The sequence below is a fragment of the Homo sapiens genome, chromosome 2, assembly GCF_000001405.40.
Source record: "Homo sapiens chromosome 2, GRCh38.p14 Primary Assembly".
Classification (NCBI taxonomy): domain Eukaryota; kingdom Metazoa; phylum Chordata; class Mammalia; order Primates; family Hominidae; genus Homo; species Homo sapiens.
Window position 1 is genome coordinate 83,507,026 of NC_000002.12, and position 72,089 is coordinate 83,579,114.

Here is a 72,089-nt window from a genome sequence, read left to right on the forward strand (position 1 = left end):
TATCTTCAAATTCATCTCCGGCATCTTACACTTTTTTCCAGAACTTTCCCGATTACTATCATATATACTCTTCCAAATGAAATTAAAACAATTTGAAATAACTTTAGAAGTGTATAATTATGTTTCTAAGTATTGATGAATTACTTAGATATTTGTTTCTGTCTTTTTGTTGTTGTTTGCTATGGTTTACAAAATAAATTATCCTTTTGTTAGATTTTGAAACATTGGAGTTTTTCTATCATCTGTATAAAACTGTCTTTCTTAAATGAAATCTTTGTAAATAACTCTTTATATACTTTCCTTAAAACGACAATATGGGAAAAGTGTGTCACCTAAGCTATTTTCACATTTGTCTAAATTCAGATTCATATTTTTATTTCCAAGAGAAGGTGCTTATCATAAACTCAGGGAAGGACTGAAATAAACTTAAAATTAAAAACAGCCATATAAATTTAGGCTTAATTTTTAAAAATAATTTAAATATAACATAGAGTATATAACACCTAATCACAATACCAAGTAGGATTTTTATTATAGCTGTCCTCTCATTTACAGCATTATAAGACATAAGTCAAATAATTAATTGTACACGTAACATCTGTGTCTTCCATTACACTAACCATTACTAGAGATTAAGAACCTACTGGGGTTCCTTTGTATCATTTAATACTACCTTCAGAGTACAGACCACAGATCCAGACACACAGGCTCTTCAATAAATATTTGTTCAAAATGTGAAAAAGTTAATGAATAAACCTATAAATTCATGCTTAGGTTGAAATGATTCTGAATAAAAATTAAGTACTCCAGGAGCTTCTTGCAAATGTGGTTTAATGTTTGTCAAAGGGATTTTTTTCTAGAAACTAAAGATATCTTTAAATTATCACACAAAGGAATTTTCATAGAAAAATACAAAGATATTAAAACACATTTATATATGATTTATGTTTATCTGGAACATGTTATAACTTCTTCCATGTGAGTATAAAATAAACAGGAGTGTGAAATTCACTTGGAAATATATTCTTAAGTAAAAATTGGTGGAAAAGAGAAAGCATCAAAAATTACCTCTTTTCTACTTCTTTTTCTTAGCCACTGACATTCTGAATTTTGAAACTGAAGGCAAATCAATTTAATAAATATTTGTCATATCTTGACCTTAACAAAGATAGTACCATAATTCTTGCAAGTTATGAAACTCTGCGCACACAGATGTTTTGAAATGCATTTGAGGGAATATGCAAACATAAAATCAATGAATTAATATGGTAATTATCCTGGAGGCTGTGCAAGTCTATGGTTGCAGACCATTATCCAAAACAGCCCTATTCTATTTCTAAGCTCCTCTTTCTTCTACAAAGATACAATTCAGTTTGTAGACAAGGTTAGTATTTAGTGATGAAGCATCTTTGCCAGTAACTTATCAACCATTTATCTGAATATTTGGTTCACTTTGGCATTATAGCAGTTACACTAACAGGATGAAATAGCAGCCTGTCTCAAATAGTTCTGCAGTGGTCAAATAAAACAAATTTAATAAATAAGGATTTTTGAGAGTCATTTTTCCTAGTCTTTTTTTTTTCAGTAACAGAATAAGCCATTATAATTGAATTCAACTTTATTATCCTCTTCCTTGATTTTCTCTTTTTTTGATCAGTATTTAGCTGAATCACCTTTGTGGTTCCAGCAATATCTTTTGGACCAATTTATTAATAATAGTTTAATAAAGGTTCAACAATTTACAAAAGTCCTGTTGTTTAGGATTTTATTTTACATTTTAATTCTAAACTATTACGTTAGGGGGTAGATATTTATTAGTTTAGTGGAGGCTAGAGTAGAATAATTCTTTTCTAACCTCTCTGGCTGAGAAGAGTATTATGAGGCTTAGAAAATGTAATTCCTGCCCCAGTTGAATTTGGGCTTTCCTCGATTCATGATTTCAAATGGCTTACCTTGCCTTTTGATTTCTTTCTCCCCTGAGCTAGCTAATCAAATCTCTTCATCCCAGCCCTCAAATCCTCTGGCTGGTGTTCATCACACTTCATTCTCTTCTATTGCTTTGTCTTTTTGAAAGTCCTCTTGCTATTTCTTTCTTTACTTTGCAGTAGCACTTCAAAGTTTTGCCCATATCCCCTCTACAGGAAAACATCATCTCAGTTTAATTATTTAGTAAAAAAGACTAACAGAAAAGGAGTTCAAACACTACAGATTCAGGAATGCATATTCCATTTAAACAATCATACTGCCTCTGTCTCTGAGGGGAAATGCTCTCTCAGACGTTCAGTTTCCTTTCTGTGTAGTGAGAATGCAGGTAACTTTTCCCCAGCTTCCCAGATTCACAGGAGAAAAGGTGGCATAAAGCACGCAAAAACCATTAGGCTTTGGAACCAGAAAAACCAGTTTTCAAATGTCTGTTTTATTGTTTATAAATCAATTTTCTTGGGGGAAAAAGATTTTCTAAAAAGGTGAAATCATGTAGATTAAAATAAATAGATTTTTAAAATTTTATTCTTTTCATTAATGAGAGAACCAGGCGAATATCATAATGTGTTCAAAAGATAATCCAATGACATGTCAATGTAGATTGTATAGATATGTGGTTTGTGTATATGCACACATTATACCTATTTATACATACTAACATACACATACATAAGGAGATAAATATATATGTATATATGTGTACATATACCCACATATCCACACACATCAAGAGTATTGGAATTTGGGTTTCTGCATATCCAATTCAGATTTGCCATTATTGAAATTAATTTTTGACATTTTTGAGAATACTTTCAGACCCTAAGGTGAATGGATTTCATTTTTAATTACTGAATTTGAATATAGATAATAAACTTAGGAGTGAAATACTACTGAATACATTTCCAATTTTCCTGCACAGTGTTTCATCAATATTATAGTGTTGTCTTTGCTGTTTTAATAGCAATATATCATTTCCTTTGGTCTATATTCTCAGAGGATGCTTTGAAAATTCCCAGTTTTATCTACTTATATTAATAATTGTCCTTGAGAATAACATGCCTGGCTGCGGATTTTTAGCAGATCCTTTACAATGTAGAAAATTATCAAGGTGATGTTTAAGAAGAGAAATAGTTGTACCAATTTCAATATTCTGATTAATTAATACATCACTGGAAATATTAAATACCATTTATATTTGTTATGAAAGCTCCATGGGCAACAAATATATGCAGTATTAAGGCAAATGCTGATCTTGTTATCTACAATTTGACAACATTCCTCCAAAGACCACATGTACTTGTTAGAAAAAATGCCATTTTCTGAGATGTAGATGTGGAGACTCATGAATATAATAAATCTGAAAATGTTGAACTTTGCAGGAGCCCTATGACTCTAGAAAACAGTCAAGGTGAGGAATTTGCTCTGTTCTTCTGTGCTCTGGAAAAGGCATAAACCAAAGGAACAGCCCTCCCCATAAGACTTAGATCAAAGATGTGGGGCCTTCTTTGTTTAACCTACTACAAGTTCAGACGCATAACCTTCAAACTCCCATTCTTTGTTTCATAAACGATGAACTAAACTTCTTGTCCCCACTGATCAATAAAAACAAAATGCTTGATAATCAAACTTCAGTTAAGTTTCTCTTCTTCAAGGTCCCTGAACTTTAACCCACCCTCAGCCTAAGCCATACAACTGTCCCTCTTGAGAACAGGCTGGCATCAGAATAAAACATCCTCTGATCAACTGTTTGATAATACTATGCTTTCATCCCACTTCCACACACCTGGTTCTTTTTAGCCTTATTTACTCCTCCCTATAAAAGAAAATCCCTTTTTGTCTAATTCTTGAGATACTTGTAGATCTTATCATGAGAGAATTTTTTCCTATTGCAATAGTCTGTTCAACCCTCTTTGCAAAAATTCTTTTGAATAAAGTCTCTACTTATGAAATCCCGATTTGATTTTTGTTTGATATCTCATAGACTGTTAAATATTTGGGCATTTTGATTTGGAATAGTTTCTGAATATCATAATGGCCCTATTATTATTAAAGCCTGGTATAAAAAGGTTCTTGAAGAGGAGCTGGAATAAAGTAGACACCCACTAAAACGGTAGCTATGATGATGAAGATGTTGATGTTGTTGATATTGCTGTTGCTGCTGCTGCTGCTGCTGCTGATGATGAAGGAGGGAGTATCCTCTTGGATCTAAATTTAGAGCTCAGAAGTCAGGTCTGCATGCGATATTTGAAAGACAAATTAGGAAAGAAAAGAAAAACTCAACTGCCACTTGAGACCTCCAGTGCATGAGTAAAAGATCAATGATTCACTATTGCCTAATAATTGCCTGCCCATTATAAACTGTTACTAGTGTGCTCAAAAATGGCTCCCCAGAGGAAGCCCATGGTCCAATGTGCATGTTTGATTCTTTTTGGACAATTATACACACATAGTTATATATAGATAGGTAGATAGATAGATAGATATAGATATATGTAAAGTCATTACGTGTGTGTGTGTGCATGCACATGTGCATAAAGTCATTCCACTTCTTAGTGACCTAGGCATGGTACTGGCATTTATCCAGGCACATGACTGATACTTATTTAACTTTCAGAAACTCTGTTAACTAATTAAATAATTAAAAATATCACTTTATTCACAGAAATATGACTCTTATTTTAACTCTTTCTAGGAAATCTATAGGTTTCACAAGTATATTTTTATGAAAACTTAAACAGATTAAGTGGGGAGGAATTCTCTACTAAATTAGGCAATTTCAGGTGTCCCTAGAGAGCTGATAACTCGGCAACACGTGAGGATTCTCTTACAAACTGTAAAATGATCTAAATGTATTCTGTTTTTGAATATAATAACTTACAAATGCATATTTACTATGTTCTATAAAAATAAATGCAAGTAACTGCCAGATCTAACAGAGCATTGTATGTGTCTCTACCAAAGTCAAAAGCATGTTGATTAAGCACAGTGCTTGACAAAAAGGCAAGGTTAACTCATTTCTGGGGTGTAAAGAAGAATACCCATAACCAATTTATTTTTCCCCACAGACCATGCTTGATAGGCTAATAGTATTACAAAGCTGCCACACCATTCACTACACTTTAACTCACATCCAAATCATTTTCAGAGAACCCACATAGAAATGTGAGTAAAGTAAAGGGCTATACTCTAAATGCAGAATAATACATAGTTTTTTATTTAACTATGTACTCTTGGGTTGTGTCATAATAAATGGAGATGGAGAGACAAAATGATATATTCATATTGTTGTATAGTGTGTAAGTGGAGAACACAAGAACACTGACTAATACACTATACCACATTATTAATGAAAATAAGAGATTGGTTAATCTATCATCTATCTATCTATAGATCCTATCTATCTATCTATCTATCTATCTATCTATCTATCATCTATCAAGAGACAGATACAGAGACAAAGACAGAAAGAGGAGGGAGATTTACTATGAAGAAGCAGCTCACACAATTATGGAAGTCAGGAAGTCCCACAATCTGCCATCTGCAAGCTGAAGACGCAAAAGATCCAGGGTTCTAATTTCAGTCCAAGTGCAAAGACCTGACAAGCAGGTGAGCCAATGGTGTAAATCCCAGTCCGAGGGCAGGAGAAGACTAATATCCCAGCTCAAAGCCAGGTAGAAAGAAAAAGGGATAAATCCCTCTTTGCTATGCCTTTTAGTTCTATTCAGGGCCTCAAAAGATGTTATAATGTCCACTCACATTGGGGAGAGAAATCGGCTTTACTGAGTTCATGATTCTAATACTAATTTCTTCCAAAAACATCTTCATAAACACAGAGAGAAATATGTTTAATCTCGGCACCCTGTGCAGGAGTAAAGTTAACATATAAAATTAACCATCACAGTTAGCTACAAGAGCTAAGCTTAACAGTCACATTGCAATCACTGTCTTTCATGTATGTGAGCACTATATACATGTCTCTTTAGTGTAAGCCATTGTGGAAGTGTCAGCAGACTTTACTCATTTTCTTTCTTCTTTTACTCTCTCAATTTTTTTCCTTCTCCTTTCATTTTGCCTTTCTTTTCTTTCCTCCACTTATTGCCTTTTTCTTCTCTCCCTTTTTTCATCCTTTTTTCTTGGTTTTTCTTATTTTTCTGTTTATTTCCCTTTTTTTTTTTTTGCTTTCTTGATATTTACCCAAAGGAGTTGAAAACTTGTATCTACACAAAAACCTGCACATGGTTGCTTATAGCAGCTTCATTTATAATTGCCAAAACTTGGAAGCAACTAAGATGTTCTTCAATAGGTGAAAGGATAAACAGACTGTGGTACAGCCAGACAATGAAATATTATTCAGTGCTAAAAAGAGATAAAACCATGGCAGAAACTTAAATGCATGTTTCTAAGTGAAATAAGTCAATCTGAAAAGGCTACATACTGTATGATTCCAATCATATTACATTCCAGGAAAGGCAAAAATACAAAGAGAGTAAAAATATTGGTAGTTGCTAAAGGTTAGAGGCGAGGGAGGGACAAACAGGCAGAGAACAGATGATTTTTAGGGCAGTAAAACTATTCTGTGTGGTACTATAATGGTGGATCATTTCATTCATTATACATTGTTCAAACCGATAGAATGTACACCACCAAGAGTGAATTCTAATGTAAACAACGGACTGTGGCGATTTTGAGATTTCAATGTAAGCTGAATTTCAAAAAATGTACCACTCCAGTGTGGATGTTGATAATGGGGGAGGCTATGCATGTGTGGGGACAAGGAGTATTATGGGATATCTCTGTACTTTCCTCTCAATTTTGCTGTGAACCTAAAACAGCTCTGAAAGATAATGTCTTATATATAAACCAAGCCCAGACACAAAAGGACAAATATGTGATTCCACTTATATATGCGATATCTCAAACGGGCAAATTTACAGAGACGGAAAAACATTAGAAGTTACTAGGATCCAAGAGAAATGGGGGATAAAATAATATTGCCTTATGGGTACAGTTTCTGTTTGGGGTAATGAAAAATTTTGGGTAGACAGTGGTCAAAGTTGCAAAACTTTGTAAATATGATTAATGCCACTGTATTGTACATTTAAAAATGGTTAAAATGGCAAATTTTATGGTGCACATAACCACAATAAATAAAAAAAATCAAAAAGCAAGAAAAAATAATTTTAACGTACCAAACGACATTTTACTGACAAGTATTTCATAAACAGTTAAGAAGGATGAAGCCAATAATCAATGCCTAACAGCTCACTGACCTTGGAAACAGAACTCCCCACCTGCTTTACTATGCCTTTTGAAAATCTTTGCACTGTAGTCCTTTGGCCATATTTGGAGTGACATTATATGCATCACACTCTTGAAGTAGATATTACTAAAACATTCTGTGTGCTCATCCTCTACCTTGATCATTGCTGCTACTCTAGTGTTGTGTGACCAAAATGCTGAATTCACTGCATTTGTTAATCCAAAGGCAGGTGTGGAATTCTTCCTTGGCAAGGAAACATCTATGTATAGGTCTGTCTCCTGGTTAGATGGGTATTTCTGTGAAATTTGACAGGTGAAGCTCTTCACTAATAGGTTCTTTACATCCTTCCACAAACAAATACCTTTGATCCATTCTTTGTTTCAGTACACATTTAGACACTGTGCTAATGTGTTTGGAATAGGATCATTACTTAGAAATTGAGAGATAAGAATTCTAGTTTGGGCTTTGGTACAAGGTAAGTGACCTTGGTAAAAACATATGTTTCTCTTGGCCTTAATAGCCCTTTTGCTAAATGAGGGTTTGGCTTAGCTTAGTAATTGACAAACGTGTTAGCAGCAAAAAATCCTTGCACGCATATACAAACAAGTGAATCTGTTCTGTTTGACATTTCCCCATTCCCTTTCTTCACCTATGAAGCACCAGAGCAAAAGCATTGGACTCAACGGTATTTAACGCCTATACTTTCATGTAGCAATCCTCTTGAGAACTGATTGTGATTGTCTTCATTATATATTCAAACATGTATATACATACACACTAGAGATATCATTAAGAAAAAACTTCAATATAGTATTTTTTATTAAAATTGAATTCATATAAAATAAACTTAACTTTTTAAAAGTGAAAATGTAGTGGCATTTAATACATTCATGATGTTGGACAACCACCAACTCTATTTAGTTCTAAAACATTTTCATTATATTTGTTATTTTTAAATGACTTTTCCTGTACATTAAATAATATATTTTAAATAATGTAAAAAGATAGACAGTGATGGAAACCAAAATTAACTTGTATAGCAGAAGGCTAAAATTAAAATTTTGGAGCAAACGTACACGTACACACACACACACACACACACACACACACACACAAATTTAATTAATATCATCGATCCCTCATTATTATAATGGAAAATAATAATAACCCAAACTAACAACCTAATCTATTTGGATGTTCAAGTTCAAATAGCATTTCAGATATAAAAATATAGAAATATTTATAATCTAGAAATACATATTATTGCCAAGAAGCAGGACAATATTTAAAAAGCTGAGGGAAACCCTGAGTCCCCTTAACAGACTTTGGATTAATAAGATGTAACACAACCTAAATATAGTTTTATTTAGAAGCCCAACATGATTTCACAAACGTTTAAAAATAAAATAATATTAATGTATTACTTCCAAGAATGCCCCTGTAGACCTTTCCCTAAGACAGTATGACCCTTCCCATGATTAAGAAAATAGTAACATAAAGAGAGGAATACGTATAACAGTAATTTTTAGGCAAAATTATATAGAACTTTGGGGGAGGAACTGGGAATTAACCAACATGAAATCAAGAGAGATAATTAAAGATGAAAAGGTGTTCCTTGTTATGTAAATAACAATAGTCAAGCCTACATGTTTAAGGATTTTTGGAGCACTCTAAACTTTTGCTTCCTCAACTGTCTTTGGTCAGCGTATTGATCCAGAAGTTGTGTATTACAAAGCTGTACGTCTATATTGGCTCTCTTATTCTACTGATCAACATGACGCCAAAAAAAAAAACCACGATTTTTTTTAAGGTCCTCCTAGTACTATCTCTGAGTGAGGAGTAACCAATCTGCTGACAAAATATTTCCCTTTCTGAACATGGATGGTAGACACTCCTCCTTGCCAGGAGACAGAGTGTTGGAACAAGACATCAATACCATTGTGCATTATAATTTCTCCCAACTTGTTAGGATTCTGTAAATATTTCCTCATGACATTAAACGTTCTTCTATGAGATCATTTTAATGACTAAATCATCTTTTATCATACGGTTGTTACTATAATTTATTTAGTAAAACTGAGGACTTTGAACTGGTATTTCATGAAAAAAAATACCACCTTCATAGGTGGTAAATGATGACAGAACAAAACTACTTGGAATTGGCTGAAATTTAGGAAATTTAGGATGTATTTCCATGGCTTTCTGACCAAATCCCATTTTAGTTTTGTTTTTGTTTTTTTTTAATCATGTTCTGCATTAATGGTTTTAACCTGGAGGTAGTTTTCTCCCACAGGATATTTGGCAATGACTGTAGACAATTTTAGTGATCACAACTGGGGTGGGAGGTAGGGAGGGGGTGTTAACTAGAATTAAGTGAGAAGAGACCAAAGATGCTCAGCTAAACACCCTACCATGCATAGGACAGCGCCCCCTACCCACAACAAAGAATTAGCTGGCCAAAAAGTGTCACTAGGGCTGAAATTGAGAAACTCCGCTCCACATGAACCACAAATAAAAGGAAGGTAAATATTTCAGATAGTCCACTTACCACATTGTCTTCCTCATAAACACATTTTGGATTTGGGTTAAAACGACTTTAAATTACTAAAGGTGATTTACATTTGTGTGGTGTAGAGACAATTTCAATCATCTTAATACAAGAGTGTGTTGGCCCTTGCACCTGTGCTTGGTCTATTCGCCTTTTCTGAATAAGCTTCCAAGTGTGCGCCATTACATCCTCTCTCTCTCTTTGAACCAGAAATTCAGGAGACGACCCACAGACCCTCTGAAGGAAGTGGACTGCTCCTGCAGGACCCGGGAGACACCACAAATACAGTGAGTGCCCAACTGTGGAAGTGGGAAAGGGAGACCCTCCTCTCCTGAACACACGGCCCCACAGGGGAGGCTGAAGGTCTGTTTGCGGATAAGTTTCCGACCTTACCTGGAGCTGAGCCAATTTTGAGAGCTGAAATGCAGGGGTAGAGGAAGCAGCAGAAACGCCCTGGGAGCTCGCTATGTCCCCTTGCTAGGGACATTCCTTCCTGGCACCACAGAGATCCATCAGGTGGGTGATCAAAGGAGCGTGGAGTATACTTCACAGGGAGAAGGAAATCTCTAGCTGAACTTTGTAACACTTTGAACAGGGTGAGAAGTCTCCTGGCCAGAACTCGAGGGAGGGCTCAAATCTGGTGTGCAGACTCCACAGGCAGGGGAAGAACTAAGCCCTTTTCTCTGGCAGCTGGAGGTGGGTAACCCGCGGCAAGTTTTCAAGCCCATCACACCCTCGACCTGGAAACAGACTCGGAGCTATTGGTGGGGGCATGGTGGGAGTGAGACCGGCCCTTCGTTTTGTATGGGAGCTGGGTGAAGCCTGTGACTTCTGGCTTTCCCCTACTTTCCTGATAACCGGCATGACTCAGCAAAGGCAGCCATAATCCTCCTAGGCACACAACTCCAGTGACCTGGGAATCTCACCCCATCCCCCACAGCAGCTGCAGCAAGACCCCCCTAAGGAGAGTCTGAGCTCAGACATGCCTAGCTCTGCCCTTGCCAAATGGTCCTTCCTTATCCACCCTGGTAGCGGAAGACAAAGGGCATATAATCTTCGGAGTACTAGAGCCCTGCCCACCTCTAGTCCCTCTCTATACTAGCTGATGCTTTCTGGAAAGCGCCACCTCCTGGCAGGAGGCAACCACACAAAAATAAAGCATTAAAGCATAAGAACCTTCATGGAGTCCATTGCATGGGCTAGCAGCCCTCGCTCGCTCTCCGCGCCTCCTCGGCCTCGGCGTCCACTCTGGCCGCGCTTGAGGAGCCCTTCAGCCCGCCGCTGCACTGTGGAAGCCTCTCTGGGCTGGCGGAGGCCAGAGCCGGCTCCCTCTGCTTGCTGGGAGGTGTGGAGGGAGAGGCGCGGATGGGAACCCGGGCAGCGCGCGGCGCTCGCGAGCCAGCGCGAGTTCCGGGTGGGCGTAGGCTCGGCGGGCGCCGCACTCAGAGCGGCCAGCTGGCGCCCCGCCTGCCTGGGCAGTGAGGGGCTTAGCACCCGGGCCAGCAGCTGCGGAGGGTGCGCAGGGTCCCCCAACTCTGCTGGCCCGCCCGCGCAGCGCTCGAATTCTCGCCGGGCCTCAACCGCCTCCCCGCGGGGCAGGGCTCGGGACTACAATCTTTTTTTTTTTTTTCTTGAGGCGGAGTCTGGCTCTGTTGCCCAGGCTGGAGTGCAGTGGCGCAATCTCGGCTCACTGCAAGCTCCGCCTCCCGGGTTCACGCCATTCTCCTGCCTCAGCCTCCCGAGTAGCTGGGACTACAGGCGCCCGCCACCGCGCCCGGCTAATTTTTTGTATTTTTAGTAGAGACGGGGTTTCACCGTGGTCTCGATCTCCCGACCTCGTGATCCGCCCACCTCGGCCTCCCAAAGTGCTGGGATTACAAGCGTGAGCCACCGCGCCCGGCCCGCATCTCTTGTTTGGCTCCCATGAACAACATCTTCCCTTTCCTGGCCTGCTGTTGCTCTGGCATGTGACCAATTTTTGTGAACATGTATGTGATCCAAATATTGACAGTTCACCATGCCACACCTTACCCCAGCCTCATCATAGCATACTCTAGTAAGTGGTCAATGTAAAGAAAAATTTTACCATGTTGCTTAAATGTGCTATTTTCAGAGAGATTGCATAACCACTAATAGTTAACTTGCTCTCATGTTTTTGGACATAAAACATTAGAATGGTGGTCAATATGTGGCCCACATGGGTCAATTAGAATCTGTAGAGACTTTGTTCATATTTTCTTATTCTTTTTTCTGTGTCTTTGTTGAATTGGGTTAATAGATTTCCAGTTGTCATTCAGAGACTCTAATTCAGGAACCAGACAAATAACTTACTTTTATGGAAAGGAAAGAGGTAACAACGGGAGATAGTGGCATATTAGAAAGTGTACCTCTACTTTCTAATTTGTGCCTGTTACTCAGCTTCTAAGGATGGTTGATCTCTGGAAACCATGTCAAGTATTTCTACATTTTCTAATCTAATTATTAAAAAAAAACTAGACATCATATTTCTCTAGAATTATCCTAGCGACTTGGGAGGCTGATATGGGAGAATTTCTTGAGGCCACGAGTTCAAGACCAGAGTGAGTAACATAGTAAGACTTTGGCTCTAAAAGATAGAAATAAATTTAAAAAATTAGCTGGGTGTCGTGGCACTCACCTATAGTATCAGCTGCTCAGGAGGTTTAGGTAGGAGTATCACTTGAACCCAGAAGTTGGAGGCTTTAGTGAGCCATGATCACACACCACTGCACTCTGAAAACAAACAAAGAAACAAACAAAAACAAAAAGAATTATCCTAATTTTGAGTTGTTGGCAAATTTTAACTTAGTTTAATTTAAATTTAATTGTTGGCAAATTTCGTGTTTTTGCCCCTGGACACTAGTTTCTAGTTTGCAACTTTTATTTCTATTTGGCTTATATTACCTTTTTTTTTCTTTTTTTTTTTTTTACCATGCGTGATATTTTTACAGCATATTTTTGCAAATTTTACCATAAACTATGCATAATCAATGTGCGTTGCTAGATCAAAAGTCCTAATCTTTGATCTACTGAAATAGCCATTGAGTTATCACTTATGAACACTAAAATTATATTTTGAATTAAAAGTTTTGATACCTTAGCCCAACAGAATAAATGATGTGGAATTACAAATGCTACAAGAGAATAGTAGGTAGAGATTTCTTACAGTGTGGGACATGAAACTTTTAAGCTTCCCTAAAAAAAACTAAGATTTGAATAATAATTTATAGTTAGTATTCTATGTCATAACACTAATGAATTTGTTACACAGAATAATCCACGTAAGGAGCTACTATTATCTATTTGATGAAGTAGAAAGTAAACTCGAAGACTTGGTCAATCTTACACAGATTTAAGTAAAAGCTGTAGAACCAAATATTAATGATCTAACTTTCAGCTTCAGATTTCGCCCATGATACAAGGCCAGTTGTATTTAAAACATATCCATTTTCATAAACCTGCCTAAGGGAAGTGGCAAAACAGCTAATTGACACAATGATTTTGAAACATGTTACCTGATTTTAGTTCCTCTGAAATATCACTTACAGATGAAGAAATGTTCAGTATTACCATCGTCTAACACTTCGACACTGAGGGAAATTGTAAGAAGGAGGGCCACAACGTGGCCTGACAATTGCCCCTGGCTTTTAATTTAATATTGTTTTTAACAGTATTAAATTTTTAATAAAATACATGCTGTGCTGGCAACTTACAACTATGAGCTATCCTGAGATTCAAATATAATGATGACCAACGGCAATTTCTTTCTTTATTGTGTGACATATGTGGGTAATTATATAACTTCCTCAAGGCAAAATGCTGTTTGAAAGGCTTACCTAAAGAAAACAAAACTATTTTTGTTCCTGAGTTGATTATAATTTGATTTTCGTTCAACCTATTCTCCTAATTAATGGTCTGAAAGAGATATTTGACTTTCCAAATTCGCCTAGTCCTTGTTCATGGATTTCACGTTGTGTAGACAATTGGAGAATTTTTTAATGCAGTTGGTGGAAACTGATTTCTGTTGGCCTTTAGGGAAAGCATAAACTTTTGCTTTTTGTTTTTTTCTCTTTCCAACCCTTGCAGGAAGAGATTCTAACATTATACTCCTGGTGAAGGTCTGTCCTTTACAAAGAGGCAAAAGTTGTTTCAGTCCCTTGGTACATTGACATGTACCTGTGAGATTCTCCAACATTGAAGGTTTATTTTCTCCCGTGGTTGGTGGTTAAAGACCTGCCTGGGGCCTCCTTCTTTCTGGGGTGGGCCTGAAACCTCAGAGCTAGGCAGAAATGTAGGTAGGTCCCAGAAAAAGTATCTACAGGATGAATGGCTTATCTTCTACTTTATATGATGAGAATAAAATATCATTTCTTATCTCCGCTCTTCCTTAGCGTCATCTTTCTTTGTCACTTTACATTAGGATAGTAGCAAATTCTTAGAGGCCATGTAAACAAAGTGTGGGCCTAAGGGATAACTAATAAGATAAGACTCAGTATTTATTCAAAAGGGGTCCTTACAGGTTTGGATATCTCACAGGATTGTGATGTGCAAATAGAGTTTGGGACTTTAAAATGTATGCATATATAGTAATACACAGAGCAAATTTACCTGGACTTTTTCTTTGGCCATATACCTACACATTTTTAGTATTCTAGAATTATATCTGCCATATTCTTTTTTCTATATTAAGCATAAGAAATGTGTGGATTAGTAAACTAGGGGCAGACATGCACAAAGTCCTGGGCTTTGTAAAGGAGTCTTACTCCTCAAGCAGTTTTCAGAGTTGCGTTTAACTATGGGCAAAATCCCATGCAAAATTTTTGTTCAATAGGACATTCTGGAAACCACTTAATTTTAAAAGAATATGTGTCTAGTTTTAGAGTTAAATTAGGCTTTCGTGGAAGCTCAAATTGCAATGACAACCACTATTCTCATGTGCAAATGTATGCATTTAGAAAGGATATTGAATTTTGTATCTAAGGTAATTAGTTTTTGGTAGGAATGGGATTCTTTACTGGAGATGCATTTACTGTGCTGATAGGTTGCATTATATATGGAGCATGGCACTATATCAATATATTTATAGCTATTTCAATTTTCATATTTACTGCTAGGATTGGAGAGGAGGTGACTTGCTTTTGACAATGTAGGTGTTTAAGGCTGATATTCATATTGAGACAAACATTATTCACTATCATATTGAGGCAAGCATTATTGATTCTCTGGAGGTTAGAAATAGAAGTATTTCCAGTTCAAAGTATTTATCCTCTCTCATCTATTCCAAGGATTCTAAAAAGTTTATCTGTTGTAAAAACATTCTCCAAAATAATTAGAATAATTATTCTATTAGATTTTTCTATTAGGACAATATAGCATGATCTTTCCTAAAATGTGTTTTCTTTGTTTCTGCCTTGAATCTGATTCAGCCTTTGAAATCAGGTCAAGAATTCCGATGTTCAAGATCTGGTCATTTATTTTGTTTTCAAACTCGAATATATGCAAAACCCTACCCATAACACTGAAGGGCTATTACCAATTCCCCTAACCACCAAATAGTCTTAATCCTCCATTTTGAGGAAGCATCAGTTCTATCCCAGCTCTGCTGCCCATAAAAAGATAGCAGCGCGAATCAGATTCTCTCTTCCCCACAGAACCAGGTTTCTTTTTTTTTTTTTTTTTTTTTTTTTTTTGAGACGGAGTCTCACTCTGTCGCCCAGGCTGGAGTGCAGTGGCGCGACTTCGGCTCACCGCAAGCTCCGCCTCCCGGGTTCACGCCATTCTCCAGCCTCAGCCTCCAGAGTAGCTCGGACTACAGGCGCCCGCTGCCACACCCGGCCAATTTTTTGTATTTTTAGTAGAGACGGGGTTTCACCTTGTTAGCCAGGATGGTCTCGATCTCCTGACCTCGTGATCCGCCCGCCTCAGCCCCCCAAAGTGCTGGGATTACAGTCGTGAGCCACCGCGCCCGGCCCAGAACCAGATTTCTGAGACAGAATGATCAGGGTCAGAGATGACATTTAGGATGACAAGTTTAAGGGTAAGAATGTTGCCTATCCTGGGTTGAAACTGTTTCATACAAAGTCAAAGCAAAAACTTCAAGCGAAGTCAGAGAGAAAACTATTGCAAAGAGTTATACAGAAAGAGATGAGTTTTTTTAAACAAGCAAACTGAACAAAGGTACGTAATGGGGCAGAGTTTGTGTTCCTTGGTTGACATCCCATGGGTATTAACCAATATCATGTTAGTTCTTTGGTCCATTCACCTTTGGCTATAATGCAAGATTAAGATGATAGTTTCAACTTGGGAAACTTTGGAGTTTGCGAGTAGAGTTATTTGTATGCATCTATGTGCCCTTTGGAAGAATTTGTAAATGATTTGCTTAATAACTTCTAAAATCTGGCTTTGTTCTGACATTGCTCTTAGGTAATTGGTTGTTACAAGAGACAAGAAAGAGCAATAGTGAAAATAAACACAGGCACAAAGCAGAAGCATTTTCTTCCACTTCAACAGAGCTCCTATGCCTAAACAGGGCAGGGGAATTGTGGATGTCACAGTGCCGGTAACAGTAAAGCCAAGTGACATGAGTCTGTCTATGTAACAAACCTGCACATGTACTCCTGAATCTAAAATAAAAATTTAAAAAATAAATAAATGTTAAATTAAAAAAAGAGTACTCTCACGTAATCAGCAAGGTCATGATGCTATTGCCAATTGATTTTTCTTTTTGTCATATAATGACATTTGATTGAGACCATGATTTCATTCTATTACCATATAATTAATTTATAATTAATAGCTGCAATTTTGTCGATTATCAAACATTGAAAGCTGGGCATTATTAGTTTTATTGATGTTGAAACCTTTACTGCGAAACCTATAGAAACTTCCCCAGAGTGAGGTGGCTTTGATCCTAAAGTCCATGTTCTTTCCCTCAGACCACACATGCGCTCTTCAAGCCCATTCCACCAGCAGAGTTCCTTTCACTTATGGCAATTACTTTATCAGTTTAAATAGTTTGGCCATTTCTTTTGGAGAATGACAGAACATTCAGTGGCCTTTTAGTAGCTTTCTAGGCCAAAATCCCATCCATTGAAAGAATAACATCTTCGTATTATCTGAAGAATGGTCTTTCATCCTTGATCTGAACATGTCACATAATAAGGAAGTACAGTATTTCAAAAGGATGCTATTGTATTAAGCAGAAATCACATCATTTGAGTAACTATTTCCCTCTTTTCCTCATCCTGTTTTTTTGGTGCTATTTAAGAAAAAAATCAAGTCTTTCTTATACAAAACCTGTAAAATAATAAGCAATAGCTAAATCATTTCTTCTCTGAGCCAAACCTCTTTAATATCTTAAGCTACTCCTATGCCAGGAAACCCCTAGGAAATCTTCTATTCAAATCACAGGCATCTCAGTCACTTGCCAAGTAACATCCTTTCCTTCATCTAGAAAATAAAGGTTTCATAAAATGTCACTGAAGTAATTTATCTAAATTAAAACTAATAGAGGAAGTAGAAGCATGTAACGTTCTGCCAAGCTCTAACATCTTGATTTCTGTCTAGATAAATTACAAACATTCTCTATTTTAAAATTAATTTTAGTCTTCAATAGAGGCCACTTTTCTCAGGGTCTCAAATTAGGAAAGATATAACTGGATATCACTCCTATTTATCAGAATATAAAAGAAGGGCCAAGAAACCTCAGTCCTGAGAAAACAGAGAAAGGCCACATCCACAGATTGTGGTTCTAGATGATTCAGTCTAAGTTGAGATGCAGGAAGAAGGCTTCACTTCCTAAACATCGGCAACAAAGAAAGTTGCCATGCAAACATAAATCACAAAATCTTCTGTAGTAACATCTAATTATTATCTCATATTCATTCGTAGAAAATAAAAATGACATTTAAGAATAATTTTGATTTATGAACTTAATATCCTGAATGTTCTCATTGGTATATAAAAAGGACCAATTAATTAGGGCTTGGTCTTGTGTCAAAATACTGTAAAATAGTAACTATAATATATAATATATAACTCTTTGTTACATGATCACAGATATCTGAACATTATCTTGTTTGTTACTATTTCTTGTTATGCTTTTGCTGACAGAAAATCCAACTAGTTATAAACTATTAATAAGTCCTTCTTTTAAGGTGTAGCTCTAAGAATTAGAAACAAAAATAAACTTTTTTCCCCCATGCAAAAAGAATGAAATTATGTCCTATGGAGCAACGTGGATGAAAATGGAAGTCATTATTCTAAATGAACTAACTCAGAAACAGAAAACCAAATATCACATGTTCTCACTTATAAGGGCGGAGTTAAACAATAGGTATATACAGACATAAAGATGGAAATAATAGACACTGGGGACTACATAAGTGGGGAGGGTGGGAATAGGGTGAGGAAGAATTTTCTTTTGGGTGCAATGTTTAATATTTGGGTGAGCCGGGTGCAGTGGCTAACACCTGTAATTCAGACACTTTGGTAGGCAAAGGTGGGAGGATTTCTTGAGCTCAGAAGTTTGAGACCAACCCAGGCAACATAATGGGACCCTGTCTCTATAAAAAAATACAAAAATTAGCTGGGCATGGTGGCAGGCACCTGTAGTCCCAGCTACTCAGGAGGCTAAGGTGGGAGGATCCTTGAGCCCAGGAGGTCAAGGCTGCAGTAAGCCATGATCATGCCCCTGCCCACCAGCCTGGGTGACAGAGCTAGACCATCTCAAAAGAAAAAACAATTGGGGTGATGGGTACACTAGTTCAATCTCCACCATTGTCAATATATACCCATGTAACAGACGTGCACATATACCCCCGGATCTAAAATTAAAAAAAAAAATTAAAAACAAATACATTGTTTTCTTGATTCTAGAATTCTCCTTCCCTGGTGGAAAGACTGAGGGATATGTCATGATTTTCAGAGAAGTACAAGGTAATGGCAAAATGCACGAGTTACTTTTACTCTCAGATAGATCCAAGAAAAGGGGAGCAATCAGAAGTAAGCATGAACCAGAGAATTAAGGGAGGTCCTCAGAGAAGAGTGTGATTAGGTCAGCATAAACCAGGATGAGGTCCAGAAGGTATTGAATATCAGAGATAAATTCAGTGCCTATAGAGACAAGAGTATAGGGTGTTAATAACAGTAGTTCAAAGAGGCAAGAAATCTGTCCTAGGAAAAACACCGCCTAAGATGGAGCTGCCAATGGTTAGGGATGTGTTGCTGAGGAAACCTGGACTCTTTTCTTCTGGGAAGCCCAGGCTGAGAGATTTCTAACCTGAACTACTTTGACCACTTGTTTACATGAATGACTCAAAAAATGGCTACTTAACTATATATGTATATGTAGTTTTATGTAACTATATGTGTATAGACATACATATACGTTCATACATATACATATACACAGAGTAGATAGATAGATATCACTTTGGTCACCCATGTCACATAAAACTATTATGTGAACCCCTAATCAGTCACTACTCTGTAAAAATCGGCTTTCTTTAAAGATTCTCTATGTGAGTACATTTCCTAAGTCCTATTGAAAGAATTACTATGTGGGAATGGGCGTGACCATTATGCCTTTTCTACAGGACATTAATGTCATGATTACAAAGAGTGAAAACAAAATAACACAATAACTACAACAATGAAAACAGCACGGCTTTATCTGATTGTATTACCCTAAGGCTGGCATAACAACATACTGGACGCCAGGTTACTTAAAACAACAGAAAATTATTGCCTTACATTTCTGAAGATAGAAGTCCCAAATTAAGTATCAACAGGGTCATGCTCTCTCTGAAACCAGTCAGGAAGAATCCTTCCTTGCCTCCTGTTAGCTTTTGTAGGGTTTTTGTTTCTTTTTTAGCCATCCTTGGTGTTTTTTGGCTTGCATTTGCAACAGTTCAACATACCTGTCATCACATGGCATTCTCCTTGTGTGTCTGTCTCCAAATTTTCCTTTTCTTATAAGAACACCAATTGTAAGGTGTTAGGGAACCATTCTACTCCAATGTGACTTCATCTTCTTGAATTATGACTGATTAAACTTCGGTAACCCTACTTCCAAATAAGGTCACATTCTGAGGGACAAGGGGCAAAATTTCAACATATTTGTGGGAGGGTCTCATATCAATCAAGTCAAGGTAGATTATACTGCAGTAACAAAGTCCAAAATATATGTGGCTTGCAGTAACAAAGACTTACATTCAATTCATGCTAGATGATATTGTTCTGCTTATCAGAGTCACTCAAGGATCCAGATTATCAGGGAAGTAATAATTTCAAAAGTTTTCAGTCACTGTGCCAGAGAGAAAAGAGCACACTACCAGGTCTCATAGGTAACCATTGAGTGTTTATGGGCCTAAGGGAGCCAGAAACTGTAGGATCAGAACACCAGTGATTTCAGATGCCTTCAGCCATAAGAAACACAAAATCCAGCTAACATTGACCTAAACTTTAAGGTCTTTTTTTGTAACTTAGCAAGCTATTGAGTGATTAGAAGTCAAAGAGTTGATTTGTTGACTTATTGATGCCACCAAGAACCCAGGACAGGAGGATTGCTTGGGTTGCAGTGAGCTATGATTGTGTCAGTGCTCTCCAGCCTGGGTGATGGAGCAAGACCCCATTTCTGCTAAATTAAACATTAAATAAATACAAAGAGCCCAGGAGTCAACCTCTCTCTCTCTTCTCCCCTTCCCGGAGCTATGTCATATGTCTAGTCCTTAACCATATCACCAACACAGGTGAAACTAGATAACCATAATTAGCATGGACCCATTCTATCTCTTGAGGCCAAGACCTGGCCACCTAAACAAAATTGGATTTTGTTTGCAAGGACAGGGAGAGTTAATTGGTGAATTACTGTAGAGTAGGACTAAAAGTATGCCACAAAAAAAGATGATTTTCAGATTTAGCATTATTTTACATCTCATTCAATGTATGGATATGTGGATAAATAATAATTTTTCTCAACTTAAATGTTTTTGGTGTATTAAAAATAAGTAAAATTTAAACGCTGTCCCTAGTTGGATTATTTGCTTAAGTGTGTTTAACAATTTTTGAGCAAATAACAATAATAATAATTTCTTCCATGTGCATAATATTTTATTATGTATATTCTCACATGCATGTTTTGTTGTCATTTCTCAGAAAAATTATCATAATGAAGGCAGGGAGCAGGAATTATCCTTTGTCTTTATTAAAAATAATAATGAATTATATATATACATATGTGTGTGTGTGTGAATATATATGTATGTATAGGCACTAAGTATAGGACTGAGAACTGAACTTTCTTACTCTCACCAGTGCATTTTCGGCTATCCCCTGGTGCCTCCTGCTCTTCTTGTGCTTTGCCTGTTTTTACATTAATGCACATTCTGAAGAATAAAACCCGCGGGACCAATTAAATAGACCATATGGTTAATCTTTGGATTTCCCTTAGGCCAAACACAACTACAATTACAAAATACTATTTTGGAAATTACTAAAATTTCAAATATGTATTGTGTTTCAAATATATGGGTAAGATTAGATATCAAAGAGTAATAAATAGAGATTTTAAAAATGTCTGATTTTATAAGATTTCATTTTAAAAAGTATGCTATTTAAATATATATTTATATAAAAATGAAATCTTATATTTATATCAAATGCAATCTTATAAAATCAGACATTTTTTAAATCTCTGTTTATAACTGTTTGGTATCTAATCTTACCTATACATTTACATATATATACCTACATATATGTGTGGAATTTGTGATCTGAATAGCCCCTAAGCCAGCATTATAAAAAGCTTCTGCATTTCCTTTAGAAATGCCATGGTTATCACAGTCACTCAAGGGTGTCTCAACGCATTTCATTGCTCAGAATTGCAACAAAAGCAACTCTAACTCCGATAGGATTTTATCATGCTGAAGGATCTCAAGGCATTTTGAAAACATATTAAAAATAAGATGTGAGTCCAACTTGAAATGTTTGTAATTCATGAAAGGTTGATGAGCAGGTCTCAGCACCCACTCATGATCAGTGTTAAGTGCTTGCCTGTGGGGATTGTGGTATCGCCCTTAGATACCCAGGACAATCATGTCATACAAAACAGAGATGGCATGTGTCCTTGCCTGACAGATGCTGATAAAGTGGTGACAAGAATAACAAGTAACTAAAGAGATCATTATGCCAAAATCCTCTGTCTGAGACTACACAGAATGGCATAAATATCAGCTGTAGTGTTATACAATGTCTTCCCAAACCAGTAGAAACTGTCATGGCCTGCAGACAGAGATACAGCAGAATTAAAAGGCAGGATATCAGACCATACCAAAAGAGAAGATGTGTAACTTGTAGAGGTGTTATGGGCTAATATATAGAAGCAAGATCAAAAGGACTAAGTATTAAATGCTAAAGAAGCTGCTAAAAGTAAGGAATAGAGATGCTGGCAGTTTTCAGCAGAGTTGACAGGAAATAAGATACAAGTGAAGAAATTTAATGATATGCCACAAATCCTACACAACTGCTCGAGATGTGTCTTCCTGGATGGCTGGCTCAGGGCCTAATTCATAACAAACACTAAATAATCATGTACTGAATGAATAAAAGTAGGCTTTAAAGAGAGTATGTTGCAGTCATAGAATTTATAATTTCTATTCTTTCTTTATTTTTTTCCATTGGCTTATGGTTCTTCTCTCTCACTGGACCATGAAGAAGAAAAGAGATTATGTTGTAGTGGCTGTGTCTCAGTACAAAGACCAGTACCTTTTAGGCAGAGCAAAGCCAGAGGGTGTAGACGTCCATTGCTCCTTGGTAATCAATGAGCGACATTTACTAAAGAGAAGTGAAGAGCTGTTGGATGACAAGGATAAGGATGGTGAGCATAGGCCCTGCCAGATGCTCAGATGGAGCTTGGGCAGACTACAAGTGCTGATTTACTTCTTCCATAGCTCTATGTATGGGTCACAGTGTTCACTTCATGGCCAACTAGGGGCCATGAGTGTCCTCTGCTGCCAACACCAGATGTTACTCTCCATGAGATCTCTATGTGTATGACTATGCCATCCTGAGCTCTACTGATCTCTCTCCTTCTTTCTCATTTTGGTTTTCTCTTCCTCTCAATATTGGGAAAACCTTTTCTACTTTATAGTGCTAAGATGTTAATTTTTATCTCTGCAGATTTCCTAAGTCCACAGGCATCTTAGGGCCTTTTTATGAAACTAAAGCATATACTCTGTATTTCTGCATTACCATTTTTTTCCTCCATGCTATTGGATATTTCAGAATTTAGGTATTTTAAAGAGGATAGGAGAATCAGGGTAAACAGAAACTGGAACTTTTGGCTTCCTTTCTCTCACAGCTTTTCTCTCTCATGTGTCATCTTCTAGCCACACTCTCCTATGCTCATTTTCTGAAATATATCTGTCCCCTTAGAGCTCAGTGCCTTCACACATTCTGTTCCCACCTCCTGTGCCTGTCTTCCTTCCTTCCACAAAGCTGACACTTCTCCTCAAGTCTCAGATGCAATGTCATTGTTTTAAAAACTCTTTCCTGATTACACAATTAAAAGTTGGTCACATCTTCCGTAACATTCTGATATGGTTTGGCTCTGAGTCCCCATCCAAATCTCAACTTGAATTGTAATCCCCATAATCCCCACATGTCAAGGTTGGAACCAGTTGGAGGTAACTAAATCATGGGGGTGGTTTCCCCCATGCTGTTCTCATGATAATGAGTGACTCTCATGAGATCTGATGGTTTTATAAGAGGTTTGGCATTTCCCCTGCTTGCACTCATTCTCTCTCCTGACACCCTGTGAAGAGGTGCCTTCTGCCATGATTGTAAGTTTCCTGAGGCCTCCCCAACCATGTAGAATTGTGAGTCAATTAAACCTCTTTTCTTTATAAATTACCCAGTCTCATGTATTTCTTCATGGCAGCATGAGAGCAGACTAATACACACTCACATATTCTGTACAGTACAATTTGTTTTTCTTCTTATATAACAATTTATCAAAATTTGCAATTGTATGAGTATGTTACTTACTAGCTTACCATACATTTTTTTCATTACCATAAATTTTGTAAGGGTGGGAATTAGGAGTTATTGAGGCAGGAAATTTAAAAAAAATAAAGTTTAAAAGAAAGAGAAGTAAGTTTTCCTGTATTAGGCTGACTTGTCCTAGAGGCAGCAACAGGCACAGCCTAGACCCAGGAAAAGTCTTGATAATATTATCTAATGTACCCTGGAGACTCTCCCAGCACTCCCTCTACAGAGGGAGAAGAAAAACAAATTTTCCTTTGTTTTATGGAATAAGTTTATAGATTCCTGTTCTCTATAACTAGTGACTTCAAGTATTCTGTTTTATCTACAAAGTGCAATTAAGGTCATAAGAAGCCTGAGTAGGCCTGAACTACAGCTTCCTGGGCACCATAGTGAAAGTTATAGGATAAGCCCATGCCCAGGCAAACCTAGATAATGAACATCTGGGTTGCTTGGCAACAGTCACGTGCAATCCTGTCTTTGTCCTGCCTCTATATCCCTGCTTTCACGCCACTGTAAGCTTGCTTCAAACTAGCCCACCCCCTTTTGTGAAGTGTGTATAAAAGTCAAGTACTGTCTTTGTTCTGGGCCTAGTGTTTTGGATGTGAGTCAGCTGGGCCTGAGTGCACTCAATAAAGATTCTCCTGTTTCAACCCGAGATCTCTCTCATCCTTCTAAATCCCACAACACTATGTTGTTTTATTTCAACACCTTATAATCTGAGCCTAGGACAAAGGGATGCTTAATAATTATTCGTCAAAGAAACGTGACAAACATTAAGATATGCAATATCCACTCTCTCCTTTCTGTAACTAGCAGAACCCTAGCTTTTGGAGATTCTACTATTTTTTTTATGTGCCCAGTTACAATACTTCCTTCTCCCTTGTCTGAGGATAAGAGCACACAGTTTTGTGCAACTCAATTTAAGTCAAATTATACTGGGAAGGGTCAGACTCAGTCTTTCGTTTTTTGTGTTTTCTTTTATTTATTTATTTTTGCCTACTCTGTGTTGGCTGGAATTTGAGTATGATGTATCTAAGAGAAGAAGCCATCACAAAAGCATTGGTGAAAAAGCCACATGCTAAGGATAATGTAACAGAAAGGTAGAAGGGCTGAGTCCTTACTGGCTTCTTTAAACCCTCACCCAAAGCATGGGCTCTACCACTGGAGTTCTTCACCTGTGAGGAAAATCAGTCTTATTTTGGTTAAGCTAGTAGAGTCAGGCTTCTATTAAGTGCAATCCCAATTCAAAATGTGATTTTAGGTAAGTCATTTCATATGCTAACTTATCCAGATTCTAATTTAATCACTTTGCCATTGCATAAGATAATTTCTAAGATCACTAGTTCTATCACAGGTTTTCCTTTAAAATAAAAACACTATTATCTAAACTAAATTTTAATTATTCCTCTCATTTTGAAAACCAATGAGCTATATGAATTTTTAAATAACTACTATGTATAAGACAATATAGCAGATGGCTTGATTAATGATATTTCCTTTTTAAATGTACATGTTGTACATTTTCTCTATTTTCTACTTTTTCTCTGATTTTTTTTTAAAGTTTCAACACATCATTAATTTAAATGTTTGTAATTAAGAATTCATGAGAAGACTGAAAGGGTCAGTTTTCAGATTTAATTGTATGGAATCAAATATTATTTTCTTCAGCAAATTATACTGAAGACTAGCTTGTGGTAGGGCAGAGATGTGTAATTTAAAGCAGTGATTTCAAAATCTTGCTTTATAAACCAGTGTTACACAAGCTACATGAAATCACTTGGGAGTGTTTACAATCCAATATCAAACTCCTATGTGTAGTAAAGAATTTAACTTTGCCCAAAAAGAGGTCTGGCCTTTGCCCTTGACTTCTTGGAGGTAACATCTAAGTCCTTGGAATGTCATACATGATAAGATCCTTTCTTTGTCTGTGAGCCTAATAATGTGATTTAGGATGGGACTAAAAACCATACCATGAATGTGGTTTGAGTTACAAGGTGTTAGCTTGATCTCCTGAGAGGCTGGAAAAAGAGATCAGCTGATGGACAATCAACCATGCCTAAATGATGGAGCACCAATAAAGATGCCTGCCACCAAGGTTCAGCTGAACTTCCCTGATTGACAATATCCTATGTATGTTCTCACACATTATTGTTGGCAATAATTAATGCTGTCTATAATTCCATGGGGAGAGAACATCTGAATGCTCCATGTTGCATCACTTCTGGGCTGTACCCATGTGTCTCTTCCCTTGGCTGATTTTAATCTGTATCCTTTCTCTGTGATAAACCATAGCTGTGAATAAAACAAATTTCATTGAGTTCTGTGAGTTCTGCTAGTGAATTATCAAAACCAAGGGTCATTTGGGTAATTTCCTGAACTTGTAGTTGGTGTTATAAGGGAAGGTACATTATGTGGGCCCTGTTCCTAACTTTGTGGTTGCCCAACTATTGCAGCCCAGATACCCGAATTCTGTAGCTATGGGATGTTTATAGATACCTTGATTTGGAAACTGTATTAAGAAATCAGTTGTGTTTAGCAATTGGGAAAGAACCATTTCTATATTAATAATTTGCACCATACGTATTAACAATAAGCATTTATTTAATTTATATGTGTACTGTGCCTGTGTGTTTGTGCATGTATAAGTAGTTTTGTGGGTAATCACAATTAATTCTGTAATTAAGCCAGGTCAATTGCATTCTTCTTAGAAAAGTATTTCTTTTGATTAAATAAAGTTATTGTAAGTACTTGACTACATAAAACATAATTTTCCTTGGAAAATTATACATAGAAAAGATAAATTTAGTTAATGGATCTGAATTAAAATTATATGATTTAACAGCTGCATATCTTAGTAAAATAGTGTTTTAGACAGGCAAAGTGTTAAATTTAAATCACATGCAAATGCTTTTTAAGATATTTAAAAATCTTTGTTTCTTCTCTAAAAATTCTTTTACATTTCTCAAAGACTGGCTACATTATCAAAGTGCTCTGGGGACACATACTTTGCCATTTTTGTTTTATTTCTGCAGTGAATTAAAACACAGCCTGTACAATCAAACTCATGGCCCAGTCTTGTCATCCAAGCTTATTGTCTAATTCCTTCAGTAGGAAAGTAAAACAGCTAGGGACCATGGCTTCAAAGATTTTTGTTACGTCAACAGTGTAAATTAAATGAAATAATTTCCTTGCCTAAGAAGGGGAAAATTATTCAAACTACATTTCATGTTTGCCTATTTTCTTCCTGTTGCTTATGCCAATAGGGGACACAAGAGGCGATTTCAAGAAACACTAATAGGATTGTGAGAAAGTTGGCCAAGGAAGAGGAACAGCCAATAAACGGTGACTTGTCAAGACAGTTAGGACCCTGGGAGCTAAATCTGCCTGGAGAACTCTGGAAATCAGTGTGGAACACATACTTCAGCATCATCTCAGCTAATGGACAAGTAAGGTGAGATATTTATACCCTAATTCTTATCAGTCATCAGTTGGTGGATATTGCAAAGGAGCATTAATTTTGCAACCTTTCTGGCCAGCTGTGCTGGTAGGCAGAAAGATTTCTAGCCTCCAGAGAAATCCCTCAAACAAATGGCAGCTGAACTCACCATATACTACGATAGTAGGATGTGAAGGTACAGGAATTTGCAAAAACAGTGTTTACTATATGAGTTGATACAAACTTGGCACCAGAAATGGTTGTAAGAAGCAGTCGCAAAAAGATGCAGGCCAAATCTAAATGAGAATCATGCCTAAAGATAATTTTGCTGGTTGTAGAATTGCAATGGAAGTTGAATTCACTACTTTGCCATGCTTCTTATGTAAAAATAAGGGCATATTTTAGCAAAGAGTGAGATTCAAAAACACTTAGAATAGAGACATCTGTGTGTATTCAAAGTTGGGAATCTTGAATCCATAACTCTCTCTGAGATATCATTCCCAGCATAGCAGCTTGTACCCTCAAATCTGAGGACATCCTAATTTAATGACCATGTAATAACATCATTAAAGTAAGCTGGATTACAAAGGGATTTCTATCTTCTCAGGACCCACTCCAACCACTTTTTAGTCCTTCTATTAATGAGATGCTAGAGTAACAGGGGCTAATTGCCAGCACTGAAGGTCCAGATCAGGTGGGTTTGATTACTTTAATAGGCTGCAAGAGTGAGGATATTTTGACCTACATAGTTCTTTGCAATGCTTAATTGATCATGGTGTTCCTAAAACTAAAACACATGAACTATCTACTGGGCAAAAAAGGTTAACTCAGCAGACCTCAGTTGCTCAAACACTGCACATTCCAAACAAGGCCTATTTTAGGATTGGTCCTTGACTGGTTCCTGGGAGATAATCTCTGAGCCCTTGGAATATTCTGCCTGACAAGAGTGTTTTTGTATGCCTGAAGCCTTGGGTCTTGTTGTACGGATTGGAACAAATGAGTTTATTCTAACAATATGATTTATGGCAAATGCCTATGTTTGCTCTGAGGGTAAGGGTGAAGTTTGAGCAGCTGAGGTCAGTTATGTGGGAGCTGTATATCCATGTGACTTGCCCCAGTAAAACCCCAGAACACTAAGGATCCGGTGAGGTCCCCTGGTTGGCAACACTTTACACATGCTGTCACACATTATTGCTGGGAAAACTAAGCACCCCCTTTGAGACTCCACTGAGAAGGAAACACCTGGAACTTGCTCTTGGTTTCTCCTAGACTTCACCCTCTCCATGGCTTCAGATTGCTCTTTTTGATCTTTGTCTTTTCTCTGTAACAAACCATAACCATGAATATAACAGCTTTTGGGAGTCCTGTGCATCCTTTCAGTGAATCATTGAGCCTGAGGGAGGTCTTGAGAACCTCTGACACACCCGCTAAAATATCACTTCATCTACATAAAAGAGAAAACTCTAGGTCCATTCTCTAGAAACCTGACCCGAATCAACATAAAGGGCAGCTATGGCTTCTCCCCCAGCTTTCTGACTGAAGCCCATGTTTTGACTGGAGCACCTTGATTAAACAGAAGACCCTCTGAGGAAACACCACAGACAAAAGTGTACATGGTAAATATTCCTCCAAGATTTCCCAAAGGATCATATGGCTGTTTTCCATCATGATAGAAAGGTAAATATGCAGACTGTTTATGGCTTACTAGACCGTGGCTTTGAAATGATGCTAATTTTTAGGAAACTAAAATGTAATTGTGATCCACCAGTCAAAGTAGGAGCTTAAAGTTGCAGGGGAGAAAGCGAAATAAAGCAAATGTCCCCACACATGTAAAAAAAGATTATTTTGTAGTTGAGGCATACATACACAAGTCTCTATTTTTGATTCATCATTATTTATTCTATTTGAAATAAAATCTTTATTAATTTTAGTGAGGAAAAAATAGTATGTTGAATATCACAAGAGAGTTTGTTTATCAGAATCTCCTCCTATACAATGGTTATAAGTTGTAGCTATAAATCACTAAGACCATATTGGTTTAACATACATACCATAACTTTTAATAAATTTAAATCCCTTACATCCTCAGGTGCTCATCTTAAAAGGCAATACGTTAATTCAAGCAAATCACTTCCCTCATTCAATTTGTGGATAATCTATGGGATTGTTTTAGCTTATTTTCTTAGGAGGGACTGCATTATGTTCACTTATGTTACTGTTATCATTTGAAAGTTGATCTTATTTTCTAGAAAGGACAAACAAGCATTTATAGGCAAATATAGCCAATAAGCAGCTATTAACTGGGAACAGCAGTTTGGTTAACAAAAGGAAAGGTCTATTAGGAGTCAAAAGTGCATGAGAGTGTTTGCATGTAAAAGAAGTCAATCAACCAGTCGTAAATATTGTCTTCAAAACGTCTGCATTAAGTTATTTTTTTCTGACCAACCTTGTGGGCTGGGATTCCACAGTAAGGTCAGGAATGTCAGAGAGAAAAATCATTACTATCTTCACATGTTCTGACATGTAGATATTCTCAGGCCTCCCAGGGCCTGTGTGGTTTTCACCAGCAAGCTGTGATGTTTTCTCTCTAGGTCATTCTAGAAGCACCATATTTTATGACTGGTTGCTACCTTTTCATAAATACTGTTTTTTTTTCAAATCCTGTGGAAAAATCAGAATAAATGTCAAACTTGCTGTGTGTCTTTGTCATTCAAAATAAATAGCATGATATGGTTTTTCACATCAAAGTTATTTTTTTCAAAAATATTGCTTTATCTGATTTTTTTATCTTTGAATATCATACACATGGTAAATTGTCTACTGAATGAACTAAATCTCTGAAATTTTTATTTTATCACATATTGGGAAGTTGTCTACCTATGCCATGTACCATAATTGATATCTTTCCTCTCTTTTTACGTGTTTGGAGCCAATTCAGATACATAGTCTCTTGACATAATTCTCATTGCTAAATCTATGGACAGATTTGCTTAACTTCACATAAAAAATTATATTCAGATTTTGCTCTTTGTAATTGTTGTTCATTTTTATACGAACACTGAACACTACCCACATATAGTCCCACATCTGTTCAGAACAGAAAAAAAAGACCAAACACCTATCAAAGGCTCTGCTTTTGCTCTTTGAATCCCATTGTAAAAACTCTTGTTCAAAATACCTTTATTCTACTTTTTAAGATCCAAAACCCCAAACAGAAAACCTTTCCTTATCCTATAGTTAACTGTCTTTACTTAATATATAAAATTAAAGAACCTCCATTTGTGATAAAGGAAGGCCTCACTTCAAATAATCCAACCTTCTGAGGTATCAGGTGTAAACAGCGAAGTGTCATTCTTTATGAGTCAGAGAGACTGTAATCTCTGTTTTAAGAAAATTTAATGTGTTATCTACCTAAGAATTAATCTAGGCCAGGCACGCCTACAGGCTCACGCCTGTAATCCCGGCACTTTGGGAGGCCGAGGTGAGTGGATCACAAGGTCAAGAGATCGAGACCAGCCTGGCCAACATGGAGAAACCCCGTGTCTACTAAAAATACAAAAATTAGCTGGGTGTGGTGGCACGCGTCTGTAATCCCAGCTACTTGGGAGGCTGAGACAGGAGAATCGCTTGAACCCGGGAGGCAGAGGTTGCAGTGAGCCGAGATTGCGCCACTGCACTCCAGCCTAGCTACAGAGAGAGACTCCATCTCAAAAAAAAAAAAAAAAAAAAAAAAAAAAAAAAAAAAAAAAGAATCTTATGCTATATACCATCTTTATTCACCACATCTTTAATTTTCATCCTGTATAATTTTCTCTTTATTCTGTACATTTTTTACTCTAAATTCCATAGAGCATGCACTCATTTTATTTCCTGAGATATCTTCTGAATGTCATTTTTCAGCAAACAAGAAAATAATTAAAAAGTAAACAAATAACAATACAAACTCGTGACAGACCTGCTGGCATTGATACTCCAAGTTTCCCTGGGTCTGTTACTCATCCCTACAGACCCAGGAGAAAATAAACTCCTGTTTCACCGGCCCTTCAAGTCAACTTGCCGAACCCCATTCCAAGCTACAGTTAGAACAACAGCCTTCAGTAAGCAATCACCTCTAAAGTCAGCATGACTTTCAGATTCCTTCTCCTTCCTTGCTCATCTCTACAGTTTCTCTGCTCATTCATCAGTTATAACCATTAACTTTACTTCATGCTTAACAGGGTAAACAAATAATCAGATTGAAATTATCATCAATTTCAACTTCCAGATGCATAAAACTATCAGATTCTAAGCCCCTCAGTTCCTCTTTCTGTCATTGCAATAAATGAACATCCTTTGTCTTATGTAAGCTCTCCATCTGTGCTCTAGACTGAGAGATCTAGACACCCCCACAAAACTTCTCAAGGATTAGACCATCTCTCTCCTCCAGCATCATCCTATCTCCTCCACTAGTGTTTCGTATCCTCTATTACTACTTCAGCATGTGGCACCATTGTCTCTTTTTATCTCTTTTCTCTTATTATCTCTTTTACTTGCCTCCATTCTTTTCTCTCTAGGGAAAAAAGAAGGAAGGGGCAGAGGGAGGAAAAAAAGAAGGAAAGAAGAAGTAGGAGGGACTAGAAAAGAAGGGAGAAAAGAGAAGAAAAGAAAAAGAAAAAGTCTCAAGTTTACTTATCCGTGGTCTCATCTTGGTTCTCTCAATTCCTTCACCTAGACAAAAACAAACTTCTTGGCAGAATCCCTGTCTTTATTTTCCAGTCTTCTGTGTCATGTAGGATGTTTTTCATTGCACATCACGGAATACCCAGTATAGATGATTGGGTTAAAAATAGCCCTTATGGGCTAAAGCCATAAAGGTCTTACATCTCATGTAATATATAAGACATGCAAAGACAGGGCTATGTTGATGGGTTAATTCAACTACTTGGCAGTTTGATTAAGGGCTCAGGCCATTCCATCTTGACATTTTACATATATATATATGTAAAATATATATACATATATATGTAAATATATTTTATATATATGTATATACATATACATATATATTTTACATATATACATATACATATATATTTTACATATATATACATATACATATATATTTTACATATATATATACATATACATATATATTTTACATATATATATGTAAAATGTCAAGATGGAATTGCCTGAGCCCTTAATCAAACTGCCAAGTAGTTGAATATATACATATATATGTAATATATATATATGTGTCTGTATATATATATATATTCTTATATATATCATGTTATGTGGACATCACCCCGTAACTGATGTCCTTGTAAGAAACCCACCAGGACTGGATACACAGTGGGGCAACCACATGGAAAGGCAGTGAAAGGATGCCATCTGCAATCCAAGGAAATAGGACTCAGAAGAAAAGAGTCCTTCTGGCACTTAGATCTTGGACTTCCTGTCTCTAGAACTATGAGAAAATTAATTGCTCTTGTTTAAGCCACCAAGTCTGTGGTAGCCTTAGCAAACTGATACATCCAAGTTGTGTTTTTAAGGAATGAGGGCACTTTTGAGAACACAGTACAAGTTTTGTAACAGGGTTCTTCTTAGAGAAGAGTGTACTGGGCCTCCCATTTTTTTGCATCTGGCTGCACTGTTTACTTATTGTCTTCAGGGAAAATTTCTAAACCCCCTTGTTGAGAGTAGTCATCTACATGGAGATAATAATAGCATCCCTACTGGATTGGTGAAATGATGATAAAATGAAACAAGGTTTATACATTTCTTAACACAGTGTCTGCTTATACTAAGTTCTGCATAAAAGTTATATACTTAATTTGCAATAACTTTCAACATAATAGAATTGATTCTCTCAGAAGTTTTTCTTTCCTTGAACAGTGATCAAGCTTTGTGAAATTTCATGCAAAAATACACAGATACCGTAGTTCTGTTTTAGAATTCTTTAATGTCAATCCTTTTTTTTTTTTTTTTTTGCAGAAAACATTTGTTAGGGGTTGCATGATATAAAGGTAGTTAATACCACTGAATTGTACACTCATAAATGGTTAAAATGGTTAAAATGGCAATTTGGTTTTATATATGCGTATATATTTATACAGCTTTTTGTTTTATATAAGTATATATAAAACAGAATACATATGCACATATGTGGTATATACACACACATGTATAAACACAAGATAAAAAATAATAATGCAACATACCAAAAATCATTGAATATTATATTTTAAAACGATGAATTGTACAGTATATCAGGAGTGATATTTATTTGATTAAGGATATTTTATAGATATTCTCAATAAGATAAATGCCATTTAGGTTAGCTTCAATTAATTTGTTTATAAACTATTTTTTTACAGCAAGAAGAAAATATAAAATAAGCTTTCAGCAATTTAAAATGCAGCAGAAGGAGTTACATGCCATTTTCCAGAAAAAAATATCAACCTGTAGCAGATTTGCAATCTGAACCTGAGGTTAGTGCTTAACAGTGGTTGTTGGAATTGGAAATACCACCTGCTTCCATTTCTGCAGTCACTTGAGAGAAAGCAAATACAAAGCATGGTACCAAATAGAGTTGAGGGCATTGAAGTGGCAATCAAACACACTGCAGAAACAAATGGAAGAGAGTGATACCACAGACTCAGGGAGGATGCAGTTCATCCATCACATAACCAGCCAAAATTGCTATTTGTTCTTTTCCAACTTGTGAAAAGATGAGACTCACTTCTCTGTCTTCACATGGAGAAGCAACTCAGGTCATTTAAAACCCCCAAATACACCACATGTTTCAATATAACCTTACATCAAACATTTAAAAAAAATGAAGAAAGTAATTGGAACTAAAACACTAATTAAAATAACTTACTGGATCAATACAAATATTTGAGGTTTCTCAATCATTTTTTGCATATTAAGTACTTACTAATTTTATATTCTGTTTAATTTTATATCCTAGTTTAGATATCCTAGGATTTACTTATTATTATTCTGAAAGTATGGGAGAATTTGAAAAGAATTTTAATTATTCAAATACTTATTTTTGTAATTTATTGTATCAGTCACTTCTTACATGTTGGTTTGAATCCTCTCATCAATACCTGTCTCATTTTCATCTGTGGCTGCTGTGATTACCAGCTCTGCATGGACATTGCCAAACTTCAAGCCAGCAAATCAAGCTGAGAGAACATCTCCTGAGGTCCCTGCCTCCTGCCTCACATCTCGTACATCTTGATTACCTTGCTGAGGCTGCTCTATTGACCTTAAGCCAGCCTCACAGCAGAGAAAAGATTTCCAGAAAGACTTTTATTTATCATTCTGTGGAAGGAAACTTTGGCTATAGTTGATGAGAATTAATTTGTCTCCCTTGTCACCTCCATGCAAAATGCAATTCTGAATAGTTTCTTAGTAGATGGTCCAGAGACTTCAAGAGATCTAGCAATTAGCTCTTAGCAAGTGGATGCTTTAGTAAGTGGCTTTGACATAGCCTCAAATGTTTCTATGTCCTTTCATAACTTAATCCTAGCCTTGTCTTGCTCTCCTGTTATTTAGAATTGCATGCAAACCTAGTATCAGGCTCTGCTTTCAGGTGAAGCTGGGCTATATATATATATATATATATATATATATATAATTTTTTTTTGCATATTGACACTCTAAAAGTGTTACAGCAGCATACCCCTTCCCTGTGTTCAAGGCAATTTGATAACTTATTTCCATGCCGAGCTCATTGAGAGCTCATTATGAACATATTCTGAAGAGAGAGGGTCCCATCTGAAGTGTCATGAAGATGCCATCCTGTTCCTAAAGACATTCATTCATTGGTATGCATCTGAAATTAGAATTATGATGAAAATAAAAATAATACTGTGTGAATTTCTATGCCAAGATGTTATATATTTTGCTAAATTTATTCCTCATATTCAATGTGTATAATGCTATGTGATTGGTAGCATAAAATAGCTTTGTTATTATTGCTTTCAAGGATTATTTTCTTTTCTGATTTTCTCTTTTAAAATGCAGCTAGTCTCTGAACCAGGGGATGACAAATCCTCCCTGAAAGAACAAGTAATAAATATTTTAGGGTTTGTGGACCAAGAGGTAAAATCAAGGATATTACGTAGATATTTACATAACTATTTAACATGTAATCATGTAAAAATAGAAAACATGGTTTTATTTGTGGGCCATATAAATTTGTAGATTGGCCAGATTTAGTCTTATAGCTTGAGAATCTCTAAACCTAGAAAATATAAATTATTTTATATGTGTGTTATAGTTAAATAAAAAGTTCTTAAAACTCAGTCACTTAGAATAAGTAAGACTGACTTAAACTACTTCCGATTATTTTCCTGGAGGAACCCGAAGCAAAAGATCAAGGCTGATCCTGAACTGCTGCACTAGCACAGCGAGGGGGCCAGCATCCCTTCTGACTCGCTGGTCTTTCAGGATTACCACTGTTACATATTTTAAATATCACTCCTGATACAACATACTGTACAATTCACCTTTTAAAATGTATTATTCAATAATTTTCAGTACGTTTCATTATTATTTTTAACTTGTGTTTATATATGTGTGTGTATGTGTATATACGTATGTATTTTGTTTTATATATACATATATAAAACAAAAACTGTATATCTATATACATGCACATATATACATATATATAACAAAATTGCCATTTTAACATTTATAAGGGTACAATTCAGTGGCATTAACTACCTTATGTTATGCAACCATCACCTCTATTTCCAAAATGTTTCATGTACTCTAACAGAAACTCTGTAACCATCAAGCAATAAACTCTCAGCCCTTAGTAACTTCTAATGTACTTTCTGTCTCTTTGGATTTGCCTATTCTAGATAAATTACAAAAGTGATATCATACAATATTCATCCTTTACTATCTTACTTATTTTACTTAACATAATGTTTTAAAATATCATCCTTGTGTTAGGATATCATTTCTTTTTATGGCTGAATAATATTCTATTATACATATATACTACATTTTGTTTATTCAATCATCCGTTGATGAACACTTAGGATGTTTTCACCTTTTGCCTACTGTGAATAATGTTGAGATAAACATTGGCCTGCAAGTATTTGTTCAAATCTCCATTTTCTTGTGTGATTTTTTAAAAAATTAGAATAAATTTAATTGTCGTGATATCTTATCATACCTTTTGATCATCATAACAACCTAAACATACTTGTTGAGTGCTTACTATTTGCCCAGCATTGTGCTACACCTTTCATCTCTTTTATCTCATTTAATGCTGGTAGTTGCTCAATAAGGTCAGTGTTATAAGACTCATTCTACAGACTGATGACTGACCTCTCATGTAAAACGATTTGAGAAAGGCCATATAACCAATAAGTAGCATAAGCAAACTTCAAATCTAGGTCAGTTCTGAGAGAACCCTCTATGATATAAGAGGCACAGAAATTCTGCAATTGGAACTACTCTCTGCTTCCACAAATTCAGAGGCCTGGGAGTTGGAAGAGATTCCCTGAAAGTTGTCTATTTACTAATAATTTATTTAATTAATTGATACATTCAAATATATATGCATTTACCAATTTACATGAACAGAAAAGATATCTGCCCTCACAGCCACCCTCTGTCCTACACCGAAGAGATGAACACCTCTAACAATTTCTTGTATTAGTTTTTCTGTTGTCTAAGAGTAGAATTCCAAATATTATGCTCTCTAATTTCTTGAGTTTATTTATTTCACCAAAATATCTATTGACTCAGCATAGACCATTTTGTTGGTTATAGTTTTAATTATTCCACTGTGTACATATATAGCCATAAATAATACATATAAATATACATGTATGTTATAAGAATTACAGCACTCATTTAAGAAGAGTGGGTTAGGTTCCCTCCACTACCTATGATTTCAACCTTCTTTTATGATTCTCAACTTCACATTACTTTAACATCATCAGTTTATGCAACTCTAATTCTTCTTTGTTTTGCCTATAGATTAATTCTAAAACAATAATAATAAGTTCAAATGTATGATTACATAAGTATCATTTAGACTCACATGGGGTTATTAGAACTATGCAGTAAGAATGCAAATATCTTAATCTGTGACATTTTGAGAACAAATATTTGTCATTATTTTTCTATAACGCATCAACTCAAAAATCCTACTCAAAAATCATACACAATCAATTCTACTATATATTGTACACTATATATTGTATCATTAATCTTACTCACAGCTTTTATAGTAAAAGCTTAAATTTAAATATTAAAGGTGTCTTTAATTTTCTACAGAAAAAAATTAAATGTCTTCTTAATGTAAGATCTTCATCTAGCTTTTCAATTATATTGAGTATTGAATGGTAAAGTATAAGCTTATTTTCTAAGTCTTTCAAACAGTTGTCATTTCAGAAATTCTTCTATCGCATCCCTGTTTTAATATGATTCTTTCATGTATTCTATCTTCCCCTGTCTTGGTTTTATTTTTGTTTTGATTTAGTAATTTCTAAAGAATTTCTGAGACCCCAGAAGTATGAAAATATCTTTATTTTACTCTCATACTTTATGAATAGTTTGATTTGGTAGAGAGGTCTTCATTCAAAGTCAGTCTCTCACAGACCTTTGGAGATGATGTCCCATTGCCTTTTTGAATTCAATATTCCTGGTGAAAAATATGATACGTGTTTGGTTGTAAGTAACCTAGGTTTTCTTCACTGGAGAATTTTCTACTAATTTTATATTTTTAAATTCTGTATTCTAAAATTTCCTGAGAATGCATTTGATTTTTTAAAAAATTTCCCTGTCCAACAATCTGTGTGTTTTTAATATGAAGATATATGTACTATCTCAATTCTAGGAAATTATTTTTTATAATTTTGAAATTATACAATGGGAGGTCAGTAACTAGCAAGTCATGTATTAATACATGGGTCAACACAGGAGCTGCAGAGAAATCCAGATAAAGGATTAGAAACAGAAGGCTCAGGTTGACTATCAAAGAATGTGTTAACATCTGAAAAAAAGCTGGCCATATAAGCTATAATTCTGATAGTTAGACCTGGATTTATTTAAGGATGTTCCAATGTGGGCTGAGCACAGCTGTGGATAATGAGCACAGAAGCAGGTCCTGGGAATGACTGTCATCCTATAAGGTGTATCAGCCATTGGGAAAAAGAGATTGAAAAACAAACTTGAATTATTGAGAAAATTCCCAGTGGCTGTTGAACTTATATGTTCTTAGACAGGTCAGTGTATCTTTAATTCTGAGAAATGGGTAAGATAAAACAGACATCCCAACTAGCATGCAAAGGTAAGGACAAGGCTCAGAAATGAAATAAGTACCAGGATATCAGCCCTAGCATAGAGCATCCTATGACTGCTGAATAAAGTGATGTCCTGTCCTCGAATGTGAGGCCATTCTACTTTAATACCTTCTGCTTCAGGCTTCCTAGTTTCATAAAAATTGGTCTTAGTCAACATATCTGGATGAAATAGAATTGTAAAAGTAGAATCAACAAAATAGGATGGCTCCAAAGGTATCTAGAAGTACAAGAATACAAAATAAAAATAAGAGTTGCCTAGGGTTAGTGGTTAACAAGGCTCAAGTGTCCAAAGGTGGCCCTTGGCTTGGAAAATACATATAATATATGTAATAAGGATTCTTTTTCTTTTATGGAAAAAATATATAATATATGTAATAAGGATTATTTTTCTTACTCTATTATGAATTTACCATTTAGTTCAAACATGCAAAAATCCTTAGTATTGATAAATCTTCAGAAATATCTTTTCACCATATCATTCCTTTTGACATTTTTCCTTTTTCTAATGACAAGAAGATGAGTGATATTTAGAGATTTTCCACTGGCAAAAGGTTCCATGAATAATAACATTTGAGATGCATAAACTCAGGAAATTCTGTCAGCAGTTACTTTCTTATGTAAGATTACTTGAAGTGCTGAATTTCCATTTTTGAGTATCAGAACTAGAATCTAAGGATAGAGGTTCCATCACACGTTAACCATAAATGGTTCAGGGTTACTTACATAACTTTACCGAGCCCCAGTTTCCTTATCAGTATTATTACGGTAATAGCAAATAGGTTCAAGAGTTGTAATTCATGAAGGATGTAATATAAGTTTACTATTGGTATTTTATTTTTCAAAGGCCAAAGCTTACACATGATAGACACCACTATGATTAATAACAGACTTTGCATAAATATTTGGTTAAGTCATTGAATCTGTGCTCTGTCTAGATTCTGTTATGCTCCATAGAGTACAGATACGTTTTGTGTCTTTTGAGCAGGGAGTTATCCGAGTTAAACTCAAAGTCTAAGCTCTTTCTCCCTTGTAGCAGGCAGAAGCCGAACTCTTTGTTCAGTTCTTTTCCATTTAGCTGGGTTTTCTGGAGTTTGTTACACACATTTGTACGGCATAGGTTACCAGATCACTGGACAGTGTTTATGTCTCACTTTCAAGCTGCCGTGGTCACCAGGAACGCTATCCTCTCATTTCTCAAGCAATAAGAATATATTTTCTTTTCCTTCATTATAGCCAGCCATAGAAGCAACATCTGGGAACTGCACCTAGATGAAAAGTCATAAAATGGAAAACCTGACCCATGACTCAGACAAAAAGCCATAAAAGCAGGAAACTTCCAGTGTTGCCACTTTTCTAGATTTTGCCTGCATCTGGCAACTCTCTAGTGACTTTAGATATTTTAAAAGTATTTTGACTAGTATTTTTAATTGTTTTGGGAAAGATGGTTGATCTGATATGAAATACTCAGCCATTACTGGAAACAGTAATTCAGATTTATTTCTAATGCAACATTTCTGAAGCTTTTATTATAATGATTGCTTTTCTTGGAATATAACCTATACACATTAACAATTACTCTACAGTATTTAGAGGTAGTGATAAAATATTCAACTTTCTCTGCCATTTTATCAAAATAGGTCAATAATAAATATAAATGGGTTGACATGCCTTCTCCACATGACAGCTAGCATATAGCAAGTATAGAATTATATGTGGACCTTCATTACTTATCCTGTCTTATCAAATTTCTCAGTGTGGGTATGAGGTCTGTGATTAAAAGAGATTGACCCATCACAGCAATATAAAGTTATGAGAGGTAACATGATCTTAAAGGCACTTGACTAATTTGAAATATTCTTTCACTAAAATAGAAAAAATGATTAAGCCTACAGCAGAAATCAGGTAGGATTATCTATCTTATCAATACTTTTTTTTTTCATGTGGAGGGAGGCTTTGTTGTAAACGGTTCTTAAAGGTCAGACAAATGATGGTTCAGTGCTGACTGCTTAAAAGGCTATCATGCAATAAACAGTAAAGTCTCCAGAGGAAAACTTTGGCTGTCCAAAGACTGATGCTGAGAACTTTCAAATTTTGGTAAGTTTTTATTTTTATATTTCTGAAGTTGCTAAAGTTTAGAGCTGCTTCAATACTTTTAGAAAACCCTGAATTAAACTTTCCATACTGGAATTTATTATAATCATTTGCTTATGTGTCTTTTTATATGATAAATTATAACTATCTTGAAGGAAGTGCCTGTATTATATTTATCTTCTTTATTGTCTGGACCATAATGGGACCCAGAATATGTTAGAAGCCCAATAAATAATATTATTCATTGATGAAATAAATGAGTAAATGTGGGCCAGGTAGTGAGGTAGTGTGTGAATACATATATACTATGTACTGTGTGTGTGCATATATATATATATATATAGTGTGTGTGTGTGTGTACATATATACTATATACTATAGTGTGTGTGTGTCACCTTTATTTATCTGAACAAAGATAAACTTGACTTTTCATATTAGGAGTGCCTTAAATCACAAATGGTTGTAGGCCAATGTGAGGTGGCAGGCCAGCAAGAATATTAGAATGCTACAATCTGGGAACTTACAACAAACTCTACATTGGTAACTCTACACTTCCAACATCAAAGACAAGACATTCCTGAAAGTGAGAAACCAAAACTTTCTCCCTTTCTTAATCCTTGTTTTGTTTAGAGCAAACCTATGGAGCTATAGGCTCAAAGCTCAGGCTGTGAATTGGATACTATACTGAAAGTATATCCTTGCATTTCCTGATTCATAAACTAGCATTTCCTTTATTCAGCCTTCATATATGTGTGTTTCTGGGCCTATACAAACAGTATGGCCTGGCTCTTGAATTCCATGATTAAAGTAGCAGCAACACACTTGCACTACTGATGAGAATATCCTTTTTATAAAGAGATTCACAGTAGATTGAGATAAATCCATTCTTTCTTGGTATAGATGATACTAATAAAAAAACCAGTGAATAAATTGAAAGATATCTATTTTTACTGGGGATGGATTAAATGGCTCTAAGAAGTACACAATCAGAGGTAGAACGATATTTTAAAAATACGTGAGCTTTAGAATATTTCAGTCATGATTTTGAATAGTGCCCAAATCACTTACAATCTATGGGATTGGATCAAAGCTATCCAGATTATGTGAACTCATTTCTTTTATCGTGAAAGTAAATATGGCAATATTAGTTTTAAAAGTTGTTGAGTAGGATCATAAATGATACGGATAAAATACAATCAGGCATATACAGACTCTCTATAAATAAATGATTCTGCTATTAGTCTGTCTGTGCAGTTCATTGCTGTTTTAAATAAACACTCAAATTACGTGTCAATCCCCTGATACTCTAACCAACAAGGAACTGGTTTTGATGTCCAATTTCTTAACAATAAAATTACCTCGATGTAATTGCAACAATATATGATATTTTCTCTCATTTGCCTGGTAATTTGTATATTTGTTGATTAGGGAAATACCTACAAGTGAAAGAGGTAGCTAGAAATTAATATCACATCAAAAGGAAATTTAGAATTGAGAAGTTTCAGCCATATTCAGGTGAAAATCTTCCTGTATATTGATAAAAAAGTGCAATCACTTTATTCAACCAAGACTGAAATTGAACATTTTAAGTATATTTTCAATTTTATTTTGAAGAGGGTTTTTATTTAAAAATATTTATGAGGCTGTAATAGAGACGTAGAGACACAGTTTGATTGTATGAACTGCTTTTATGTAAACTGAAGGACAAGGAATTCATGAAAACATGATCAGGGAATAGTTATATTCCAAGGCTCTTAGAAAGCTATAAATTGCATGGCAGTTTCTAAGCCAAAAAATGAAAACCTAGTAAAACGTGTTGAAATAATCTTGTTGGTTCTCAGGCGTGTTCCCAAACCTGTGACAGTGTTTTATTACTAAAAAGAAAAATTCAAGTTCAAAATGAATATCTCTCAACTTCCAAATCAAGCTAGATAAGAAATAACTTTGTAAATCTATTTGAAATTATATTATTGAATTTTCATCAAGTGCTCCTGACTTACCAGGATGGCCATGATAACGGTGCTCTTATGAGTTCTAAACTCTTGGTTATTTCTTGAAAGGGTTATATAATATAAAATGATATTTAATCTTATGTCAATCTAAAATTAATCTTAATTTAATTAAAAACATTAAATTTAATATTATAAAAATTACATAATGAATATTGAGATTTATAAATGTCTGCTGTTTTATGGGCAAAACAAAAGAATCAATCATGTAAAATAGAATATTTCTGTATCAGAGCTATTATGGTCTCCATTTAGTGAAAACATTTCAGAGAACAATAGAGTTAGAAATAATATTAATGATACTGAATCTGACATCCTCATCTTATCAATGAGAGCACCCAGTATTTGGGGCAAATTTGACTCAAGAACAACAGAACTTTATTCCCAGTATAGCACACAGAACTTATAAAAACATAGAGTTCTGGATTTTTCTAGGTAATTTGGGAAGTTCTAACTTGAAAGTAGTTGAGAGTGGTATGTATACAATCTTGATTTGAATGTAAGTCAGAAAAAGCATTTTTGTAAGGCAATTCAGAATGGTGACTAGCAAAAATTGTGGCAATATATAATAATTTTCTTGCATTTGTGGCAAGGAATCATAGAAATATTGTCTTAGTCAAAACTACTCATACTTAAATGGCTGAGATGGGCAAACATTATCTTCATCCTACATTTAAAGGGTTCCCAGATATATAAGTATTGACAGAAGGCAAAGATTGTCTTCCAATTAAGATGAAAGGGTCAGATATTAATTTTCCTAGCATTTGTAGCTAGGATATAGGCATGTGGCTTTGAATTAATTTGATGTGCGAGCTCACCACACAGAATATTTGCCTCAGAAATCTCTTTTGGTGTTGATGAGAGCATGCTATGGAGAGCTCAGAAGGAAGAGTGAAACAATCTGCAGCATGTGGCTTCTAACTGAAGCATGTGTCTTCTAACAGTGAAGATGCCATTGTCTTTACCAGAATGGTGGGTAGCAGGATTGTGACCATGGATTCTGTAGCTTACCTTATCCTTCCATAAACTAACCTACAGCTTTTAAATAATTTTCTTGTGTATGTGTCTATATATTATATTGTATTTATGTAATTATATATGCACAATATATAAGTATAGAATTATTATACATGATTATATATATAATCCTCATGTGTGTATGTATATATATATATAAAATACAGCCATATTCCATTTTTATGGCATAAATATAAAAACCATGGTGAGTGCAAGAGTGTCTCAGTACAAGCAACATATATATATGTTAAAAGTTTAATAACTATTCAGCTATTTCCTATAATAGATTTTCAAGGCACAATCCCATTGACTTGGGAATTTACACAAAAACAATTACAATGTTTGTCATTTTTTCTAATCCAAGCAAACATGTTTGTCCTTTCTTCAAAGTTTGTTTCTGACTGTCCTCTTTGAACCTTTTTTGGTATATTATTATGCCTTTATTCTATATATAAAATAATTCCTAGTTTAGGAAATTGCTAGAAGAAATAAATGAGGTCGATATCATGCACCACATCAATTTAGCTATTTGGACTTCTCGGTAAGCAAATTATGCTATGTATTTTCGATGATGGTCAACGATTTCATTTGGCTACTTTGTCTAATGGTATATGTAGACAAACTACCAGATAACAACTACTATTAGCCCTCTTCCTTATTGAAGAATCACTCAGTCTTGAAGTTCTGCTCTTCATTTTCAGCTGTATCAAATCAGCATTGTTTGCTTCCTCATGTTCTTTAGCACTTTCTCAGTGTGTCCCTCAGAGCCCTGTGGCCCAGCATCAAACAGTATAAAGTACTTATAAAAGGAGGCTCATGTTTATTTCTTAGGCGTTCCTAAGTATTTTAAATAAATTGCTGAAAATATTTCCAATTTTGTGAAAACTTTAAGTCCTCAGACCCAATTGAAAGGAGTTAGCCAGCTTGCTTTAGGCAGACAGTAAGAGAAGTGTCTGCAGAAAACCTCCAACCTGTGTTTTGGGCAAATAAGGGAACTTGCACAGGGGGCTTGCTTAAACATGCCCCCAGAAGACTAAGGACCTGCATGTGCACTGGGGGGAATTGGGTGGAGCCACCAGGAATTCACACCTTGTGCAAACAGTGAACCCAGCCCCATCAGCTTTTACATAAAAGCACTTGTATTCAACTGTGAAGGGGGCAACTGGCAACCTGCTTTTCAGGACCCCTTTCTCTGTTAAGAGCTTTCCTTTTGCTTAATAAATTATATCTTTTTATAATTATTTTATTTTCAGTTCTGGGATACATGTGCAGAATGCGCAGGTTTGTTACATAGGTATACATGTGCCATGGTGGTTTGCTGCACCTATCAACCCATCATTTAGGTTTTAAGCCCTGCATACATTAGCTATTTGTCCTGATGCTATCCCTCCCCTCGCCCCCACCCCAACAGGCCACAGTGTGTGTTGTTCCCCTCCCTGTGTCCATGTGTTCTTATTGTTCAAACCCCACTTACGAGTGAGAACCTGCAGTGTTTGGTTTTCTGTTCCTGTGTTAGTTTGAGGAGGATGGGGGCTTCCAGCTTCCATGTTTCTGCAAAGGACATAATCTCATTCCTTTTGTGGCTGCATAGTATTCCATGGTTTATATGTACCACATTTTCATTATCCAGTCTATCAATGATGGGCATTTGGGTTGGTTCCATGTTTTTGCTATTGCGACTAGTGCTGCAATAAACATACGTGTGCATGTATCTTTATAATAGAATCATTTATATTCCTTTGGGTATATACCCAGTAATGGGATTGCTGGGCCAAATGGTATTTCCGGTTCTAGATCCTTGAGCAATCGCCACACTGTCTTCCAAAATGGTTGAACTAATTTATATTTCCACCAACAGTGTAAAAGCGTTCCTATTTCTCCACAGCCTCGCCATCATCTGTTGTTTCTTGACTTTCTAATAATTGTCATTCTGACTGGTGTAAGATGGTATCTCATTGTGTTTTTTATTTGTATTTCTCTAATGATCAGTGATGTCGAGCTTATTTTCATATGCTTTTTGGCCACATGAATGTCTTCTTTTGAGAAGTGTCTGTTCATATCTTTACCCACTTTTTGATGGAGTTGTTTGTTTTTTTTCTTGTAAGTTTGTTTATGTTTCTTGTAAATTCTGAATATTAGACCTTTGTCAGATGGATAGATTGCAAAAATTTTCTCCAATTCTGTACATTGCCTGCTCACTCTGATGATAGTTTCTTTTGCTGTCCAGAAGCTCTTTAGTTTAATTAGATCCCATTTGTCAATTTTAGCTTTTGTTTCCATTGCTTTTGGTGATTTTATCATAAAATCTTTGCCCATAACTATGTTCTGAATGGTATTGCCTAGGTTTTCTTCTAGGGCTTTTATGGTTTTGGCTTTTACATTTAAGTCTTAAGCCCACCTTGAATTAATTTTTGTATAAGATGTGAGGGAGGGGTCCAGTTTCAGTTTTCTGCATATGGCTAGCCAGTTTTCCCAAAACCACTTATTAAATAGGGAATCCTTTTCCCATTGCTTGTTTTTGTCAGGTTTGTTGAAGATCAGATGATTGTAGATGTGTGGTGTTATTTCTGATGTCTCTATTTTGTTCCATTGGTCTATATTTCTGTTTTGTTACCAGTACCATGCTGTTTTGGTTACTGTAGGCTTACAGTATAGTTTGAAGTCAGGTAGCATGATGCCTCCAGCTTTGTTCTTTTTGCTTGGGATTGTCTTGGCTATGAGAGCTCTTTTTTGGTTCCATATAAATTTTAAAGTATTTTTTTTCTAAATCTGTGAAGAATGTCAATGGTAGTTTGATGGGAAGAGCATTGAATATATAAATTACTTTGGGCAGTATGGCCATTTTCACAATATTGATTCTTTCTATTCATGAGCATGGAATGTTTTTCCATTTGTTTGTGTCCTCTCTTATTTCCATGAGCAGTGGTTTGTGGTTCTCCTTGAAGAGGATCTTCACGTGCCTTGTTGGTTTTATTCCTAGGTATTTTATTCTCCTTGTTGCAATTATGAATGGGAGTTCATTCATGATTTGGCTCTCTGCTTGTCTGTTGTTGGTGTATAGGAATGCTTGTGATTTTTTCACATTGATTTTGTATCCTGAGACTTTGCTGCAGTTGCTGATCAGCTTAAGGAGTTTTTAGGCTGAGATGATGGGGTTTTCTAAATATAACATCATGTCGTCTGCAAACAAGGACAATTTGACTTCATCTCTTCCTATTTGAATACACTTTATTTATTTCTCTTGCCTGATTGCCCTGGCCAGAACTTCTAATACTATGTTGAATAGGAGTGGTGAGAGAGGGCATCCTTGTCTTTTGCTGGTTTTCAAAGGGAATGCTTCTAGGTTTTACCCATTCAGTATGATATTGGCTGTGGGTTTATCATAAATAGCTCTAATTATTTTAAGATATGTCCCATTAATACCTAAATTATTGAGAGTTTTTTTTTTTTTTTTGAGATGGAGTCTTGCTTTGTCACCCAGGCTGGAATGCAGTGGCGTGATCTCGGCTCACTTCAAGCTCTGCATCCCAGGTTCATGCCACTCTCCTGCCTCAGCCTCCCAGGTAGCTGGGACTACAGGCGCCCACCACCACGCCTGGCTAATTTTTTGTGTTTTTTTTTTTTAGTAGAGAAGGGGTTTCACTGTGTTAGTCAAGATGGTCTTGATCTCCTGACCTTGTGATCTGCCCGCCTCGGCCTCCCAAAGTGCTGGGATTACAGGCATGAGCCACCACACCTGGCCTATTGAGAGTTTTTAACATGAAGGGATGTTGAATATTGTCAAGGGTCTTTGCTGCCGCTATCGAGATAATCATGTAGTTTTTGTCATTGTTTCTGTTTATGTGATGGATTACATTTATTGATTTGTGTATGTTGAACCAGCCTTGCATCCCAGGGATGAAGCTGACTTAGTCATGGTGGATAAGCTTTTTCACATGCTGCTGGATTTGGTTTTCCAGTATTTTATTGAGGATTTTCACATAGATGTTCATCAGGGATATTGGCCTGAAATTTTCTTTTTTGTTGTGTCTCTGCCAGGTTTTGGTGTCATCATGATGCTGGCCTCATAAAATGAGTTAGGAAGGAGTCCCTCCTTTTCAATTGTTTGGAATAGTTTCTGAAGGAATGGTACCAACTCTTTGTTGTACCTCTGGTAGAATTTGGCTGTGAATCTATCTGGTCCTGGGCTTTTTTTGGTTGATAGGCTATTAATTACTGCCTCGATTTCAGAAATTGTTATTGGTCTATTCAGGGATTTGACTTCTTCCTGGTTTGGTCTTGGGAGGATGTATTTGTCCAGGGATTTATCCATTTCTTCTAGATTTTCTAGTTTATTTGTGTAGAGGTGTTTATGGTATTCTCTGATGTTAGTTTGTATTTCTGTGGGATCAGTGGTGATAGCCTGTTTATCATTTTTTATTGTGTCTATTTGGTTCTTCTCAGTTTTCTTCCTTATCAATCTAGCTAACAGTCTATGTTATTATTATTTTTCAAAAAAACATCTCCTGTATTTATTGATTTTTGAAGGATTTTCATGTCTCTATCTCCTTCAGTTTTACTCTAATCTTAGTTAACTATTTCTTGTCTTCTGCTAGCTTTTGGATTTGTTTGCTCTTGCTTCTCTATTTCTTTTCATTGTGATATTAGGGTGTTGATTTGAAATCTTTCTAGCTTTTCTGATGTGGACATTTAGTGCTGGAAATTTCCCTCTTAACACTGCTTTAGTTGAGTCCCAGAGATTCTGGTACATTGTCTCTTTGTTCTCATTGGTTTCAAAGAACTTGATCTCTTCCTTAATTTCATTATTTACCCACAAGTCATTCAGGTGCTGGTTGTTCAATTCCCATGATGTTGTGTTGTTTTGAGTGAGTTGCTGAATCCTGGGTTCTAATTAGATTGCTCTGTAGTCTGAAAGACTGTTTGTTATTATTTCAGTTATCTTGCATTTGCTGAGGAGTGTTGTCCTTCCAATTATGTGGTCAATTTTAGAGTAAGTGCCATGTGGCACTGAGAAGAATATATATTCTGTTGTTTTGGGGTGGAGAGTTCTGTAGTTACCTACTAGGTCCATTTCATCCAGAGCTGAGTTCAAGTCCTGAATATCCTTGTTAATTTTCTGTTAATCTGTCTAATATTTACAGTGGGATGTTCAAGTTTCCCACTATTATTGTATGAGAGTCTTAAGTCTCTTAGTAGGTCTCTAAGAACTTGTTTTATGAATCTGGTGCTCCTGTATTGGCTGCATATATATTTAGGATAGTTAGCTCTTCTTGTTGAATTGATTCTTTCACCATTATGTAATGCTCTTCTTTGTCTTTTTTTATCTTTGTTGGTTTAAAATCTGTTTTGTCAGAGACTAGGATTGCAATCCCTGCTTACTTCTGCTTTCCATTTGCTTGGTAAATTTTCCTCCATCCTTTTATTTTGAGCCTATGTGTGTCTTTACACAAGAGTTGGGTCTCTTGAATACAGCACACCAATGGGTCTTGAATCTTTATCCAATTTTTCAGTCTGTGTCTTTTAATTGGGGCAATTAGGCCATTTACATTTAAGGTTAATATTGTTACATGTGAATTTGATCCTGTCATCATGATGCTAACTAGTTAATTTGCACACTAGTTAATGCAGTTTCTCCATAGTTTCGTTGGTCTTTATATTTTTGTATGTTTTGCAAGGGCTGATACTGGCGTTTCCTTTCCATATTTAGTGCTTCTTTCAGGAGCTCTTGCTAGGCAGGACTGATGGTAATGAATTCCCTCATTATTGCTTTTCTGAAAAGGATTTTATTTCTCCCTCACTTATGAAGCTTAGTTAGGCCAGATATGCAATTCTGGGTTGAAAATTCTTTTCTTTAATAATGTTGAATGTTGGCCCCAACTCTGTTATGGCTTGTAGGGTTTCTGCTGAGAGATTCACTGTGAGTCTGATGGGCTTCCCTTTGTAGGTTACCTGGCCTTTCTCTCTGGCTGCCCTTAACATTTTCTTCTTCATTTTGACCTGATGATTATGTGTCTTGGGTTTGATCTCGTGGAGTATCTTAGTGGGGATCTCTGTATTTCCTGAATTTCAGTGTTGCTCTATCTTGCTAGGTTGGGGAAGTTCTCCTGGATAATATCCTGAAGTGTGTTTTCCAATTTGGTTCCATTCTCCCTTTCTCTTTCAGTTACTCGAATCAGTTGTAGGTTTAGTTTTTTTACATAGTCCCATATTTCTTGGAGGTCCTGTTTGTTCCTTTTCATTCTCTTGTATCTAATCTTGTCTGCCTGCTTTATTTCAGCAAGATAGTCTTCCATCTCTGATATTCTTTCTTCCACTTGATCGATTCAGGTATTGATACTTGGGTATGCTTCACAAAGTTCTCATGTTGTGTTTTTCAGATACGTTAGGTCATTTATGTTCCTCTCTAAACTGGTTATTCTAGTTAGCAGCTCCTCTGACCTTTTATCAACATTCTTAGCTTCTTTATTGGGTTAGAACATGCTCCTTTACCTCAGTGAAGTTGTTATTACCCACTTTCTGAAGCCTACTTCTGCCAATTCATCCATCTTATCCTCTGTCTAGTTTTCAGCCCTTCCTGGAGAGATGTTGCAATCATTTGGAGGAGAAGAGGCATTCTGGGTTTTTGGGTTTTCAGTGTTTTTTCATTGATTATTTCTCATCTTCATGAGTTTGTCTAGTTTCAATCTTTGAGGCTGCTGACCCTCGGATGAGGTTTTTTGGGGACTTTTTTTGTTGATGCTTTTTTTTTCTTTTTGTTTGTTTTCTTTTATAGTTAGGTTCCTCTTCTGTAGGTCTGCTGTGGTTTCCTGGGGGTTCACTTCAGACTCTATTCATCTAGTTTGCTCCTGTGCCTGCAGATGTCACTGGAGGAGCCTGGAGGACAGCAAAGATGGGTTTCTGCTCCTTCCTCTGGGATCTCTGACCTCAGGGTCACTGACCTGATGCCAGTAGGAATGCTACTATATAGGATGTCTGACAACCCCTGTTTGGGGGTCTCACCTAGTTAGGTGGCATAGGAAGCAGGACCCATTTAATGAGGCACTTTGCTGTCCCTTGTGCTGCACTGAGGGGAACACCATTCATCTGGGCTGCCAAGATTACTCAGAGCTAGCAGGAGGAAAGACTAAGTCTGCTGCTCTGCAGAGACTATGGCCATCCCTCCCCCTAGGGGTTCAGGCCCAGGGAGATCAGAGTTCTGTCCCTGAGCTCCTCACTGGAGTTGGAGTTCCTGCAGGAAGGCCCTACAGCCACAGTGTTGACTGCGGCCCCTCCCCTAAAAAGCTCAGATGGCTTAGACTTCAGGCAGCCACAGCAGTGGTTATGGTACCCCCTCCCCCAAGAAACTCTCAGGCTGAGGCCAATTCTAGCCAAGTGGGTGTTGAGAATCTGTGTGGCTCTGTGGTTGGGGCCCAAGGCCTCAGTGGCTTGGGCTTCCGAGTGGGATCTTCTGATCCGTGTCTTGCACAGTTCTGTGGAAAAATCATGGTTCCCCAGCCTTCATAGCCTGTTCACTCACTGCCTCCCTTGGCTGGTGGTGTGGAGTCTTCTGCTCTATGTGGCTCTCAGGTGGGCTGCCATACCACACTGCTCTTCCTTCCTCTCTGTGGGTCATGCCAGCCACCTAGTCAGTCCTAATGTCAGAACCTGGATATCTCGGTTTGCTGTGCAGGATTCACATGCTGTTTTGGATCTTTTTGATGAGAACCTCCGATTGCCTCTGCTTCTAGTTGGCCATCTTGATGCTATCTCTGCTTAATAAACTGTACTCCACTCACTCTATGGGGTCCACATGTCTAATTTTTCCTGGACATGAGACAAGAACCTGGACCTAGCTGAGCCTTTAGCAAAAATTCTGCATCACGATGAGGCCGAAGAAACTTAAGCAGGATGAACACAAAGAAAACCACACCACATCACATTATAATCAAATTACTGAAAACCAATGATAAAGAAAAAATCTTAAAAGCACCCTGAGAAAATTATGAGACAGCTTAAAATTTAAGGAACAACTTAAAATTTAAATATGTGCAGTATAATACTTCTTAAATAATACTGATTTAGTAAGACATGGATACTTTTGATTTTATAAGATAGTATCTTTATTTTTGGATATCCATGCTGAAGTACTTAAGGGTGAAATATCATGATATCTGAAACTTACTTTCAAACAGTTTGGCAAAATAATATAGATAACTAGCTAGCTAGCTAGGTAAAGTATTAACAAGGGCAAATGGGTATACATTGTAGTATGCCTTTAACTTTTCTGCAAGTTTGAGAATTTCATTTGAAATACCATATTCAACCCCCAGGGCCTGAACAGATTTATTTGGTGGAACTTAAACAACAACAACAAAAACCTGTCAGTTTCCCCTGGAGCATATGGGAAGGAGGAGATACAGGGAGCAAAACACTGAATACAGTAAAAGCCCCCAGGCATTTTCCAAGGTGATTTCTGTCTTCAGTGTTAGTAAACTCATAAAATATATATGCATATGATCAGCCTGTTTTTCATAAAAGACTATGGTGTATGCTACATATTAATAATTCAGGCAGACCAAGGCAACATGTATGGTTGGAGGAATGTGGAGACAAAGAAAAGAATGAGGAATAAGCTCCCAGAAATCTACAGTAATCATTGGATGATATGTGGTCTCTCATGCGCCTGTGAAATCAGTATTCAGAAATGAAGACACAGCTTGAGTGGGAGCATGGAGACCTAGTTTACATTTGTATTACAACTCCCAATATAATTTTTATAAACATGGTTTTGATGCTTCTTCAATGGCTGTCAAATTCCAACAGAATAAAACTAACGTTTTTATCCTGAAGTTATAGCTTCTCAATCAGGTTCCAAATTACCCAAAAGGGTAAGTCACTGTACCTTTCTTAGGATAGAATATGTAAAAGTTTCCCAATCCCTGCCTTTTTAAAAAGGAGGTTTTGCACATCCAATATCTAAAAGGCACACCAGAAATCTTACAGTAAGATTTCTGAAATCACAGTGGCTTGGGTTAGCAATGAAACAACTTAAAAAAGAGATAAGCAGTTTCTTAATAAACTCCTTTCATATACAAAGAAAACTCAGGAGTAAAGGACCACCTCTTCTCTAAAACATACTAGTAGAGGTCAGAGCTCTTTAAAGGCAGGGATCACATCTGAGTTCTCTCTGTATTCATCACATTGCCAACCAAACAGTGTTTTTATCTTTAGTAGTCAATTGAGAAATGTTTGCTCACTGATAAATGAATAAATCTGCATTGATGCTCTCAAAATGCTTTAAGAAACAAGATAGAAAAAGTGAATGTGAGAAGAGTATGGACAAGCAAAATCCACAGCTAACTGAAGGGTACAACCACTGACAATAAGACATTCACATTAAAATAATAGCATTAACAAGCACTGTAATAGCCTATGAAAGCCAATCAGGGGATTAATTCAACCCACAAGTTGATTGTAAAGTAAAATACAGAAGCAGAGAAAAGCAAAGAATTTAGACTGAGTTTTTCTCTGTGTGTGTTTAGGCACATTGTAGCATTTTTTTTGTGTGTGCAAGGCTGACCTAAATAAGTAGTGATATACTAATTTCGACTTTCCTTTTCTCTCACTGTATTTTGCATTTGTTTGCGGTTTAATTGGAAGTTCTTTGGATACACCTTCCTAACATGACAATCTCTGCAGAAGAATTCCCAATAAAATGTTTCCCAATCCTTACTTTTTAAAAAGAGAGACTATGCATGTCCAATATCTAAAAGGTATACCAGAAATCTTAGAATATGACTGATTTCTGAAATCACAATGGCTTGAGTTAGCAATAAAACAACTTAAAATATTTATCTTTGGAGGAGAAAATTTTAGATGTTTAGAGGTGTACCTTGAGTTACTAATACCTTGAGTTACTAATAACTTGAGTTACTAATTAGTAACTTTGAGTTACTAATACCTTGCTCTACAACTCTTTAAGATCTATTAAAAGAGGACTTACAACTTCCCATTTAGCGTATTTCATATCCATTAGTGGCACTAAGTTCTCTTAGCAGACCTTACAACTATCTAATACCATATTATTTATTGGCTAATTTATTTGTTGTATCTTTCTACCAATCTACAATGTAAGTTCCATGAAAGCAAGCATTTTCTTCATTCATAGTTGATTCTCAATGTTTACAAAATATTTCTGGTTTACAATAAATGCTCTATAGATATATTTCTGTAGATTATTATAAGTGGTTATAAATAAATGGTCTAAAGGGAAATTTACTGAGAGAAAGACAGTGAAAACAAATAAAGATAAGTCCCTCATAGAGTTGTGATAAAACTGGAACACACTTATTTTATGCTGATATCTTTATAAATTGTTAGAAGCATTTTGGAGAGTGATTTGCAAATGCAAATCAAGAGAAATTCCTGAACTTTTACTCCTAGAAACTTAACTAATAAAAACTGCTCTACAGAAAACAAAATAATGTAATGTTGATATTCATAATAGTACTTATTTCTAAATATGAAATATTGAAAAACAATGTAAATGCTCATCATCAGGATAATAAAGTATTCCACATCAACCTGATAAAATATTATGTATTGTTAAAATTATTATTATTAAATATATGTGGATATGTGGAAGGTATAGATGGCACCACTGAGGCAGAGGGTAGAATTTGAATTGCCATGCAACTGAAATACCTGTCAGTGTTGTGTGGACATTCCAGAGATAAAAGGGACAAGGTACTGAATATGAGTTATGGAATGCCCTCAGAATCATTTGAAATGAAGAAGTCCATAAAACACTATTCTCGCATGACAAGAACTAGTGGAATGCCTGCCCCCAATTCTATTTGTTTTTATCCTTGGCACCACTGACTTCTCTCCCATTGAGTATGAGATGGTTGGTTTCTCCTTTGGGTTGGTTTCTCCTTTTGACTTTGTTGAGGTGCAAATTTATGGCTTTTCATGTACACGTCTGCCAATCTGTCTTCTGGCATACAGTAACTTTGTCATGGAGATCACTAAAGTAACTCTGTGACCACATGGAGACTGGACGATGACACATGTAAGCTGTATTCTACCCAGAGAGCATAGAAGGTGTGTCTCTTAGTGTGGGAACAGAATGCCCACACTAAGCATCCAGGTTAGAGAGGCAGATGGTCTCTCTCCACAGTGCTACTTCAAGCCTCGTCTAGCTTAGCTTCCTTTGTTTTTATGGGCTGTCCCCTCACTGGCTGTCATTGGAAAGTTCTGCGGCTGTGCCACACATAGTTCCTGCAATTGATTTCCAGATTGTGGCTTTTCTTCTAGGTGACAGACATTCAAATAACTATTTTGCTTTTCATTTTAACGAAAAGGAATTTAAATTAATAAGGGATGTGATTTTGTTAATTTTAGCAAAATTTAAAAGATATAGAAAATATCTGGAGTTTATGAAATTAAAAGATTTCTGGAAATAGGCCAGGATTAGCAATTAAGGTAATTTTCCTTTTCTGATCATGGGAGTTTTGTGTGTTTCATGGCAGAAAATATAGACAAGAGAATAAAAGGTACCACTGAATTAAAAAACTATGTCATTTAACTATTGCACTTTTTCTTCTTTCTGCATAATGATTTAGTTTGCCATAGATACATTTTTATCTTGTAAATGTGATAATTATGTTTCTTCCTGTGTTATTATTTCTTATACACATCATTTTAATGTGTGCATCAATTAATATTTAATCACTTTAATATTTCATAGCTTCACCTACCTATATTAAGATTATATTTGTTCATGGATAATCTCTGTTGGTTTTATATTTAAGATACATGTTAATTTGTATTTTATAATAGCAGTGAAGAATAAATTTAAAAGTAGAATTACCAGATAAAACATAATGACTATTTAAAGTCTCATTGTTATGTTGTACAGTTGTTTTCCTAGAATTCTGTTCTTACTCCTGGCATTTGCATTGAGTCACCTCCAGGAGATATTGAAGAATGTGACAATAAGTAAGTTTGCAAAATAGCAACTCTTAAAGTTGGTCTGGCCACCAAGCAGATACCTCAGGATGATATTCTGCCTAACCTTATTTACTATATGTATGAAAAATTCAACTTGGTTACAAATTCCCATGCATATAAGATAAGATAAAATTATGCTTTCTTCCCTAAAAACAGAGTAATCTGCTTGTCTTACATAAAATGTTCTATTTCCTCATCTAAATTATTTTGTTTTGTTGAGCCTACCTAGTAGAAACTCAATTAGTAAGTCAGCCTTATGCATAACACATGAAAAATTAGTGTTCATTACCCTACATAGAACCCAGAGATGCATTTTCTTTGCTGTATTTTTGTTATTTTAATGGCTTTATTCGGCTTGCCTATTGGTTCAGCCACCCATTCCATACTTCTTGTTACTATCAGGGTGACCAACACATTGATGTTATTTGCTCAGCCCCTGTAGGCACATGAGGTAGTGAATGCTGAGCAAGCACACTATTCATCAATTCAGTATGTGTTCTAATTCTTTGTTCAGAAAGCATAGTCATTTCAGTCATTGGGTTAATTTTTTAATTTTCATTATTTTGAGCTCCTTGCTGCTACTTTCTGAAGTCTTTCAAATTTGAGGCATGTCCAAATTCAGGTGTGCAGGCTTTCAAAGTACCTTTCAACTCCATCCACAAGCTTCCTCTTAGCAAACTTCCTCACAGGCCCATGGGGCAAATTTTCTTTTATTATGGCTGGCATGGGTTTAACATAAAACTTCAAATTAAGACCTGTTTACCTCAGATCCTATTACTTGATTCATCAAGTTTGACTTTCAACAAAAAACTACAAAGCAGGCTAAAAGTTAAGCAAAAGAAACAGTCAAAAAACATAAAGCAAGCATCAGAACCCAACTCAGATATAATTGGGATTTTGGAATTTTCAAACAAAAATTTGAAATAATTATTATTCGTATGTTAGAGGCCCTCAGAGAAAAAGTGAGTAACATTCAAAAACAGATAGGCAATGTAAACTGAGAGATGGAAACCCAGAAAGAATAAAAAAGAAATGCTAGAAACCAAAAACAGTGTAAGAAAAATAAAGAATGCCTTTGATGGACTGACCAGTAGACTGATCATGGCTAAGGACATAATCAGTGACCTTAAAAATATATCAAGAGCCTTCCCAAAATGAGATACAAAGAGAAAAAAAATGAATAGGGAAAAACTCATAATATCCATAAACTTTGGGACAATTTTATTGGAATACCAGATGTAGAAGAGAGAAAGGAAGAGAAGAAATATTTGAAGTACTATAATAATGGTTGAGAATTTTTCAGAAGTAATGACAGACACAAAAATCACATATCTAGGCAGTTTATATAATACCAATCAGGATAAATACCATAAAATCTGCAGCTGGACATACCATATTCAAATTGCAGAATACCAAAGGCAAAGTGAATATCATAAAAGAAGTAATTGATAAATCAAATGAACAGAAATTCAGTGTAAATATTTCACCTGAGCAGCACCATCAATTAACTTGATTTCATTGATATTTATGGAATATACCTTCCAACAACAGTTGAATACATGTTCTTGTCAAGCTCACATAAAACATTCATCAAGACAGACCACATTCTGTTCCATAAGACACATCTTGAAAACTTTTGCAAACAGAATTCATATAAAATGTGCTCTCAGACCATAGTAAAATTCAACTAGAAATCAATAATAGAAAGACAGCTGAAAAAAAAGACCAAATATTTGGAGATGAGCAACACACTTCTACGTAACACATGGATTAAAAAAAAAGTTTTAGAAAAAACTTTTTAAATATTTTGAAATAAAGAAAATAAAAATAAAATCCATAAAAATTTCACTGGGGTACAGTGAAAAAATACCTAGAAAGAATTTTATAGCATTAAATGCACATATTAGGAAAAAAAGGAAAAATCTAATCAATAACTGAAAACTCTACCTTAAGAATCTAGAGAGAGAAGAGTAATATACCTAAAACCTACAGAAGAAAATAAAATAATTGAACAGAAATCAATAAAATTGAAAATAAGAAATCAATACAGACAATTAATGAAACCAAATTGTTCCATTGAAGAGACTAAAAATATTGACAAGCTTCTAGGCAGTCTAACCAACAAAAATGAGACAAGATAAAAGTTACTAACATCAGAAATAAACTTTATCAAGAATCAGCCCATAGTTGTATTGGCTGCTTATTCTGATAGAAGAATAAAATCACTAAAGTATATCGGTCCTGAAAATTACCCAGAGAAGCAGGGAAGGATCTCGCTAATATTCTTGTTCAAAAGCTATTAAGATAACCATGGGAATGTGTTTTTATTGTAACAATAGCTTATGTAGAAGCAGAACAAGAGATTCTGAGTTCCTTGTTTTACATTACAGAAATACTATTTTGTATTTACGAAGCTCTAGTGTCATGATCAGTTTGTTGGATGTAATTCCCATAGCGTTTAAGTTCCGCTGTAGAAAAGAAAGCACTTTCCAAGCTCCATTCCCTCCCTCCTTTCTCCAGAGGGTATTTTGTAAATTACAGCTTCTGCACACTACATAGTTCCCTAGCGGCCTGCTATAGTGAACATAGTTCTTCAAAGTGCATAATAACTCCCAAGTTGCAGTTTAAGCAGTGGGAAATTAGAATGAATTACGGAGAATGAAAATACCCCCAGATGTCTTGCTTTTCTTGCAGGGAGGGAAGGGTGGCCCTTTAATGGTTCCAGATGTGGTACAAACAGCACCAGCCATCAGATTTGTTTCCCACAGCTTCCCAGCATAAAAACAGATCTCAGAGACAGACTCTGAGTAAGACAAAGGGATTTTTTTCACTCAGATTTTTTGTACCTGATTCGCAGATATCATTATTCTGGCAATGCTTTTCTCACAAACAGAAGTCACCGAAGTGCTTTGAAAATGCAAATCACTTTTGAAGCATCTCTCTAGTTTCATTGTTTAAAGGCCCAAATCTTCTCACTTAACAAACAGTGAAATCATCAACATATTATATTTGTGTGGTTTTGTTTCTAAAAAACCACAGTTGGGATTACTCTGGCAATAAAAGACAAGTCATATCAGGAAACTAGTGGTTAGAAGTGCTAAATAGATGGGCAGCGATGAGATCCCTCAAACGTGACACTGGAAATTCACCAACGTTATCAGCAGTACTGTAGAATAATGTCAGCAATACTTATATCAACACCATGTAAACACCATGTAACTTGGAAAGAAGTTTCCTGGGAGCAAAAAAGGAAATGTGACTGTGGGCAAGATAAGGGTTGGGATTAAGAGATGGGAAGGGAGTTTTTCTGATTGCATTCTACTTTGGTAGGAAACGATTATCTCTCAGTACAACATTGCTATTGCCCACTGTTTCTTCTTGACCTCCTAAGGCTCATCCTACTCTACATCATACTTACCAACACCAGATTGTCTCTGTCGACGGAAAGGGTCAAATTCTGTTAAAAAATGTGAAAATATTTAGTCTGAGCCAAACATGAGTGACTATGGCCCGTGACGCATCCCTCAGGAGGTCCTGAGAACATGTACCCAAGGTCGTTGGGATACAGCTTGGTTTTATACAATTTGGGGAGACATGAAACTTCAATCAAATACATTTAAAAGAAGTATAGACTTTCTAGTTTGGTCCAGAAAGTTGAGACAACTCGAAGCAGGGGGGCCTCCAGCTTATAGGTATATTTAAGAATTTTCTGGTTGACCATTGGTTGAGTTTATCTAAAGACCTGGATCAATAGAAAGAAATGTCTGAGTAAAGATAAAGATTTATGGAGACCCAAGTTCTTACTTGCAGGGGATGCCTTCAGGTAGTAGGCTTCAGAGCGAATAGCTTGTAAAATGTTCCTTATCAGAGTTAAAATCTGTGTTGATGTTAATGCTAGAGAGGTATGATGAGGCATGTCTGACCCCTACTTTCTGTCATGGCCTGAACCAGTCTCTCAGGTTAAATTTTAAGAGTGCCCTGGCTGAGGAGGAAGTCCATTCAGATGGTTAGGGGCCTTAAAATTTTATTTTTGGCTTATACTTCCAAAAATAATAGTGTCTCAAGATCCCAGCTGTCTACCAACTTCCAGTGCTTTAAACCAGGCAAACCATCTTGGGATATGCAGACTACTCACTCTTTCCTTTAGTCTTCTATCTTTGCCCTGTCAACACTCTTCCATTGTGTTATGTTCTTATAACTTTCTGGCCTTCTTGTTTCTTATTAAAGTATATTTTTTCCTTCATGATATCCCTTAAGACTTGATTAGGGATTTTACATATATACTTTTCTTTCATGATTTTAAAATAAAATGCATTTATTATATTTTTTGAAATAAATAATGCACTAACAGTAGAAATGCTGCATCCCACAAATTTTTCAAATCAGATCACATCTTCTGTCACAACAAAAGATTACTATTATTTTTGATTCACTCAAAACGTTCTTTTTTATGTTTATTTGAAGAAATACGAACCTGTAGTCTTTTTCCCCTTTTATCACATAACTGTTTGCATACCATACACATGTTCTTCACCTTGCTCTTTAAAATTTACTAATATGTTTTGGAGTTATTTATATTACAGTACATAAATAAGTTTCTTACTCTATTTTATGTTTCATAATATTCCATTGCAAATATAGATCATCATAAGTTTATTTCATGCTTATTGTTGAACTTTTAGTTTATTATTAATATTTTGGTATCAGAAATAATGCAACAATGAAAAGCCTTAACATACATCAATTTGCATGGGTGCACATTTGTGAAAGAAATCTTATATTGGTCTTCTATTGCTGCATAACAAATTACCATAGATTTAGAGACTTAAAACGACACATATTTATTATATCATAGTTTCTGTGAATCAGGAGTCCATTACGGAGTAATTTAGTCCTCTACTCAGGTTCTGGCAAAGCCATAATTAAGTTATCAGCATAGCTGTGTTGCCACCTGGAATCCAGAGTCCTCCTCCAGGCTCACTCAGGCTGTTGTCAGAATTCAGTTCCTTAGAGCTGCAGAACTCACGTGGACTGTTTAATTTGGCCAGCAGAAGAGTCTCTGGTGCCTGCTAGGTAATACTTCCCCTATATCTTTTTTTGAAAGAGCTTCATTAAGTCAGTCCCACCCAGGATCATTTTGCCTTTGATTAACTTAAAGTTCACTGATTAAAGGCCTTAATTAAATCTGCAAAATAGCTTCACCTTTGACTTATAATAAAATCACTGGAGTAATAACCCATTTTTTTTTACCATATTTTATTGGTTAAGAGGCAAGTTATAGGTCTTGCCTGCACTCAAGAGGCATGAACATGGATCACTGGGGAGTTTCTTAGACATCTGCCAACCTCAAAGTGAAATAGTGGGATCAATTGCAATTTTGAAGGAAATTTGCCAAAGGGTCTCCCTAAAAATTACACTTTCAATAACAAAACATTCGTGTTTCCTCATGGGCCTCACCAGCACTATGTGTGAATAAATTCTCTAATGATATCACAATTTATAGGTCAATAAGGGATTCTTGATATGATTTTTCTTTCTTTTATTATAAATGAGATCAAGTAGCTTTTAATATATTTAAATATGACTAAAGTTATTTTCATTAATACTCATCTCTTCTTTTTTTCTCAGTGGGTTAGTTGTCTTTATCTTACTGATTTGAGAAGACTTTTAAATATTTGTCTGTTAATGGGACTTGCAAACATTTCTTATAACTTTACAAGTTCATCATTTTTTTTACTTTATCTTTTTTCTTTTGGAGCCATGTAAAAGTTTATGTATTTATGCTATCAGATTCAGAGTTTTTGTGTGCATGTGTGTGGTTTTTTGAGTTTGAGCAACTGTTTACATTGAAAAAATAATTGAAAACATTTTCTTTTATTTGTGCCTTTATGAATTTATATTTACATAGTCTTTGTGTCGGGAATTTTTTAGTAGTTTATTTTCAATATGAATATATGTTTTTTAATAGGCTGTGCTCACCATTTATTGCTTAATTTGTCTTTACTTGAATTTAAATAACCTCTTATGGAAAACTGTATTTTCCAAGATGGCACAATTTTCTTAAAGTGAGATCTTGGTATTATTTCTTTGAGAGCAAGGGTCTATGTTCTCTACCCTGCACTCAAGAGGACCTTTGTTAACTGCCTCAGCCAATAGAATAAGGTAGAAGGGATACTGTGTGATTTACAAAGATAACTAATGAAAGGCAATATGACTTCTACCTGGCTTTTCGATTCAGGAAATGTGCCTTTGGAGCTTGAGCCACAAATAAGAAGTTCATCTACTTTGATACTGACATGGTGGAGAGACCATACAGAGAGAGAGAGAGAGAAAGAGAGATGATCGATAGTTAGATAGATAGATAGATAGATAGATAGATAGATAGATAGACCTGTAGAGATAGAAAGAGACACATACGGATCTTTGACTTTTCTACTACCCAGCTTTTAGCGCAGGCACCAGACATATAAGTGAAGCCACCTTTGACATGACCAAGGACTAGCCAGTCAGAATCACACAACTAAGATGCCCCCACATCTGAACCCACAGAGATTACAAGTGATGATAAATAATTGTAATTTTAAGGCACTAAATTATGTGGTGATTTGCTACACAGCAATAGTAACCAGATTACTCTTCTATAGTAACCAGATTATTCCTCTATCATATGCCAAATTTACGTCTGAATTTGTGTATATGTATGGCTTTAATATTCTGTTCTATTGTTTGGATTATCGATTCATGCACCATATTGTACAGTTTTAATTACAGAAAATTTAAAATGTTGGGTTTTACTATTCAACAGTATTACTCCCCCTGTATTGATCTCACTGTTTCAGAGTGTTTCTGAACATTTCCCGAATTTTTTAATAAAAACTTTACAGTCACAATTTTTAGTTTAAAAAACACAGATATTCTAATTAAATTAGAGTAAATGTAAACACTATGGGGAATATTGCTATGCTCATTCTTTTAAAATCTAAGAATGTGTTGTATTTTCACATTTGTTCAAATTGTCCTTAATGTCTTTCAGTAGAATTTGAAAGGTTTTTTTTCATATATTTCTTAAAATTTTTGAAAGTTTATTGCCTAATGCTATGGTTTGAGTGTGTCTCTGAAATTCAGCTGTCGTTACTGTGATAGTATTAATAAGTGAGGCCTTTAAGAGGTGATTAGGCCATGACATCTCCTTCCTACTTAATTGGGTTAAGGCCCTTATAAAATAGGCTCTCTTCAGTGTTTGGCTAGCTTGCTTTCTTGCCCTCTCTCTTTCTGCCCTTTAAGAAGACAATAAGAAGGCCTCCACCAGACAAGAAGTGCCAGTTGCCTTGATTTTAGTCTTCCCAGTCTTCAAAACTGTGAGAAAACAAATTTCTGTTCTTTATAAGTTACCCAGTCTTAGGAATTCTGCAATAGAAGTGCAAAATAGACTAACACAATTTAGTATTTAATTTGTGCTAGCTACTCTTAAAAATGAAGTATTTTCTGTTATTTTATCATCTAACTCATATAGATTGTACACATAAATGCTACTGGATCCTATATACTATTTTTACAATCTTACTACTACATAAATCAATATAAGTTTTCTTGTCATTTGTGGGCTATTTTTTATTAAAATAATACTCCTAGTTTTGTTACCAGAACTATTCAAAATCTTGAACTTCTATTTATCTAATTGCAACAGATAATGAAGTCAAAGATAAATAATGATAACAGAGGGCATCTTTCTTTTGCCCCTCTCTCTAGCAAAAATGTTTTTAGGGTTTCCCTATTAAGATGATGTCTTTGGAAGAAAAGAGATCTTTTAAATATTACAGAAACATCTACATATTTGTAACTATTAACTGTGTTTAATAATTGAGTCATTATTGACTATCTTGTTTTAACATGCTATCCTAAAAATATGACTTTGACCAAACGTCCGGCCCTTTCACATCAAACACTCAAGAGATACACTTCACTGACCAAATCCACATGCAGAGACCATATTCAGATTTTTCTATTTGTGATCTGTAACCCTTGGCCCCACTCAATGGCACAGGACACTGGATTACCCACATATTTCTATTATAGACTCTTACCTATTCAAATATTACCTCATGTACAAAAGAAGTCTTTATACCTGTTAAATGCACGTATCTTCAAGTTGTTCCTACAAGAGACACATTAAAGCCTGCAGTCAGCTGGTGGCCCTCAAATTGTACTATGTAATATTTAAATACAGTACATAAATGTAAGGGAGGCAATGTCTCCTTTCCTTCTTTCCCAGAACTTAGTATGTATTTTTGAGAAACATTGTATTTGTTTAAAGTATTGAGTGGCCTATTGAAAATATTTAAAATTCATGAGTGTTCTATTCACATCAAACTCAGGAATTGTGTTTTAATACTCCAAGAAATTTTCTGTGCCAGATTGCAAGAAAACAAATGATTATAAAATTCAGCATTGCATATCCTGGTATAACTTGGGGGAATTATCTATTTTACCCAGATTTCAGAAATTTATAAATAGAGATGACAAAGGAGATAAAGGAATGCTTTACATGCAAATAGCTACATGTGTTTAATGAGGATATGAGTCTCACTGTGAGGTACCTTGTGAATTTCAATAACCTGCCCTCAGGTAAGACTATTCAAATCATACACAGGCAATATCATTCCTACATTTTTTTTCTTAAAATGTTCAGATTTCCATAGTTCCTTTAGGAATAGGTGCCAATTATTCAAAGTATTTGCTTTCAGCAATTAAACAATCTAAAATATATTCTTTCCATTACAGAATTTTATCACCTAATTAACTGTCAGTGAGTATAACTCTCTGCAATAACATTGTAGTCTTTCATCTATTTAATGATAGTCACCAACTCCTTTCCCTTCCTTGTACTAAACACAACTCTTTATATTTTGTCATGAGCTTTCTTACTTAGTTTCATTATCTAATTTAGTAATGTTCAGTGAATGCCTAATTTATACCAGGAACTATTTAATTTCTGGGAATACAGTGTAACTAAAAAGAGAGGGTCCCTACTCTCACAATAAATATTTGTGGGGTAAATAAAGGTGTAAATAAAGCCATAAATAAATGCTTGGTTGTTATTTTTTGTTGAAGTCAGGGATTGTTCCTTTTTTGTATTTGCAGCCTCTTTGCCTAAGTTTGTCTCTATGTTTAATAAACATAAATTTGATAAATACGAATATGATAGAATAGCATCCAAACAAATGCTTAGTAGGCAGAACCAGTGACTAAATTTCATGCTAGTTTTATTTCAATAATTAAATGGAAAAAGTAGATAACGAAGATAGCTGGAGTTTTGTTGGTGTGTGTATGTGTGTGTGTGCTCACACATGCGTGTGTGTGTGTGAGAGAGAGAAAGATGAAGGAGAAAATGAGAGGAAAACAGAGCACAAAATTAATCCTTCTGATGGATATATAGCTGAGGAGAGTAGGCATAGACAGAAAGGAGCAAAATAATGTGAGAATTGACAATGGGAAGCAGACAACTTTTCAGAGAGGTAGAGAAACAAAATTGAGTGCCGCCATTGTATTTAAATGAGCAGTGCATTTGAAGCACCAAATGCTGGTCTGCAGGGTCTACAGGAACAGATATAATATACAGATTTAGAAGAAGCTGGAGAAAATATTTTCAGATCTCACATGATGTCACAGGTTACTTTGAGAACCCAGTTTTTTGGTAGTTTCATATGTGTAAGATTTGCCTTTCCAACAAATTGAAAGCACCTGCCGTAAGGGCACATACCACATTTTGATTTTATTTAAATCCTTTACAACTACTAACATACAGATGTTGTCAAACAGTGTTTGTTTCTTGAAGACAGGCTGACTCACCTTCACCATTAGTCACCTCACTTTATTGTCTTTTATATCGCCTGACTTTTCTTCCTTCATGAATTTATGTTTTTTTAATTGCCAGGATGACTGTATATGCTAAAATTCTATTTAGTTTCTTTATCCTTTACTTTCTTTTTATCCCCACCTTTGGAAATCTAAATCCTTATGAAGATTAGTGATGAGAGTGGGTTCTTTCGGCTCACTAAAGCTGGATCTACACAAAACAAGTTAGATAAGGAGATGAGTTGGAGTCTCTAGCATATACAGAATAGATTTTAAAAACATTTTTTAGCAGTTTGAAGCTGACTTTATTTACTAAGACGTCAAACATTGACAAGTAAGGCAGGATATTATAATGTCCTTGCATTTAAATAACAGTGTAAATTGACTAAGAAACACCTAGAAGGGACATGCCTCATCAATGGTCACGTAAGTCACTCTTATGTACATTCCTCCAGTCCCGTTCCTGGTCATCCTATCATTTAGCGCTCACTCATGCTTATAATTATATAACTCTTATTTCATATGCCTCAATTATAATATTTGAACTCTGCCTTTTTCCTGAGAATCTTCTCCTTGGTACTGGGATTCAATAAACCACACACATTTCTCTGTTTTCTTTGTTTTGTTCCTGTCTTGATACCTTGCGGATTGTTTCTGAGTCAGCAAAAATGATCCAAAGCAAGAATTGGGAATTTATAATCCTTCCAAAATTCTTCTTCACTCTGCTATTGATGTCAGAAATTTTAATTTTCAGGAATGTGCTGTCCACTCTGTTTATTCAGATTAATCCACATTTTAGGCCAGGCGTTGGCTTATTGGTTTGAAATTCTTTCAAATGCTTATCCGTTACTATATCTCCTATGCCATTATATCAGGTCAATCTGGTTCCTGACACATTAACCCTTTTCAGGCTGCTATATTCTGCAAGTCGTCAGTTAATATTTGTTTGAGATGACTTGAATATGTTACCTAATCATTCGTTCATTCACCATATGTTGACAAAACATTTATTCTAGACTACAAGGATTCTGAAAATGAAAACGTGAAAAAAGTGAAAACACTGTAATAAAAAACGTTCATAGAGAAAGTAATAACTGAGCTGAATCTTGAAACAGGGTCCAGCACTTTTCAAGTAGTAAGTGCACAGAGAAAACATTGAAAAATATAAACTATGATTTTTTTCCTTGATGTAGACGTATTAGGTGTTCTTGTGTTGGTGCAAAGAAATACTGAAAATGAGTACTTTTAAAGAAAAGAGGTTAATTAGCTCATGGCTCTGCAGACTATATAGGAAGCATGGTGCCAGGCATCTGCTTGGCTTCTGATGAGGTCTCTGGAAGTTTTCAATCATGGTAAAAGGCAAAGTGGAAGCCAGCATCTCACATGGCAGGAGCAAGAGAAAGAGAGATTGTGGATGGAGGAGGTACCACACTTCACAACAACCAGACCTCATGATAAGTCACTCACTGTCATGAGGAAAGAACCAAGAGGATGGTACTAAACCATTCATGAGAAATCCATCCCCATAATCCGATCACCTCCTATCAGGCCTCAATGCCAATACTAGGGATTACAATTCAACATGATATTTGACCAGGGACAAAAATCCAAACTGTATCAGTAGGATTAGGCAAAGTTTTGTGTTTTTTATAATAAATATGTAATTTCCAATTTGTTTTATAAAGTATCATAATTTTATAAGCACAGAATAAATAATATTAGAAGAAAATGAAGTCAAAAGAAAAAATAAATAGTTTTTAAAAAGAACAGCTCGGGATCAGGAAGGGGTAGATGAAGATGGAAGAGTAGGTCTCTGTAGCAGTTCTACTCTTCAGAAGCATCGATTTGAACAATTATATAGTTTTTTACTTTACATAAAACACAGAAAGAAGTTTTGATGAATAATGATTAATATATTACAAAATATTAACTAATAAAATACCCACACTATGATAGGGGCATGTAAAATGAATCAGGAGCCAGCTAAAAGAGTTCCCCCTAGCCAAAGCTGGAACAATTTTAACATCAAAATATAACAGGTAGTATTGGATTATAATGTGATGTGTAAAATAAATATGAATCAATTCTGATTATGTGTGTGGACACACACACACACACACACACTCTTGGCTTCTCTCCATAGACCTCAGTGGTTCATGAGAACAGTTAGCAGAAAGGATAAGACAGGAAAATATGTCAATCATCATGAAGGCATAGGGGAAAATTTGAGACAACTGGGAAATTATACAGGCACTGCATGGATACTGCCTTCCTATTTTCCATATAGAATATAATGCTTAAGATGCTAAAAGAAGAGAAGCAGGCCTCATCACTCTAATAGTAAATGTGAAGACTCATCCTTGGTGATGCGCAGGAAACTCCTGGGCCCAGGCCATTAGAGATCCACTACTAGTTGGGGAGGGGCAGCACCACCATGATCTAGGAACGCAGCAGCTGACTAAGACAGGGACAGCACCAGAACAATAGAGAATGCTACACTACATCCACCTGGCTTGCAAGTGTTTGAGTAACATGTAACAGCAGGGTTACTGAGGACATGAGCATGGGACACGAGCATGAGAAGAGGGCATCTCTGAGCTTAAGGTACTAAGAGAATTTCTAAAGTTGAGGGTAGAACAGACATTGAAGGAAACCCTCTGACAAACTGTTTGGTCCTCATCTTAAACAGAATTTAACACTAGAGGACTTTGAAGTCTACATTGCACTGAAGCTAACAACAGTGAAAAAAAAAGTCTAAACCCAGCACAGTATCTGACTTGATGGACTAAACCCTACCGTCGATAAAAACCTAGCCAAAAAAAAATGTCCATTTTGAGTCATGAATGTTTTTCTGTTGCCCTCACACAAGATGCCTGGGATTAAATCAAAACTTAAAACATGCAGAAGGAAATAAGAAATAAAACAACATACTGCAAATGAGAAGCAAATCATCCAAACCAGATTTGTGGTTCAGATGTTGGAGCATCTGGATGGAAATTTAAGATAACTATGATTAATATGTTAAAGTTTCTATTGAAAAAGCTAAACATCACACATAAAAAAAACTGGGGATTCCAGCCAGGAAGTTCAAAGAGAAGAGAGAGAAAATGTATCGAAATAAATATTTCAAGAGATGATGGCTGAAATTTTCCAAATTTGATGAAACATACTCAGACCACTTAGGCTGTTATAACAAAACAATATAAACTTTGTAGTTTATAAACAGCATAAATTTATTTTGCATGGCTTTGGAGGCTCTGGAGTTCAAGATCATATTGCTGGCAGACTCAGTATGTGGTGAGGGTCTCTTTCCTGGTTCACAGATTACACCTTATCAGTGTGTCCTCATATAGTTGAAGGGGTGGGCAAACTCCCATCGGGCTCTTTTACAAGGACACTAACTCCATTCATGGGCAGAGGCCTCACAACCTGATCACCTCCTAAAGGCTCAACCTACTAACACCATCACCTTGTGGGGAAGGGTGTTAACATACAAATTTTGGGGGACAAACGTTCAGACCACAGCAGCCACCAAATCACAGACCTATGAAGCTGTGGGACTACCAAGCATGATAAACAACAAATACATAAGGCCATAAATTTCAAATTAGTAAATAAACAGAAAAAGAAAGAACCAAGATATATCACATACAGATTGCTGAAGACACAACATAAAAAGATCTTGAAGTCAGCCAGTAAATAAAATACATATTCCAAACAGAGAAACAAATAATATTAGAGTTCTCATCAGAAGTTATGCAAGCCAAAGGCATTGGTATAATGCCTTTAAGTGCTGAAAGATGAAAATCTGTTGGCCTAGAATTCTATATCCAGTGTAAATGCCTTTCAAAAAAATTTTTAAAAAGTATTTTTTCAGACAAACTAAAAAAGAATTCTTTGATCATACATTTTCACTATAAATAATATTAAAGAAAAATTTCAAAGTATCAGACTGCAACTTGGAACTGCAGACATATACATACATACACACATACATATAAATGAAGTGTTAGAAATTACATAAATGATGGTAAATATAAAATTCAGTTATGTTCAGTAGCTGAAAAAATTATATCTAATCAAAAATAATAGTAACTATATATTTATGGCATATGTAAAAGTAAAAAGTGTGATAATAATTGCACAAAAATGAGAGGAATTGGTAGTCTAGCTCTGTGAGATCCTCACATTACACTTAAAGTTGTATATTATTTTAAGGTAGACTATAGCTAATTAAACACATATAAACTAAGCCCTAGTCAACCAATACAGAGGAGTTAAAGGAGGTGAGATATATGTCACACTGCCTCCTCCTGCTGTGTGTGCAGAGAGAGCTATCGTCATTTCAAGGGAAAAATGTTCAGAAGCTCTAGGATTTATCTTGGTGATTTACTATATATTCATAAACCTTCAGGAGGTAGCTTTCAGCAAGCAGAAAATTAAGCTGCAGCCTAGCAGAGAAAATCAAGGAGGGCCCAACACTAAGTATTGTATGGAAGAGCATGACTCAGTAACTAATGTAAGGCAAAATATCTTCCTTTCCCATATACACTAAGGTAAACCCTAACAACTGACACAGCTACAAAGGACACTTAACGCAGAAGGTCTGCATTTTATGAATCACAGAAGTTGTTTTCATAAGTGCTGTGTATCCGTGATGCACTGATTAAGAAAGAGGGAGGGAGAGCATCCTTGCTGTGCTGCCTTGGAAATACGAAATAGTTCAACTGGCTTGCCTTCCTTAAAAGACACCTTTCCATCTTAAGATGTTAATAGCCAGAGCTGCTACAACTATTTCCAGGCTTGGCTTAGAGTCATATTTAGATCACTATAAGTTGGTGTTGCAAGAAACAAGTCACAAGAAAACATAAATAACCACTTCTGTCAGGGCTAAATCGATTACTTCAGGGACAGAGGAGTAAGTTACTGACTCCAAATGGACAATGCTTAATACCTTTGTATACAGGAAGATTAACTCAAAAGCCTCTTAGCCCTGAAGATCAATTATATCCTTCTTAATATCTGGCTTATGTGAAGACAGTGGAGTTTATAACATTGCATGCCCAATAGCACCAAAAACAGACTCTTTCATCTTCAGAACAGTCATTAAATCAGGGGCATGTTTCCAATCCAAACAGTGTTCAAGCCAGCAGCTGAAGGTTTATGAATATATAGTAAATCACCAAGATAAATATTTGTGAAGAATCTATCTTTTTCTTATTATGCTTTAAGTTCTAGGGTATATGTGCACAATGTGCAGGTTTGTTACATATGTATACATGTGCCATGTTGGTGTGTTGCACCCATTAATTCATCATTTACATTAGGTATATCTCCTAATGCTATCCCTCCCCTCTCCCCACACCCCACAACAGGCCCTGGTGTGTGATGTTCCCCATCCTGTGTCCAAGTGTTCTCATTGTTCAATTCCCACCTATGAGTGAGAACATGCAGTGTTTGGTTTTCTGTCCTTGCGATCGTTTGATCATTTTAAGATAGAAATTTTGTTTCTCTAACACTGATCTTTCTCAAAAACAACTTTCATTCCAACACCCCTTGCCCTCCTATGTCCAGCCTGGGTCCTCTACAATTTCTAGCATATTCTCCAAATCTATAAAACATTCCCAGAGAATTTCAGACTGAACTCTGGAAGTTCTTTCTGGTTTAGAATCGGGTTTCTACTTTGGTGCCCTGGATAAAGGATCATAAAACATGTATTCATTTTTCTCCTCCTTCTATGCTGTAGAATGCTACACATGTTGCTAAAAGGAGATTGAACTAAAGATTCAGGGAGAGCCCATGGCAAATCATTGCAGTGGGGAAAAGATCGCTTTGGTGCCACCCTGCACTGTTAAGCTCAGGTCCTTGCACATACACAGGAAGTTTCTGGGTCATGCTTCACTGTTGAGAAATAGAGTTTAAGATTGGAGTTCAAGTCTAAATTTCTGCTTCCGTGTAATTTGATGACTTGGGACAATGTGTCCATGTTCTGTGGCATCAGCTTCCTCTAAGGTTAAGTCATCCAAGAGTATTTTGTCAGAAGGCCCACATCTGAAGAATGGGCAAGGCTGAGGGCTTGAAATCCAGCCTGTCTGATTCAGTGTGTACTGTCCCTGTGCAACACTGTCTCAGAGTCACTGGGTTTTGTGAGGATTTATTCAATTAAAATATGCCTAATACAACATTAGAAGCCTTCAATAATAGAAGCTTTCAGGCTTATTGATTGCCTCATTTAAGGTCATGACTTAACCCTTTTGTTTAAATGTAGCTCCAGGAATCCACAGAATTGGGGTTCTAGTTGTGATACTGCTTCAGCTCCTGTTTTTGACCCTGAATATTTTTTGGGATATTGACCATCACCTTCTGCTTTTTCTGATTCCAACATTTGACCTTAACTTCAGTCACTGGCTTCTGTTTTCCGAATTATCATCTAAAGAGTAAATTTCTGTTTGAAATCCTCAGCTTTACCCTAGGTCTATAAAAAAATCTGACTTTTTCCATTTTTACTACG

The 72,089-nt window shown here is 35.9% G+C and overlaps 2 long non-coding RNA genes across 2 annotated transcripts, besides 1 other annotated feature; both read left to right on the forward strand.

Annotated features, from left to right (window-relative positions):
* Positions 9,744 to 10,943: an enhancer, noted in NCBI's record as "MED14-independent group 3 enhancer chr2:83743893-83745092 (GRCh37/hg19 assembly coordinates)". NCBI's record gives its function as "activates an origin of replication core promoter dependent on BRD2, BRD4, P300/CBP and CDK7 cofactors, and independent of MED14, by STARR-seq in HCT116 cells {active_cell/tissue: HCT116}" and the evidence as "EXISTENCE:reporter gene assay evidence [ECO:0000049][PMID:35650434]".
* On the forward strand, positions 11,642 to 34,879 carry LOC105374834 (uncharacterized). Its single transcript, XR_940307.2, has 5 exons — positions 11,642 to 11,847; positions 27,119 to 27,306; positions 28,820 to 28,968; positions 33,651 to 33,764; positions 34,426 to 34,879. It is a non-coding gene; the product is annotated as an uncharacterized LOC105374834 (long non-coding RNA).
* LINC01809 (long intergenic non-protein coding RNA 1809) lies at positions 15,789 to 16,457 on the forward strand. Its single transcript, NR_146482.1, has 2 exons — positions 15,789 to 15,846; positions 16,233 to 16,457. It is a non-coding gene; the product is annotated as a long intergenic non-protein coding RNA 1809 (long non-coding RNA).
* Positions 34,880 to 72,089: the final 37,210 nt, after the last annotated feature.